At 48.7% G+C, this 72,089-nt stretch overlaps 2 non-coding genes across 2 annotated transcripts; one reads left to right on the plus strand and one right to left on the minus strand.

Annotated features, from left to right (window-relative positions):
- The first annotated feature begins 42,785 nt into the window (after positions 1-42,785).
- On the plus strand, positions 42,786-42,858 carry Trnat-ggu (transfer RNA threonine (anticodon GGU)). Its single transcript has one exon. It is a non-coding gene; the product is annotated as a tRNA-Thr (tRNA).
- Positions 42,859-65,279: 22,421 nt separating this feature from the next.
- Positions 65,280-65,351, minus strand: Trnak-uuu (transfer RNA lysine (anticodon UUU)). The gene has a single exon. It is a non-coding gene; the product is annotated as a tRNA-Lys (tRNA).
- Between the last annotated feature and the right edge of the window lie 6,738 nt (positions 65,352-72,089).

A 72,089-nucleotide genomic window follows, 5' to 3' on the forward strand; every position in this document is an offset into this window, starting at 1 on the left:
CTACCAATCGTGTCAGAATGTTTTATCCCTATATACGCTGGGCCGTTCTTTTGCTAAACTCTTGAACTACACTCTTGTAAGTCTTGTGATATTGGAACTGTGTATGGCTTGTTTTTTGGCCTTTTCCGAGAATTTAATAGCAAACCAATTTCCCGAACAGTGATGCGTAAACATATTATGGCAAGCGCAGCGGGTACTTCGGCCTTTGAGTTACCTTTTTTTCTGATAAGGCAGCATATTTGATGGTCACTGATGTATAATTTCTATGTGAGCGCCGCTGTAGATGCACAAGTATATTTGTTTGTGACACAGTTGCCCCTAAAGCTGTCTTTATTACCCATGTTTTTGAGTAAAGGTGAATATGTGAAAAAGCCATTTGCAGCCTAGTGCTATTGTTATGGTATTTATTCCTTGTACGTTGGTCATTTCCTGTGCAATTTAAAACAAACAGCTACCCCTATTTGAAATTTACGCATACTACCACCAAATAAACTTGCATAGTATGTTGAAAAGCAGTGTATGAGTCTTAATACTTTGTTTCGTATGTATTCTAATGCAAGTATCTTGTTTCGTTTACATGCAGCGAAAACACAGAAAAGGATTCGGCGGGGAGAGCCAGAGACTGTGTGCTGCTCTAGGTGCCTCAGACCAACTTTTATATAGAACTGCGCTCCGATAGGCAACTTTTGGGAACCGTCAGGAACGACACTGCTGCGGCGGTTAATGCTTTCCAATTGTTGGTATCACGGCGGATCATATATCAAGGCTGTTAAAATGGTGCTTGCGGTTCCCTGTGATACCAATCCATCCATCAGCCTGGCTATGACCTCGGTTTATACCGACAGGAAAGCAGAAATGTTGGAACAGTAGAGTCCTATGGACAGCTTCCCAACGTCTATAGGAACACCGTTTTATATAAACAGCTGGTCCTAAGGTACCTGGAATGACGCAACGGATAACTTCCTAATCATTTTACGTGGATCAGTGTTCCAGCAACTTGAGCTACTCTTTTATTTGAAACAGTGATCTGTATACTTTTATTTGGAACACCGATCCGCATAACGTAGTTGCAAAACTATGTGGTGCACCGTTCCTTTTAATTTTCAGGGTACGTGGAACACGGTTCCAAATATATAAGTGGGACTTTTTTGAAAACAAGTTCATTTTACTCAGTGGATCTTACGTCGATCCGAATTAAGAGTGTGGCTGGGCACAATTCTGTTGCATCGGACCTTATTCCTGCAAGGAGGGCTACCATAGCAAGTCAGTAGCTGGTAATAAACTACAAGTGAAGGTTCTGACAGATAATCGATGGTCAGAACGTCAACAAGCATCCGCCACTAGGTTTCATTTTCAATTCCAAACGGATTTCTTCGCATCTTTCGCTTGCCCTCAATCTGGTCTTGCTGTAGTCATTGACAAGATGTGTTTATATTCTGTGGGGATTAAGTTGGGCCTCTAATAATGTCAAACCACGAGATTTTTTAGAGAACCATCGAAAATAGCGTGTTTTGAGATGAAGGTTTGGCTTCACCACAAGGCGCAGGCACCCTGCGTGCTCACATTTTTTTTATATCGGGCGAATTATTTGCGGGACTCAATTTATTTCTAGGACAGGTTTTTCAAATGGCAACCTACAAATTGTGTATTTTAAATTTTTTTTCCTCTATTCGTGGTTCTTTGTTTTACGTCTGGAGAAAAATTTAGATTTGGATGCTTTTTTTGCAGTCAATATTGATAAAACGTATTAAACCTGCCCTTAAAGAGGACATTGGATTATCTCATTTTCTGACATTGCACTATGTGCCTAACCTGTAATACATTTCGCACAAAAAAATGTTTTCTTAGAGCACTAAAGGCCACTGAAGACTAAAGATCAATTTTCTGTGGCAACAAATAGGTTGAGGCTCTTGTGTCAGCTTCACTGTGTAACTCTGAATTTGGACACAGAAGCCTTTCCAGTGCATAATAAACTAAGAAACAAGCTCTTATAAACAAAGGACATCCAAAGTAAATAAATTGGGTTAGGGAAACTAATTATTGTGGCTTTTCCCGTCAAGGCTCTTTTGGTAGCTTTAGCGCATTGCTCTCACTTTGTGAAAAAAGCCCGTCTAGTGCATGAGAAACTTCAGAACAAGTTTTGTGCCAGAGCTAAGGACCTCAGAAGTAAAAAAATAGGTATAAATAACTAAATACGTTCACATGAATTCAATTAGACAAGTGGTTCAAATTTCTTTTTTTTCGGCCTCTAAAAATATGCGTGATGTCGATAACCATGACTATAAGTATTACAGTCTATGCCCGTTACAATAGACCCTCTAATTAGAAAAAAACGTCCGTTGTAGCGGAAGAACGCAGTATCCGACTGAGGAAGGGGGGGTTATGAGCGCTGAAGTAGGTACTTTGAAGGATATTGCATTTACATAGCACAGAGAATTTTTTTTTCGACACGCCTGCAGCACCTCTGCACAGTGTGAGCGTCAGGACGAAGAATCACTTAAACACAGTTTCCCAAGCTTAGCACCGGCACTTGGAAAAGGCCTAGCGCATGCGGTCAAGTGGGTAAAGACGCATGATAAGCTGAGCAGATAAAGCAAGTATATAACTAGGAGAAATTATTGACCAGCTATAAAAATCATTTTTTTTGTTAGCAAATAGCCTAATTCATTCACTGATCATGCGCGCGGCTACTCTTTGATAACATTTCGCCTATATATTTCGTTCTTTGCTTTCAAATAAACAGTTGATAGTCAGCGCTTGTTTTGTCTTCATCTTCCCTTTGTCCCATGCTTCGCGCTGTTTTGTTAAAGTTATGTACCAACTTGCCCAACTACAAACCCTGCTGCTATAAAAATCAGCCGGGGCATAAGAATTGCCTCGTCTCTTTTAAATCCCTTCAAGACGAGGCAGGTTTACCCGAAACCGTTCGTCAAGCACATCTGATCGCTGCCTGACGTTCCCCAAGGCAGCTTGTACATTTTTTTATGAATTTAGACTGGTAATTGAAACAGTTCATGCGAAATAATCTGATGAAGGGCAGCTGTGAAATCGATAGTCACACCAGTTTGACTGCGCACGGCTACCGGCAGATTGTACAGAATGGATGGGAACCAATCTCTTTTCACCGAACAGAACGGAAACAATAAATGCGTGGGAATAATAAAGACCGAACGTCAATAAACCCTAGGTCTTCATTGGATAAAAAAAAACTGTGATGAGGGCAGACTCGACTCTGGGTGCACAACTTTAAGTATTCGATAGCCCTGTTGTTAAATCTCAACGGAGTCGCGTTTATCGGCAGCGTCCTTGTTCTTGACAGTTGAGCGGACCATCTGCTTAGACAGGCCTTTACTTCTGGCAATGTCACCATGTTTTTCCCCATTTTCGACAGCGTTAATTACGCTTAATTTATCTGACAATGAAATCAGCTACCCTGCCGCTCATGCCGCTGGTCGCAGAAAAAAAACAAGGCCACTGCCACTAGTTTGGCTGTGCCAATGACCCGGCTGCCAACAATGTTGCCAGACATAACAGACAAAACTAAACAAAGAAAAAGCATACCGGGTGCCGGCCCCACGGAATTCCGCTATAACCATTCGCTTGAAAGAACTTTCGCTTAAAAGTTAGTCTGTTGTAGCCGATAGCGTGCTCAGCCAGGTTCGTTATGAGTGGAGTGGACTCCATTTAAAATGCATGTGGACCAAACAAACCAACAGAAATAGTCTGTTTTAACCGGAAGTACCTTGTTGCTATATTCGCTGTAGCGAGCGTAGACTGTATTTAGGACTTTATGCTCACACCTAAGTTAAAAACTGTTGAAGAAGAAAAAAATTAGAAGGAGTGCAGACATTGCATGCAGATAAAATATAGTCAGTCTCGTAGAATGACTCTAAAAAAGCTTGAATGTTACTCAGTGAAGCGTAGATTGAAGCTAAAGGCAAATTTCTATCAAGCCTAAAAGGAAAAGATAGGTGCACGAAGAAGCACGTTAAGCAGTTTGTGCCCAGGGATTTTGGGGTGATCTATAATTTGCCGTTCTCATGTGTAAAGGGCAATATTGTATTTGCCTCTTTGCAGTACGGCAGTTTGCATGTGCCCATTGATTGCGAATCATGTAAGTACAAGCCTTTCTTCGGCCAAGTTTAACTTCTGGAAACAAGCAAAAGCATTGGGTTGAGAGCTTTTGATTGTTTATGGTTTCAAGAAAAGGGCACACAGTATATCTGTGCTGCTGTGTAGCAATGAATTTGAATATTAGGAAGGTCGCTATGACTGCTTTTATATATTATGCGGCCCTTGTTCATAAAGGGTGTTTATTTGAGACGATGCGATCAATAAACTTAGTTGCAAGCGATTGCTTGTGCTATCACCTTCTGTGTCATGCGCTTTGCACTTGACTTTTTATGAGCTATGCATCAACTTGCCCAATGCTTTTCACTTAACAGGTTGAGTGGGACTTTGTGCCATTCCTGCTTTTTGCCGTATGAACCATGCCCTTTGTGCTGCCAGTGTCTCAACGCACTTACTGCTTTGTTACTCATGGTGCTTTTAAACTTTACATAGATGTGCTCATACCATCTAAGTGTGGAGTATCAGCCATTTTCCCTTCTAAATTCGTTGTCTCTGGACTCCCTGGTGCGTTAGTATCCTCTTAATGGCTCCAATTATTTTCGAAGCCTTTGCATTTTTGGGGATTCATGTCTAACTTGATACGTTATAAATTGTTTCCCTCGTACAAAACAGATCACTGCAACGTCAGAATTAGAGACGGGAGGAAAAGTAAACGCAAGAGGTGTGTTCTTTTCTTATCATTTAATTTCTTTTTATTTGATACTCATGCCAGGTCTGAGACAAGGTGGTCGCAAACCGGCCGTTACTGCACACTGGGGAGGACCCGAGTACACCTGGCAGCTTGTGCACAGTTTGTGAGGATTGCTGGATCGACTTCGTGGACGTCTTGTTAGGTATGAAGCCTGCCTTAGAAAAACAGCAAGCAGAAAAGCATCCTTTAAAACTATTGCAATATATTTTCACACTAGTTTAACCTTGCAAGAGCACGTATACAAAGCTGGTCTTCATGAAACGTGTTCAGATTTAGTTTCATTTCTGTTGTCTAGCAAACTTTTGTTGTTACAAGCTATAACAAACAATCAAATATGCTTTGTATATCTGTTATTTTTTAAAGCTATTTGTTCTTTATTTTGTACTTTAAAACAGCTGTGACAGCCAGGCTTTTCATTCATATGTGTTTCAGATTCATGCTTTATAAAATAGTGTTCAAATACTTCTGATTTGCTTTGCTGTACTTGTATGAAATGGTTCATGAAGCTGCATGCATGTGGGCTCAAATTGAAGCGATGTGAGCTAAGTTAATGTGACTGTTTTCAAGTGGAACCGAAGCTTACATTTCCTATTTTATACTTTCTACGTTGATGCTGCTGCTGCTGATGGTTTAATTGATCTTAAATCCCACATGCCACGTAGAAGTCTCTTAACGATTACAATGACTACCTTTGTTTGACAAAGTGACAGATGTACTTGACTGGCTGCCGTGAGATTTGTACTTACTCAAAACCATAGGTCGACAAAGCAGAAAGAACTCACTCAAACTCAATGACAATTTTTTGCATTCACGCTGTACTCAATCAAACTCAGACTCAAAAAGCGCGTCTGTTCACAAAATCACTCGTACTCACTCATCAAATAATCATTTGTACTCATACTCACTTGTACTCAAACTCATTTGTCCTCACGAGTATTCGTACTCAATCTGTACTCATGAGTACTGAATCTGTACTCATGAGTATTCACTCTGTACTCATGAGTACTCAAGCTGTACTCATGAGTACTCAATCTTCTGTACTCATGAGTACTACTCATTCTACACTCACGAGTACTACTCATTCTGCACTCATGAGTACTACTCATTCTGCACTCATGAGTACTCAATCTGTACTCATGAGTATTCAGTTTGTATTACTCACGAATAATCAACTTATCTGCACTGTTAGCTAGGTCGTATCTCGAATGGAAACATAAATAGAAAAAATAAAATGTCTAATTGATCAGAAAAACACAGGTTACATATATATCAGGACAGAGGAAGAAACGTCTGACGCGGTGCACTGTCGTGGGGCGACTTACTGCGCGAAGGCACGTAATGTGAGAGAGCGAAACGGAACGTAAGCACTCGCGTTGCGTCTGGCGTCTCCTCTTGTTTCAGGAATAAAACAACAAAGACTAGGCCGGGTCGGGCTCAGGGGAGCTCGGGACTTGTCGGTGCGGCCGTGGCCGTAAACTGCGGTTTTGTGTGTGTCTTCGGGTGGCAGCTTTTGTCGTCCGTTTTAGTTTCCCAGCGCGCTTATACTCTCGTAATCGTGCTCCAAATCTGAATTGTGCCTTCCTGCAGGCACAATGAAACGTTCGCGTAGATTGACGTCCGTTCGTATCCAGATCACTGTCCGCTTATTCACAGATGCTCGATGCTGGCATTTGTTTTTTATTGTTCCGGATACTAGAAACTTCGTTAAGAGGCTGTTCGTCTCGTTAAGTTTCGGTGAATTTCAAATCTGCTTGATTTTGTTGTGTGTGTGCCATGGGATTGCCTTCGTCAAACCTGAACTTGACAGTGTTTACGGCGTTGTGTTAGCCGCGCCGATTTCGTCGGCGATTGTGTTCGTGTAGCTCGTCGCATGCTTGATGCATGTGGGGGCGTAGATGTCCGGTTTGTCCAGTGGCGAGTTGCGTTGTGTAGGGATGGCATATTTCGGCGCGTTGAGGACATTGCTTGAATTGTCGTGTGCGTTGCGTATGGTGCGGGAGCCGTTTGGCTTTTCGTTTAGTGTGCGGTAGGGTGGCATGGCTGATCGGTCAAGGTCGTTGTGGCTCCGTGCTTGCAGTCGCAGTGGTTGTTTCGAAAGTGAAACCGTTGTGGTGGGGAAGCAGGCGTGGTCCATGCCGTCCGTTCGGTCCCACATTCCTTGGCGTCGCAAGCGTGACTTCATCGTTAGGGTATTCGATGCCTTCGTCTGGATCGGGTTCATTTGTTTCCGTTCTTGTCGTGTCCGTGTCGTCGCTCAAGCCCTCGTCTTTTGCCCGTTGTTTCGAGAATGCTATAATCGCTATCTCTCCCATGCAAGCAGGCTCCGTTCGTCCCGAGTCCGCTTGCTCGTGGTTGCGTCCTCTTGTACGAAATGGTGTTTGTCGTGTGAGTCTCGGTCGGAGCGTGGGTGCTGGGGATCTTGTTCATTCTAGCTCGGACATGCCGCATGCGCTGGCCGTGTCGGTGCTCGTTGACGGACCTACCTGCACGAGTGTTATGTCGTTTGTCCGCTGGACATCAGGCTGGAGCAGCGGGTGTGGAGAGCTCGTACGTTTCGGCAGGCTTGAACTGCGTGCGCTGGGTCTATTGTTGCTTGTGGCCAGGTGATTTCTGCGGTTGTAACATTCGCTGGCCAAGTCCGGATAGCAGCAGTGGAGCGGAGGATGTCGCGAATAGTAGTTTCCTCCGTGTGTGCTGGCTTGGCGGCGTTCCGTGCGCTGTGCATTTCTTTCGCTGTGGTCAGCTCCACTGGTTCAAGTTGGATGTCATTCGTCGCCTCTGGTGCGTTTCGTGCGCTGTGCGTCTCGTTTTATCTAGGAAACTCCCCTATAATTGGTGTGCGGTTGTTCGCCACGTATGGTGCATTTCGGCCGCCGTGCGTCTTGTTCGCTTCTCGTGACCATATCCACCAATCCGGATGTGATGTTGTTGGTTGCATGGACTGGCGCCGGGACAGCACGAGCGAAAAATGTACGTACTGGCTCGGTTACGTTCCGTGCTCTCAGCGTTCCGTTCGTGTACGTCTGCACCGGAATAGCGGGTGCCAGGACCGTGGTGCCTTCTGGCTCGTGCACGCTGCGTACGTTGCGCGTCTCGTTGCTCGTTGCTGGAATGACCTGCGCGTGGGCGATGTAGCTCATGGGCGATGTAGCAGAGCAAAGTGTGTTCGTTATCTCGCAAGAAATGCACTGACCTTCGATGCGTTTCCGTAATCGTGGCGATTACCTGGGAGAGGTCCGGTGAGCACGCAATCACAATTTTGCATGCGTTGTATCGTTCATGTGCGTGCTGTCGTGCATTCTGCCTATGTCCGGATCTCGTGCAGTCCAGGCACCGTGGGAAACGTGCGGCCGGCTCTCGCCAGTTGTCTCTGAAAACTTTCTCGTTCATCACGCACTCTTAAGGAGCCATGAAGAGAAAACACAAGTTTGGTTCATTCAAAAGATTGCCTCGTTAGAATCATACTGACACCACTTTTAACGTAAACTTCGCTCAAATAAGCTACATAATTAGGAAAAACGGGAATGCTCATGCGACCCACCAGCTCTTTTCCTGCAACAGAACCTATGTCGTCACATGAGCTAAGCTCTGCGATTGGCGGAGGCTGGCAGAAGCAGACGCAAATTAGGTATAACTTACAAACGAGACGAACGAGCGATTTGCGCTTAAATTTAGGGCACATTCTTTACAAAGCAATAAGAATGATGGGACAAACAGTGGAAGTTACGAAAGCACATGTAAACATAGAAGTACTGATGCGTTCTGCTGTTCGTACTGCGCACAGCATGCTTGGTGTTTTGCTGCACAGCACTACGGGGCTTGGAGTTGTCTGAGACGACACTGGACGATTGACGCAAGCAACGGTCTCTTACGTGACCCCATTTGTCGAGCGAGCACTGTTTCAGGGAACGAATATTTTCTCCCAGAACAAAAACAAGCCAGGTTTAAATTCGGGCAAAAACAAACCAAACGCTTGCCGCGGTATGGTGGCGCCATCTAGGTTACGGAACGTAAAGAAACGCGGGAACAAACCAACACCGCTGTACAGGGTGGAGACAACCTTTGAACGGTCCCGTGCCGCCGCAATTGGGCCAACGGGCTCAACGCGTTATTCTTTTCGTTTCGCACGAGACCTAGCAACGCGAAACAGACAATACGATTCAAACTTCTTCAGTAAACCGCGTTGCGGCGATAATTTTAGCCCGGTTTTGACACAATGACTTGCTTCGGCGGCGAGCGAGCAACCGAAAATGGCGGCGCCAGCGTATACGTGTCTCTACCCTGTACGGCGGATGCGTGAATGAAGGTAGTCTAGGCTGCAGAGCGGTCGGTTCCAGTGATGTCACTTGGGACCACGGAAACGCACGATTGAGCGGGAAAATCAAAATTTTAACCTAAATTGTTTAATTTCTCAGTGAATAAAGCACCGTTTGTATCCGGACAAGCGCTGGGGGCACTATAAAACACGAAATCTTTCGAATAAAACCAACTTGCATTTTCTCTTCATGGCTCCTTTAACAACTGACCTGATCATATTGTCCAGTTTCTTAAGATCGTTTTGTCGTACCTTTAGATAGGGCACTGCATATGTTATGCGGCTGTTGACGAAGGCCTGCACTAGGCGGAGCGTCTCGCATTCCTGGAGGCCCCCGTGTTTACCTGATACTCGACCGATCAAGCGGCTGATTTGTTCATACGTGGATTTAAATTTGTTAAGGGCAATGGGGTTATTGCATTTGTTATTACTCCCTTCTGAAACGTCCACTGAACGTTTAACACAGCTCGGGATGCACAATACGATCAGTACAGGAGTCTCAGAACACGAGAGGCTCAGTACACGAGTCAAATCATGCGAATGTCAATGACAACTACTGGCAGGCAGGTCCATGAAGATCTCCGCATCGCTCTACCCCCTACCACTGAAGACAGAGCGAACATCCCTCCCCCTTGGCGCCGCAAACTAATCGTTAAACCTCCGCCCCGTAATATGCATCCTGACCGAAACTCACGAAGAAGGCAAGCCCGAGCAACAGCCATAACAAAACCATATGGCACCCGTAAAGGCGTGTATTAGGTAGACGCAGCGGGGCCCACACCGGAGGGCATCTGTACGGTTGCGGTCCTGCATGAGGGAATACAGGTGGAGGGACTATCGGTGAAAATGAGTAAAATTGAGTTGGCTGAAGAGACGGCTATAGCTTTGGCCGCCACTCTGACGCAACGCACATAATGTCTGACTCGCAAAAAGCTTGCCGAAATTTTATCAGGGGTAGGATAGCACTCCTAGCTAGAAAAATATTCTCACAAATGCCAATCCAGAAATATCCGACACCATAAAACAACTTGTATGGGTACCTGGCCACCAGGGAGTAGAGGGGAACGAGGCAGCGCACACAGCCGCCCGAGCGTCTCTCCCCCGGAGTTCCTCTGACTTCCCAGGCTCTGACCGTACACTTGTACCTTACCCGCTAACCACATTCTATGAGGTCACAACATACCTGCGCCACGGTAGGCGGGCGTTCCTTGTGCGCGCCAAGGGCCTGGACAGAACTGAGGAGCGCCATCTTCGCCGGCTGCAGACGGGATCATTCTACAGCCCCGCAATGCTCAAACACATCAACCCGCCCTTCTCGGGTTTGTGTAACTTCTGCGGTCAGTGGGCAGACACGTATCATATGGTATGGGCCTGCCAGTATAATCCAGGGTTAAAAGTCAATGTGAAGCCAAAGAGGGAGGGCTAGCAGGCGGCCCTGTCCGGCTGCTCGGACCCAGATTCTCCGCGGGCTCTCGTCCAGCGGGCACGGGCGGCGGCCTCGACCAATGGGATCCCGGACTGAGGAATACCACCCACGCAAGGAAGGCCTAACCACCTCTCCCTCTCTTTAACTCTGTCTTGTACCTTAAGAAAGTTTTTCTCAAGAAAGTTGAAAAGTTGTACCTTAAGAAAGTTGAAAAAAAGAAGACGAAGAACGGGCTAGCCGGGCCACAGCTTTCGCCGCTCTGTGAGTTTTCATTTCTTTGCGCCATTGCAAAGCTTCCCGCCTCATTCTGCTGTGCAGTATGGCGTTAGAAACGACTAAGGACGACGGCGAACCGGAAAAACTTAGCCAAGAGAGCCATTCATGGTCCAAATAAGCGGTCCCTGCTGTTAAGCGGGGGGCCGCCACCACTGGTGCCTCATGCCGTAATGATGGAGGCTTCTACCATGGCTACAACGGAAGGACAGCATCGTACAGCGTCCTTGTCACCGGAGGACAACGTTTTACTCAATGAACATGATCCGCCAGCCATGAAAAAGCGCGCCATCGAGGCGTTACAACGCCACACAACCGGAGATGGACATGCAGCTGAAGAGGAAAGTCAGGCTGCGTTTACTGTAGTCAGATATAAGAAGTCTCGGCCCACCGGCATCCCAATTGTAATTCAACCAACGCAACCAGGTTGTTCCTTCTGGAGGCTCAATCCCAATTTGCTTGCATCGGCAGTCGTCTCGACTGCCCAGGAAAAAGTTCTTACGCATCGCTTCAACAAGGACGGTGGCCTTGTCGTCACCGTATCGACTGTCAACGCTGCCAACCGTCTTCTTGCCGTGACGGAGCTGGTTGGCATGACGGTCCAAGCACGTCTACCACGTTCCTATTCAGCGTCGTCTGGAAAGATTGATGACGTCCCTCTTGAGTACACGGACGAAGAACTCCTTTCCTACCTGAGAGATCAAGGTGTTACATCTGCCAAAAGGCAAGTCTCTTATGATCGGGGCGAAAATGGTGTAGTGGCAGAGCGTCACCGAAAAACAGTGCTTCTGGAGTTCCCAAACGGCTCTGCATTACCAAAGCGCATTTTCCTTGGCTTCTGCAGTTATCCCGTTGAGGAATACTTGGGAACAGCAACCCAGTGCTTCAAATGTCAAAGGCACGGTCATATTGCGAAGCACTGCAATGGGCTCGTCCGATGCAAAATATGCGCAGGCCCGCACTCGTACAAAGACTGCACTTCGCGCGCGCACCCTCGATGTGCGAACTGTGATGGACCACATCCAGCAACCTTCGGTGCCTGCCCGAAGAAAAAAGCCGCCACTCTTGCACGCGCAGTTGAGCAACTTCAAGAAAGGGCTCCCAAACAACGCGAGCCGCCCCCAAATCCAGAAGTGGTTTGTGCAACACCCAGCTGCCCTCAGGGTTCGCTTTCAACACACACAAACGCAACAACAAAAAAGTCCTATGCACGTACTGTTCGAGAAAGCCCCAAAAAGCCCCAGCCTGAAGAGAAACAACAACCAACACGAGCTGTCGTTACTCCTGTGCTACCCATTGCGACTCAGCGTGCAACCGAACCACCAGCGGAGACCCACGCTCCTATAACGCAAGTCGACTTGAGTAAAGTGATAATTCCCCTGTTATTTGCGGCACTCAAAGCTCTTATGTCCGCCATACCATCCGCAAGCGGTTTGCCTGAAGTTGCTCCTATCATGGCTTTGGAACCTCGCTAGCAGCATCTTGCTCCCTACCTGGTGTGCCATTCACCATCGGGAAACAATGACGGCATCACCATCGCCAACAGTGTCATGGAACAGTCACCTAAAACGATGCACCATTTTCCAGTAGAACGCTCGTGGTCTGAGAAGCTCGGTGATCTACGTCAGCTTCTTCACACTTACCGATTCCCATTCGTTGTCATTTCAGAGTCACGAGTAGATCAGATTTTCCGCTTGAGTGGTTACTATTTCATCCACTCACAACGAGTAAGCGGTACAAGCCGGCTTCTTATCGGGTTCCGTACTGACGTTCCGGCAGTTGAGATTCCAGTCTCACCGCACGAAACAAATGAGTACGTCTGCGCAACTACAATTATTGGTTCTCAGACTTTCACAATTATCGCAGCGTACTTACAACCCAACGCCAAGTTTGATGAGACCAGGCTGGACAACCTCATCACGTCGAGTGACAAGCCGCACATTATCTGTGGGGACTTTAACGCTCATAATGAAGTTTGGGGCAGTTCTCAGACAAGCCTACGTGGTGCAAAACTCGCGGACCTCCTAATTAGACATGGCATTGAACCCCTAAACGATGGCAGCATTACCTTCCTCAAATCCCTCAAAACAACCAGCTGTATCGATCCATCATTCGTCACTGCTGGCTTTTCCGCAAAGTTCACGTGGTGCACAGACTTAGAGACAAGAGGAAGTGACCACTACCCGATTTTGATATCAACTCGTGACTCGCACTCTCAGACTTACAAAGAACAAGTCGCGTGCACAGACTGGAGAGCTTTCGTGGAAGCCATACGAACCTGTATTACGGCAGCGACTCGAGATGACGAAATTATCCCAGCGATACGTCACTGTTTTCGGAATTCCACACGCCTAAGAACAAAACGCTGGAATCAACCCAATAATGACGCTGAGTACCAAAGATTATGTGCCGTTCGTCGCCGTGCGGAGTGAAAAGCCCTCCGTACAAAATCTCTAGAAGATTTACGAGCTTCTAGAAGGGCTCAGAGACATGTAATGCGTCACCTATACAAGCTTCAGCGACAACGGTGGAGGAACTTTTGCGCAACGTTAAATACTCACACACCGTTGACGCGCATCTGGCGTGTTGTCAAAGGGTTACGCACGCAACCTAAGCAGCTGCGCCCTTTTGTTGCCCTCTCACTGCACGAGCACTCCTCTTTGAAATTGGTCGCAGAGGAATATTGCAAGATCCTCTCCTCATCAACGCTGAATACACTTCCACCTGTTAGGCCTCCAGAATCAGCGGTTCCAGCACTGGACCTGCCTTTTACATTGCAAGAACTGACAGCTGCAATCTCCAATGTAAAAACCAAGTCGTGTCCCGGTCCGGATGGTGTTAGTTACGCAACCTTCACGCACTTGCCTCACAATGTCCTGCTCCGTCTCCTAGAGTTCTACAATTTCTCTTGGGTGAGCGGTACGCTGCCCTCTGATTGGAAGCTCGTCCAAATTACTCCTGTTCTAAAGCCTAGCCGGCCGCCCACGTGTTATTCCTCTTTTCGGCCGATAGCTCTGTTGAACTGTATTGGGAAACTCATGGAGAAGATGGTACATAAAAGAATGTCCTGGTTTCTCGAAAGCCGACGCCTTTACCCGCAAAAAATGAATGGATTCCGTAGGCACAGATCGTCTATTGACAACATAATTGCCCTTATCTCGTCAGTCGAGGAGCAATTGGATTCTAGCCGCATACCAATCGCAATTTTTTTAGACATAAAAGCTGCCTACGACTCTGTCACACACACAGCCATTCTAACTGCTCTTGCAGTACATGGCTTGGGAGGAAGACTCTACGCCTGGATCGAGGATTACCTTGCTGGACGTTAGCTTTTCATGCGCACTTCGGATGGTGACACATCACGTTTCCCCGTCGAAAAAGGTGTTCCACAAGGAGCCGTTTTAAGTTCACTGCTATTTAATTTGACTCTCATAGAGCTGAAACGGTGCCTACCGCGGGGAGTTAACATCACGATATACGCAGACGACATTTGTATCTGGCACGCAGCACGCTTCCGACAAACCACTCAGCAACGTCTCCAGAAGGCCCTCTTCTCCATTTCAACCTACCTTGCTGCTCGTGGACTTCACCTATCGCATGAGAAAAGCGTTGCGATGGCGTTTACAAGGAAGCGCATGGATCAGTACCCAATTCTGCTGAGTGGACGAGCCCTCCCGTACGCCCGGACCCACAAGTATCTTGGCGTAATCATCGACCGTAATCTCTCCTGGTCACCTGAGATAAAACGACTGTGTGCCCGCATCTCTGCGACGTCTCAGGTTCTGAGATACCTTGCCGGTTCCCGCTGGGGCAGCAACTGCGGGTCGATGCTACAGCTTCACAAAGCTTACGTCGATGGCCTCATACGCTATAGCCTTCCCTTACTACACCAAGCAGCGCCTACTAACAAAATGAAGCTAGAAGCGGCCTGACGGAACAGCCTGCGCATTTGTCTTGGACTACCCAGAGGTTCTTCGGGTGCCGGGACCATCGCTGAAGCTCGTTGCTTGCCTCTGGACGCACTCATGTTACAGGAGTTGCTCCGTGTCCACTACCGGCATCTACTTCAACCTACACCCCACTGTCTGAGCAGGATCACTGCGGCACAGAGTTCTGGGTTTGGAGATGCTATTAGAGCTTTGTGCCTTCCCAAAACGACGCAACCACCGCGAGCAATGCCATCTCAGTTTCCGCCCTGGACATTAGCGTCTACTCGTATAGGGTTAGGCATCCCAGGGATGACATCTAAGAAGATAACGCCTCAGGATGAACTGCTCCAACTGGCTTTGGACTACATGCACAGGTTGCATTCCACCAGGGTTCATCTTTTCACTGATGGGTCTTCGCTGCCGCAAAGATCCTCCTCTGGACTATTCGTCCCGTCGACTGGTAAACTCTTTTCCTACCGTTTAGACAGACCAACGTCCTCGACATCAGCTGAACTACACTCCCTCAAAGAGGCAATCCGCTACATCCTACGTCAAGAGCCCAACGAATGGTCCATATTCACTGAATATTAACCTGCCCTTCAGTGCCTCCTTAAGAGCGGCAAGCACTTCAAATATGAACTTGCCGTTCAAGATATTCTCTATCTACATCACCTTGCAGTAGGCGCTGGGCACAATATTGTTTTTCAGTGGGTGCCTGGTCACTTTGGGATAACGGGAAACCACAAAGCTGATGACGCTGCCTCTGCAGGCCACACCTGCCGAAATATACGAAGAACATTTTTTACCAAACACGACGCTTCCACCATGGCCACACGTTACGCCCTTTCAGAGAGAAACAGAATGTGGTCAGATCCTACCCACCACCACAAGTTTCTCTACTTCCTCGACCCTCAGCTGTCGTCAAGACTTCCTCACGAGCTCCCCCGTCATCTAGAAACATTATTTCATCGGCTCCGACTTAATGCAGCTTACACCAACAGCTACCGTTTCCGCGTTGGACTATCTACCGCCTCCAGGTGCAACAACTGTGCATCGGAAGACACAATTGAGCATCTTTTACTTTAGTGTCCTGCCTACAAGGACTCTAGATCAACTTTGCTACAGAACATTGCACGCATAGGTTATACGCAAGGACCAGTGACTTTAAAAACCATTTTAGGGCCCTGGCCGTCTTCTTCTCAGCAACGCCTAGCCCTAAAATTTCTGTTTTCGTACCTCAGCGACACTGGCTTAATTCAAAAACTTTAAATCTCTTCACTCTGAGACTTTCGGTCTTGCCCTTTTACTTAATTTCGTTGGTCCCTCTCTCAGCTTGCATCTCTTTTCTGCCCTCCTCTCTCTTGGGCCTTTCTTCCTTTTCCCCCTCCCCTAACAGAGTAGCATGAAGGCGATTTTGTACGCCGGCTAAACACTCTGTTTTCTAATAAAGAGCTTCTCTCTCTCTCTCTCCCCCTCCTCCTGCTCCTCCTCCTCCTCCTACTCTTCACACAGCCTCCTGCTCTCAAACAGCGCCGCATGTAGGGTCCTCTGCCGTTTGGTGTCGGAGGCAGCGTGAAGTAGCGTTGGCACATTCGTTCGTTTGGAGAGATGGCGACGTTCTCTGTTGTCCTCTAGAAGACGCAAGACGATGTAGTCCTTACGGCCGGAGCAGGGTAGCCTTCGTAATCGGAGTGTGCTCACGAACTGCTGTTTCTTCGCAGAGCATAGGACGTAGCGTTCCGTTGAAGACAGCAGTGTGTCGACCACCACTGACATGGAGTCAGGCGGTGCCTCACGTCTGCGTGCCGCACTCTCGTAGTCGTGGTGCGGTTCGTCCACGTTGTTCGTCTCTTCGTCCGTTCGTCCTCTCATGGCCTCAAATCCTGATCCTGTCGACTGCAACATCTTAGCTAGGTCGTAGCTCGAATGAAAGGCTAAACAGAAAAAAATAAAATGTTTAACTAATTATGCGAGGCTAAACAAAATATGCGAGGCTAAACAAGGTGTCGCACGCGTTCAACTGGATATTATGATGTCCGATTCACAACTAACAAACGTGCTTAGGTGTACTCGGATATTTTATTTCCATTGCAGGGGCAAATTCCACCGCCACGCCTGTACAGTGGGGCTATATGCTCACTTGTAAATGACACTACACGAGACCATATTACTAGCGAACCTGAGCAAAATGTTTCGAAATGGGAACCTAATAAAACCATATGGGCATACGTACATCAGCCAAGTTGTCGCTTGAATACGCACAGCGGAATGGTGCGGACAATTTCGGCGCGACAAACGTTACAAACCACGCAGTCGGTTTTACGCGAGTTACGTAAATTAACTGCGACTGTTGAAATTAGCGGTTCGGCTCACGAAACGACTACACAGCGTGACATGCGTCTACGGAAACTTCTGAAGACCGAAAAAGAGGGACTTCAGTACGCCTAGCACGTGCATTGTTAGCAGCCTCCACCACCTCTCCTCTAAAACCACTGGAAGGGAGCAAGCACAATGAAGCCGCCACGCGTTCACAGGCCGCGTCAACAAAAATAATTGCGGCAGTCAACAAGTGCCATAGGAGTAGAGCAACTGCGGCCGCGTTCTCCGCCGGGCCCTCACCCCCTCGTTTTTCCCTCTTCACCGTGACCCTTTTGCGAGAGACCGCCGAGAAACGCTGACAGCGCCAAACAGGGACGGAGAAACGGGGAGGTGCAGTTTTCCTTGTCTAATTTTGCCATCCTTGACTGTTAAGCTGCACAGCGGCACCGCTAATTGTTTGCGACTCGTACACGCGCGTCCGGAGTCGAGCTCGTGATAAAACTTATTTGCACTACTGTACTCACGAGTGCATATACTCAAGAGTGCAAGCAATCGCAAAAGCAGTATTCATGAGTATTGTACTCATGAGTACTTTGTACTCACGAGTACTGTGTACTCACGAGTACTGTGTACTCATGAGTACTATGTACTCACGAGTACTATGTACTCACGAGTACTGTGTACTCATGAGTACTCATACTCATTAGTACTCAAACTCATGAGTACTCATACTCATGAATACTGTACTCATGAGTACTCATAATCATAGGTAGTGTACTCATGAGTACTGTACTCACGAGTAGTGTACTTACCCCTGTACTCACTCGTCATCATACTCACCTTTTTTTCTGGGTGTGTACTCAATCACCATCGTACTCACTCGTGAGTTTGAGTACAAATGAGTGTACTCACGAGTGAGTACGCCGACCTATGCTCAAGACGGTGACCATGGTCGTGAAGCAAGAATCATTTGGCTCTCTTGGGAGGATTAGGGTACCTAGGGGGCCCGTGCTGACCACCTGCGCCAGAGTGGCACATATACTGCAATGATTCCACTGGCAGCAGTATTGACAATCTCTAGGAGGTTCACCCAACACTTTCCCGAATCTTTCGCCATAAGCATCACGGGACTCTTCATAAAAGGAGTGTCCTCGCAACTGTTGTTACAGTGTCACGACAATCATCTAGAAGGAGTCCAATGAATCTCTTTTTTCATTAGATTACGGCCGAGGAAGTCACTGCTGACTCTATAGAAGGTAGTCACCCAGACTATATTCTGATTCTAGTGGGATGGGATGCGCGTGCCCCCCTTTTAATAAGAGTCCGATGAGTCCTGCGAAGAGGGGTCGAAGAAGAGTCAATTCTGTGACGAGGAGATAACCCCCTAATAGGGTCATAGAAACTCCCTTTTTTCTTAGTGTGTGAAATGCGTACACCGCTGTTTTAATTCTGTTTCAATTACCATATGACACCGTTCATGGTGGGCTGGAGGGCAGTGTGATAAGCAAATGAAAAATTCGGGACGGTGGTCTGCTCTTGTAACAGCCTAGCAGACGACGGCAGCAGCGGCCTTTGCTTAGTGCGCATGTGGCTCCTTTTTCTGATTCTGCCGTATCGCTCGATTGCTATGCGGCCGAATGGTCGGCGCTCTTGTGATATTGGTAAAAAATAGGGCAAGTGGACATGAATGTTTTTGTACAGCTGAGCTGTTTAGGCCGCGTTTCGCCCATTTCTCGCATTAAGAAACCTCGAGTTCCGAAGAAAAAGAGTGGTTACCAACGTGGGACTTTTACGCCGTGAAACCGGCACCTGAACTGCTGGGCCACCCCACACGCGTGAGGGCTACGGGATTACCAGCGGCGGGGGACAATAACATGTGCAGCCAAATGAAAAAAAAATGCTTCCCGTGGTTGGAATTTAACCTGGGTACCTCGCGTTATGAAAGCGCGTCTATGCGATTGTGGTATAATCTAATTCCGGCCGTACAGTTTTTTCTTTGGGTTCGTAGTGTGGGCGTTGGCATTGTAATTGGCCGCAGGTTCTAGCGCAAGCTAACGCGGTCCACTTTGGGAGAGATGTGAAAGCCGGCAGACGAAACGATCGGGGCCTGCCAGTCATGGAGAACTTTCAGCGGTAAGATCAGAAATAAATGTGAGGTGCAGCAGCTGCGTCTCAATGAAAGGAGAGGGGCCGCCAGCTATGTTGCTTCTACAGCCTTGCCCCAATAGTGGAAGCTGCGCCATTTTTTTCAGGTGGGAATCATTGCGGCTTCTTTCTTTTTTTGGATAATATCCACTGACAATGGGACGTCGGGCGGACTAGTTAGATGTACCTATATAAAAAAACCAGGCAGCACAACTAAAAAAGAATTGTGTTGCATCGCTCACAGCAATGCGTAAAACAGGCACTTTTGAAACGAATATAACTTGATATTCAACCACTGCTCTGCACTCACCCACTCTGTCCGTTGTTATATTGTGGCAAAGGTAGGCAGGGTGTATTGGATAGAGCACTTACTAGAAAAGTATCGCTTCCTGACGGTGCGTCCAAGCCATGCAGAGTGTCTCCCATACTTTTAGCGTTAAGTGGTGCTGTCCCGGGCACGATAACACTGCCGTCGAGTACACTTTAAAGCGGCAGCTTTTTTTTTCAGTGGTCCAAAGATCATTACTCACATGGCTCGAAATATTCATCGTATTTGCCATTGTCGCCCTTGTCGACGCAGGATACGCCAAGAATCTAGATTGGAGTACTCTTCACCCAAACTGCATCCCGACTAAAGATAAGCCACCTGTGTCCTCGGTGCAAAGCCTTATCTGTGTATGGGACTTATTATTAGGTTTTATGGAAGAAGTTAGAGCTTATTGGCAGCGGTGTCAATATTTGGTCAAATTGAGCTAGTTTACAAGTATAAACGTTTCAAGTAGGAAAATCTGCCAACAAAATACTCTAGGGGCAACGAATGCGCGCACTTTAAGTGACCGAGGACTAGTAAATAAAACTGTAATTGAATTCCTTTTTAACAAAACTTACCTCGCCATCGATCCCAAATAACAATATTAAAAAAACAGGGCATCAACCGAGGTGCATAAACCGTATTCTATAGAATGTGTATAAGTCAGGAGGAGTACAGTTCCAGACGGCTCCATACATAAGAATTCTTTTGCTATCACCATTGACCTTCGGGGTATAAAAACTGTGGAGCAACGGTGGCATGGTTACTTGCCTGTTCTTCTTGACTGTGCCTCTCTCAAGACTCAAGACATGACGGCAGCAGAAGAGGCAGCCATCGACTTGGATCCCACTCGACCAGGGGATCGGAAGGTAGTCGATGATTCCCAACAAGCCTACCGGATTTACCAGTAGAGTTGGATGTCCCGACCTGCACTGCGTGTGCTAAAAAACCACTCCCCAATCAGTTCCATTCAGCTCATCTCGACACCCACTCACGCTTCCGTGGAGGGCAACAAATACGCCCACCAACAAGCTTCCGCTTTTACCCCCCGTTCTATGGAGCTGCACGAGGAAGTTACCAGCATGTCACGTTAAGGGAGATAACCCAGCGTTAACGCCTTCAGAGACAGACCCTACCTTCATCCTACCCTGACCTTTCCAGAGAACAACAAACTACCCTAGGGCTCATACATTCCGGCTCCTTCCCACACTCGACGCGTCTTCAGTTAATGCACCCGAATCGCAATAACGCTGAATGTAAATTTTGCTTAGCAGTAGAAACACTCTGCCACATAATCGGGGTGTGCGACTTTAGTCTTGAGCACCCTCCGCTCTTTCAGTCAACAACCCAACAAGATCAATGGGAGATGCTGTTGTCCAGCTCCTTTCTGCCTACCCAGCTTCATCTGGTGGACAGAGCACAGGTGGACTTCATATGGGCTAGAGTGAAGAAGGAACCCCTCCCTTCGGCCGCACTCTGGGCCGTTCAGAAATGCGAATGGAAGTACAGTTGATGCCAGATATATCGAAATCCAAGGGGATCGCAAATAAGTTCGATATATCGATAATTAGATATATAAAATATTTGCTTTCGAATAGGATTTCCAAGGGGATTCTGGACTGTTCAATATATTCAATAATTCGATATATCTGGGTTCGATATATCCGCGATCGACTCTCCTGCTATTCCTCCTCCTCCTTCTACTCCCCTGTCTCTGCCGCCAATCTCGTCGCCTCCGTCCGCGGCGGTAGAGACGGAGAAGTGGGATCGTCTAACACCGGGTTTGAGCTTCCTTTAATTTTATCAAAACAGAGTTTCGACTCATGCTCTACACCAATACACTCAAACAACCACCGTTCATGCATCATGAATTAATTAACCTTACCAAGAATATCTCTTTGAAGTAATAGAGGGTGGGGTTAAGTGCATTTCACTTCTCTCTGGTTTCACTATTTCTAGAGCGACATGAGTGAATTTAAGTGACGTCGCATTGGTGCCGTAATCGTTGTGGGTGCCGTATACACTTTTGCTTTCCAACCACATTCGCAGGGTGGGTTGGCGCAAATTTTTGCTAAGCCAAACAATAGCAGAATTGCATTAGGAATCTGCATGACCAGTGTTGCGAAATTACAAAGACCCACATTTTTAGTGTTGCTAATAGCTTGACCGCATGATTGCTGAATAGAATAAGAGAACTTATGTTTTAAGGAGGTGGCAGGCACTGGAGGCAATACTTGAGTACTAGTTGCAGTGAAATTTACAGACTGTTCGCAGGTAATCTTTGATTGCCAGCTGCTTGTGTACTATATCATCTATCACTTGTGCAGGTCTATAGGTGCCCTCAAGACACAGCTAACCAGCCAGCTGAATTCGTCATACAAAACATGGTGTAAGCACTTCATGGCAGAGGACTTCATGGATCCTGCCCTCACAGGACTCACAAAAGTGACCGTGCCAACTATTCTCCCACAATTATTCAATTGTATTATTGACTGCCTGCAATGCTTCTTGCTGCATTAATGATGCTCCTGATGGGTACCGCAACTGTATTCCATCTATTGAACCTTAATATTTGCACCCAAAAATCTAACGCAAGTCTCGGCACTCAATAAGGCGGGACATCTGAAAAGCCTATTGTTGACAAAAGGAACAAACTGTTTCAAATGCATAGCATTTTAGTAACTCACAATGTCACGCGGCGTTGGCGTGCGCTGTCGTAGTCCGCATGCGCGCCTTGTCGTAGTCCGCGTCCGCAGCCAGGAAGAAATAACAGTTTCCGGCGCCCGGTTTCGAACCCATGACGCCGCGGGCGGAACGCAAGGTGCCCGGCGCACAACCGACCGAGCCACGAAACCGACACAGATTTCGATGCACCGAACGCGCCTTATATCCTTCACTCATTTCTCGTTTGTTTCGAAAGCGCCACAAGTTGTCCCGCGCTTCCAAAAGATGGCGACACGGGTCCCGCGATCAAGAGATACGACTTGCCGGCGCACCCCCTCGGAAATGCTGTGCATTTGATCGTGCCCCTCGCGAGGGGGATGTCTTTTTTGTTGTCAACGCCACGGAAGCTGGGCTTACACAGGTGTCGCTCTCATAGCTGATAACTGCTCCCTCGACAACTTCACGTGCAAGGCGATTGCGGTTCTGCCGAATAACGTCGATGTCATCGACGCGCGCAGTGCATGAGCAATGGTGGCAATGAAAAGGAAAGTCGGAGGACGTTCTCGGAATCGAGGCGGCGTGTTCTTGAGCTCTGCCGTTTACGCACCAGTCGGATTGTCCTACCTAGACTTCCCTGCATGATAATGGGATGCTATGTACAACATGTTTTTGATATTCAGTGTACAATGTTCGATGCATCTCTGTGCATGTCTCACTCCTTCACTGGTTCTGTGCGCGTCGGCACATTTGATGCGCCTTGTTGAGAGTACTGCACACAACGAACACTATTTTATCTCTGACGTTCCTCATCTCATTAAAACCACTCACAACAGCGGCCAGTCTCAAAACTACACTCGCACATTATTGTTGCTGCAAGGTCTAATATTGCGAAAACAGTACATCCACGAAAACCCTTTTACATTATGAAGACTGGCAGGGTAAGAGGTCATGGTAAATGTCGTTTGTCACCAAGTGCCGCGTGTTGTTGGAGTGACCTAGATGAAGAGAACCATGTTGGGACCTATACGTTGTCGAATGCGCTCGTCACGTCCTCAGTAAGGATGCCTGTGTTAGCTGAGAAGAAGTTTTGCTGGACTTGTTGGGGAATAGTTTCTGGCGCCTGTCTCGTCTACTGTGTTTCTTTGTTCGTGTTTCTTGTTGCGCTCCAAATAATTACTCTCTTGCTCCGCCTTAAAGGTTCGTCGGTACTTAGTGTAACCCCTCAACAGGGAAAACTTTAGTCAGGTGTTTTCTCTGGCGAATTCTGTACTCGCATCATTGCAAATACATGCACCTGTTGTAAGTGCAGTGTTCGCCGACTGTGTAGTGGGGTGGTTCTTTTCCAGACTCTTTGTTTTCAGGTGAAGCACAGCCTGCAAATATACGCAGTGCTCCCATGATGTGCCTGGTAAATCGAATTGCACTGTAATTCTTCTTGTTGTAATCAGGCAGATAAAGTGTACAATGTCATGCTGAATACACATATGCGGTGTAACCCGCGAGCATATAGGCGGCACAGACATTTTTAACCTCGGTCATAGCACATGGTGGATTGCGAAACAAACGTGATGTGAAATGTTCTGTAGTAGCATTCCTCACTGCCTGGTGCCTGGTTGCGAGATGCAAAGCATAGTAATGTCAAGTTCAGTTGTGCATTTGTGCGCGGCACTTTTGAAATTTTGCTCGTCTGCGTGTTCGTAATGGCGAAAATGCGGCGCGTGGTCCCACAAATGTTACCGCGTTACCTTCAGGACTCTGTAATGTGCCACCATTGTCTCATACACAAGAACCATATACCCCTTCCCTGTTCCTTATATTAGACTGTTCGTATTTACAGAGGAAGACATTAATTTGTGTGTCTTATCTGAGCCTGGAACCTGTCGTTTGACTACGTACACGAACCTAATATATCCCCGCCTGGCCCTTCGCCTTTACTGGGAAGGCAACGTTTTCGGAAGGTAACCCGGCGCTTCGAAAAATGCACCTTTCCAAGGAACCAATAGGAAGTTGATTTTTGTCCTCTTAACGTTTTTGCGTGTGCATATCCACACAAGTCTGATTTCTCTTCAATTACTGCTACTGACTGGACGTTGTTCTGAGGCAATAGACCCCATTACAGTTGATAAAATAACCAAGGCCATCAAAGCCTTTTTGGTAAACGGGGCGCAAGTGTTTCCCTTCTTTCACATCCCAACTGGACAAATTGCCAGACCAAAAGAAATATGTGCGGTGATTGTGGTCGTAAACAGTTGCAAGTATCCCAGTGTCTAGATTTTGTTACGGTTGATATTTTTGCATGACTGCAACAGCGCATAGAGTCTGAGGGTGTCGTAGATACAAGTAAAACTGTGGATGGCTGAATCTTCTGGGTTTTCTGAATTTCCAATTATCCTGGAGAATAAATCCTTTGTGTGGTTGTGTTACCTTTACTTGTGCATTTTTTTCTTTCCTGGAAACGTATTTTCCTCTCACTACTGTGTATTCTCTCTGTTGTGGTGTATTAGCCACTGTTTAATATTATGTGTGTGTTGGAAAGAATGATGACAATTTGAACTTGTTGTTCTGTTTAGTTCCATGCAATAAATATTTCTGCATTTATGACATGTCTCTTTTGTGTGGCTTGACAAGATGTGAACACACGACAGAATTCTTAACCAAATGTGAATAGTACTATAAGCTGCAATTTCACATTTCAAAAAACAAAGTGTTTTTTTTTATTTTAAAAGCATGCGGGCACTAAGCCGGACAATGATATATTGAAATAAACACTAATTACTGCATGAAAGCGTCCGAATACCGTACCGATGCGTGTCGGCGTGAGCAGCGCTTTCCAGCCATTCAAACTACCAGCCAAAATCGGTTTCTGCGATACCGAAAGTGAACGTACGAAAGTGAACAAAAGTACGGTGAGTACTTTGGCTACCCGCTCGGCGCTCTACACTACAGTACAGTCATTCGTCCGCAGGGCTCTATGGGAGTGGCATGCCGTGCGTGCCGAGAGAACGAAAAAAAAAATTGGCACCGGTGATCTGTTGCGCATGCGTGAGGAGGCGCAGAAGCATGGACCATGCGGCAAGAAAGAACCGTCGAGAGAGAGGGAAGGGCCACGACGCAGCATCCTGCCGCTAGTATCGCAGCTATTTTCGAAACCGCAAGTAGCCAAAGTCGCCGACAAGTGCTAATACCGCAAGAAGTCACGAATGGCACCGCAGCCCCTGACAAAGACTATAAAGAAACAGAGGATTGATTTTTTTTATTAATTTGGCGTATTTAATGCGATAATTCGTGTTTTTTATTTTGAATTGTATACTCATTTGCGGCCTACCAACGGCAGCCTCCGTGGTAATAGCGCAGTGCAAGATCACTCCAAACACCTTGCGCAGGAGTAACGTGTGCCTCGGTAGCGCAATGGGATTGACTTCGGCTTCGTAACTCAAGGGACCCAGGTTCCATCTTGACGTTGATCTTAACAAAATGTCTAGCAACACCAAACTCAGTGTATGTAAATCAGCGGGTACCGGTTTATGTTGTTACACCTCAAAGTTTATGTTTGGCCTAACGTGGGTCCGTCGCATAACAAGTGTTTGTAACGTGCCAAGCACCGTCAAATTAATTGTATATCAGGCTGCGGCTGCGTTGCAAGTGATGTCCAAGTCATTGTACGAAAAGTGTAGGTGTGTGCCATTTAGCATCCTTAGAACTCAGCATTGCGCTCGACTTCCCGTCAGGTCGTCCCATTCCCTTCTTAAGTACCAAGCAACGTAAAATTCATCGTAGGTGAAGCTCGGTGTACGTGCTACGCAACGTCAAGTTCTATTACCAGATGCGGACACCAGTTAGTGCAGTGCAGCAACATCTCAGTTTTCCATCAGACTGAACTTCTGGCTACCATCTCCTCTCGTCCCTACGCTTCCTTCGCAGAGCAAGTAGAAACAGGGGCCAATCTACCCTCTGTGGGTATTCGACCACGTTAGCGTTGAGTTGACCAGTACACATCTGCGGATACGTGCCGCCGCCCTTTTCAGAATAATTTTTGACAGCCCTAACTTTAAGCGTGACGACATTACACTGCCAAAGAACGTAAAAAACATTGCCAGTAGTAGTAGTAGTAGAAGTAGTAGTAGGAAACTTTTAGGGACGGTGAAGTAGGAGTGGTTCTCCAATTCGGGAATCCAAGTGATGACCAGGCGAGTGACGCTGTGAGTGCCTGTGAGCGTCGTTAGACTCGCAGCATAATCATAGGCTCAATGTTCCGACGTCGACTACCCGCATCTATCTGCTCCGCCTTCGGCGCAAGCAGAAACGAAATGCAATGGGGGCAGGTGTTGGGTGATACGCCTGCACAGTCATGTGTTCAGCTTCTTGGAGATAGCGATAAATTTGGGACTAGCCCATAGAAACTTAAAATCTCGAGATATTGGCAACATGTCCTTACGAGTACAATACCAGTGTTGTAGAGGTTCAAACCAGGGTACTGCGGGTAAGGAGACTCCCTGCATTCATAAATCTGCAACGTTCAAGACCAATTCCCTTGAATGCGGATGTGTTCGAGCGTTTTCATAGTGATAAGTTCCAGACTCCCAGTTTTTTATGGCTAGCACAAAATGGAAAATCCCTGGGTGTGAACTGTATAAGGGTAAAGCCTAAAAAATACCTATTATTCTACTTTAAGCTACTAGTACCGTCTGACTTCGAAAGACCTGAATTGCGAGACGATAGGCCTACGCTTTGGCGCTGCAGTACATAGCCGACTGTTGCTGCCGTTATTTTAGCAAAATGATGTATGCCCGCAAGTGGCTGTTACCTGCGGTGGCGTATCCGGCAATGCTTTATGAACACAAATGTGTGCTGCAGCGGAGTGCATTGCTATAGATGCAGATGGAGCTGAGGCGCACCACGCAATAAATAAATAAATAAATAAATAAATAAATAAATAAATAAATAAATAAATAAATAAATAAATGAATGAATGAATGAATGAATGAATGAATGAATGAAACTTTATTGGCACAAGGATGGCGACTCGGCCTATGTGGGGGCGGGTGGGGAGGGTGGTGTCAGTTCGGGAAAACTACATTCTCAGATGAACGCCAGTAGCCAGAGCGAAGTCCCACAAGGAGGCAAACACCTTCTTGGCTGTGGCTGCGGGTGGGTAGAGCCAGTCCGTCAAACACGTAATGCTGCTGTGTTTGCAAGACGTGCGCTCTGCGTGCAGACCGGGACACGTCCAAAGGAGATGTTCAATGGTCGGTGTGGCTCCTAAAGAGCACGTGACGCACGTGGGTGGTGTCATGGCCGGCGGAGGTGAATTGCTTGCCGTAGCGCCGGGGAGAACGGGTGGCCGACCTTTTTTTGGTATGTAAGAACGCCACTTGAAAAGGATGTCCTCAGTAAGCGCCGCCCTAGCACGAGCCTTGTGGATCAGAACCTGAAGGCCACGTGGCAGTCCTGTAGGTAGCGGGTAGTCATTGGCAGGGAAAAAAAAAAATAAAAAATAAATAAATAAATAAATAAATAAATAAATAAATAAATTCATCGACTTAGAAGTTGAACAGTTTCTTTATTTAGGGCAACATGTACAGGAATGAGGATTAACGAGCTAGTACGGTTGTCGAGGGGAACAGTCACAATGGCAAAGAAAGCAGCCTGACAAAGTGACGTCCCCCCCGACCCCCGGTTTCGGCAAGGCTCAGCGGAAAATGGCATGTCCTATAAGGCCATGCAAAATTACCAATGAATGTACGGAATTATACAAACCGAAAATCAGCTTTCAGTTTTCAGAAACAAACAATAATTGCCATACAAGAATTAACACACAGAAAATATCACACCATTTTTCCGTGGGGAACCCTGATGAGGATGCGAAGCATCATGGGGGTTCCGTGTGGTTCCATTGTGTTGCCGTTATGTTGAGTGATCTGGTGTTTAGTAGCGCCAGAGGGAATTCCGCGTCCTGGGCCACACCGGTGGCAAAGGCATGCAAGTACTGTTGTGTTACGGTGAGTAGGACGTGGTTCTCGAGGCGCCGCGAAACTCGTCCATCAAGTTCTTGTCGATGTTGTCGTCTCTATGGTAGTATCGGTAGTCTCCGTCAGCGTTGGTAAGTTAAACGTTGTTGACGTTGGTGCACCAGCTGAGAGCGACGTACAGGCCCTCCTCTTCGCAGCTTTGGCTTTTTCTCTTTCTATTCTTCAGCGGTTCCCCTACGGGAAGATGACGACGGTCGTTGAACGCGAAGCTATCTCGTGATGAATTCTTTGGTTGGCCAGTCCCTAGGGGCATCCTGCCACAATCATCGTCAGCGGTGCCTGGTCAGGCATGCGCAGTGGGGGTGCAGACGGCGCACAACAACGATAACGACAAGGGAGGGAGGGACACAGCCCCGAGCATGAGCTGAGAGCAACGTACATGCTCTCCTCTTCGCAGCTTTGTCTTCTCCTTCTTCTTCTTCAGCGGTTCCCTTACGGGAAGATGACGACGGTGGTTGAACGCGAAGCTATCTCGTGATGGATTCTTTGGTTGGCCAATCTCTAGGGGCATCCTTCCACAATCATCATCAGCGGTGCCTGGCCAGGCATGCGCGGTGGGGGTGCGGACGGCGGAAAACAACGACAACGAGAAGGGATGGAGGGATACAGCCCCGAGCGTAATATAATCCGCATCTAAAAATCAGCACCCGGTTTTCAAATAGCAGCAATATTTCCGATACAAGTTTTTCACTGTAGTTCAAAAAAGGACATGTGAAATTTCACCTTGAATGCTTGTTCGCATTTAGCATCTTGTATCATGGTTATAGAATTGCGGTGTGATTCTTAAGAAGCGGGGTATCTATGGTAACTCAATTTCTGGTGATCATTGTGGTTTTGGGTAAGTCATCTTCCTAAACTGGAAATCATGTTCTCTTGACGTGCATTTTTTTTGTAGAACACATTAGGGCCCATCCTAATCTGGTGGTAGATAGAAGACATCTTTAATAATGTTCATAACTGTCCATACCTGATTTTTCTTAAATATTTGAAAACTGTGACTGATATAAGGTGATTTTTCAAGTACGTTGGGGTGGCAAAACGTTTAATGAGCCAAAGAAAAGGGGTAGAAGGGCGTGGTTAGCCTCCTAACTACAAGAGGCCTCTTGTACAGGCTGCATCCAGTGCGCGCCGCACCAGGGCGACCTGGTGCTCATGTGCCGAGCTGCCCATCTCGGACTCCTACTGCTCAGGGGAAGCGGAGGGGTGACGATGTGGGTGTTGGGGCAGCAGAATACGAGATGGTAGGTTTTGAGAGAGAAGTGACAATGTGCGCAGTCGGGTGGAAAGAGAGAAGGGGAAATGCGGGATAGGATTATGTGGTTAAAGTGAGTTTCTGTCTGTAGTGGGCGGAGGATGTAGGGCTGTTGGGCGGTGAGGGAAGGGGGAAGGGCGGGATTCACCGCCGGGAGTTAGAGTGGTGGGAGAGGATGGAGTTGTACATGGGGTCGAGAGGTGTCAGGGCTGTTGGGTCGGCGGGTAGGGGAATTGTTTGGTCGATGCTTGGCGAGGCAAGTTACCGCGTAATGAGTGCGCGGGCGGCTTTGGAGGCGGCATAGGTTTTCTATGTTTGTTTTACCTCTTGATTACTACGAGGCCGCAGTAAAGGCGAGAATGCACTAGAACTTACTCAAGTTGCTTCTTTAACGAAGGAGGTAGTAAATATTTCATCTTACAAATAATACCAATGTGCCGGGATTTATCTTTTCGTTGTTTGTCCACACAGAAAGACCTAATTAAATTTTTTGAACACAATAGAAGGGATTTCTGTCAATTACCCTTTTCAATAAATTCGCCTGCTTACAATAGACGGTTTGCAGAGAAAATACTCGGAGGGGAAACCACGAGAATTTTGTCCTACTCTGAATTGTGTAGACGGTCTCAAGCCTGCAAAATTGTTAAATTTGCACAAATGAATGGTAACACTTTGTAAACGTCAATGCAGGATGTTTTCACACGATATTCGGTGCTGGTGCAGCCGAAGCGTCTGTTCGTTTTTTCGCGCGATTATGTTCCCTCTTTTTGGTCCCAAAAGTTCCATTTTTGTTAGAAAATTCATCCTTGGGTCAATATCACTGTGGGTATGCGCCCTTTCATGATGCGGTCAGCCAACCAAGCGTCGAACCTCACTGCAACGTAGAACGTCGCTCGAGAATGCAGCGTCAGGGGCCAGCTGGCAGTCCTGGCACTGCACCGCGGTCCAAGCTTCCAGAGTCGTCGTTCCGGAGCACTGCGGCGGTCTTCATTGAGTCTGCCGAGCACGGTTTGCACCGGCTTCCGCTGAAGAAAAGGTTTGGAGCAGCGCTGGCTCAGTCTACGTCTTCACGGGGCGGAAAGGGCGAGGCTGCGGTCCTGGTCAGGAAAAACGCGGAAAGCCCAGAATACAACTACTCTTCGGTCAAAGTGGGTGAGTCGAGCAGTGATTACAAGAGCCATCACGTGAGGGATAGCAGCAAACGCGATAGGGCTACAGACAACGAAAATTCGACGTTTTCTGACGGCAACCGCGCAGGCACTTCCATTCCTCTGCCGCCACCAAAGCGCACGAAAACCTCAGCAGCCACTGGTGCTTTCGCGGTTCCTGAAGAAGCTCTGAATGCTGTCGAAAAACCAATTCTTGGCCTTGCGAGCATCGGGCTCCTTGAGCCGCCGGGTTCGGGTGGTAATGACTGTGTTGATGAGGGGTCTAAGGATTGTGAATACGGAGACAGTGACCTAGATCCTCCCCCGGATGATGGACCACTTGTAATTGACCTGGAAGACGAAGATGAAAACACAGTCGGAAATTCATGCACCTACTCACGTAAAGGTTCTTACAAGAAGACGTCTCGCGGCAAGCAAAAAAAAGCTCCATGTCCGACTCCTGGGTGCAATGGTCTAGGACACGCGACCGGCATATTTTTGCACCATCGGAGCTTATCAGGTTGCCCGAAAGCAGTCAAGACTGCGAAGAAAGATACCCCAGCCAACCAACCGACGGGAAAATGCCCTTATCCTGGGTGCAACGGAGAAGGACATGTGTGCATCGGCAGTACCTTTCACCGCAGCCTTTCTGGGTGCCCTTTGGCGGCAATGAACGCTGCTAAGAAAGACGAAAGCAATGCTTAATGGTCTCAGGCTCGGCCACCCCAACCACCTGATTGGACAGAAAGTGTGTTGTGTACAAAAGCTGCAACAAATGCAGGACATGAGAGACTTCACAACTACTGCTATACAGTGTACGAGCCTGGCCAGCCACGTGGAACTTTGTCAAAGTTACTCGTCAAACCATCCCAGTTCATGAATCAGGAGCAAAGGTGGATATACCGTCCGCATCAAAACCCTACCATCCCAAACTTCAATTGGCTGCTACCTTTTTGTGATTCAGCATACCAAAAATGACAAGAAACCGCTGGCTTAAATAAAACTTGTTCTCTAAACTTTCGTTTGTATACATTCTAAAACGATAGGCAGGATTACTCCACCGGCCTATTCTAGCCTGAACATGCATATAGTTTGGTCTGAACGGTGTTTATTTTTTTTTCTTTGTATACGGCGCCTTTGTATTCCACCCACAAATCACAAAGAGGCCTGCAACATGAATATATAGAAAATTCTCATACAACGTTCGAACGGGCGTGAAGTGCAAAAAAAGGACGGGAAACGCGAACATTGCATGTTCTTTTTTTTGTGATTGACTTCCAACTCGCCCAAGATTCAGTTTAACTGAAACTCTTGTAGATACAATTCAAGGTACAGTCGCATGAAATGTTCTTTTTGATTGCCTGTTGCTACGTGTTTGGTTTCTGTGGCTCGCCGCGGGAACATTTTCTTTGTCAGCGGCAGGTTTTGGTCTTGAAATCTACCAGGATGTTGGTCACCGCAAAAGAGGGGTCCACGTTGAAATGAGAGCAGACGACGTATCGTCTTCGTTCAGGGTTTTGTTGGATCCCGGTTGATCGCTTCGTCACTGGCCCAGCGCCACAACTGCCCTTCCGTAGTCCGTAACACCAACTTCACAGCCAACGTGACTCCCTGAAACGACCTTCCTCGCGACTTAATTCAGTTTTGGCACTTTATCGCGCGTGAAGATGGAGAAGGGTTTCAAGAGGGCGACAGGGTTTTTAGCGACACGGCGTACTGGACAGCATACGCCAACGTTTGAGCCCCTAAAAGCTTTTCTTTGTAAAATCACAGCACAAACGTTCGTTATAACATTAGCCTCCTGCCGAGCAAAACAGGACTGGCACGTCTCAGGCTCGAGTACGGGATATATCTTCAAGGTAAACACGCCAACGGGAAAGGTTGTCGCTGCGGCAGCGCGAATAAAATGGTTATGTGCGTTACATGATAAACATGGTTCCATCTCTCAGTTGATTTCCGGACTACCCAGTCTTAAAGGGCATTTTCCAATGCCTAGACCATACTCTCACGCGTTGATTCCCCCCTCCCTCCGGATGTTTTCTGAAATCTGATGGTTGGTCAGACGTACGTTCCTCCAAAGTGGTCAGTCAGCCAGACTACTCAAGGCGAAAATGTTTACGAAGTAGTCCAATCAAAAGCGTGCAGTCAGACAACGAGCGCACTGTTATTCAATTATGGGATTCTTCCTTGGCCCGGCATGATCTCGGTTTGCAGGGCTGCCCAACGAAGAGTAAACATCACTTCAGGAGCCACATTCCTGAAGTGCAGATGGTTGCAGCCCACGAATAGTAACAACTACAACGGCAAATGCGGATTATAGGGGGACATTTCTTTTTCTGTGCTGTAGCCTGCTATTTCGCGCTTGGTGCTTTCACTGGCACGCTTTATCTTGTCATTGCCACTTCTGCCAACTAACAAACAACCCCGGTATCTATGTGTTCATGTTGTGACATTCCAGAGTGAGTAGTCTGCACTGCACAAAACTGTACATCGACAACTATGGCAGGGGATCAATTTCAATTTCAATTTGTTTATTTTTCACCAAATCAATACACCATGTGAAGAATGGTGAAAAATTGGCGGCCGAAAAAAAAACTGCAATAAAGCAGCTTGACAGAGCTCCGGCCACCGTAAACTAGCAGCAAAGAAGTGCAAACACAAGACATATACCAATACTGTTGGATGATACATTTCCTACTGGGTAACATTTCACACAGGAAAAGAAAAGAGATAGCTGAGGAAACACGGTAAAATGCAATTAGAAACAGTATTTGTTCACTATAGAAAAAAATCGCGCCAGTCCACCCCGTGAATGTGGTTGGAAAGCAAAGCTGTAAACGATTACCCATGCGACGTCACTTAAATTCCCTCACATCGCTCTACAAATCGTAAAACCAGAGAGAAGTGAAATGCGCTTAACCAAGCCATTTATCATTTTAAGAGATATTCTTGGTAAGGTTGAATCAATTCATGAAGCATGAACGGTGTTTAGCTGAGTTGTATTGGTGTAGCACAAGAGTGGAAACTTTTTTTATAAAATTAAAGTAAGCTCCGAACCGGTGTTAGATGATCTGACTTCTCCCTCTGCGCCGCGGCCGGAGGCGACGAGATTTCCGGCAAAAAAGGAGGAGGAGGAGGAAGAAATACTTCTGTTCAGATTTCTGAACGGCCCAGAGTGCAGCCCTGGGGAGTGATTCCTTCTTCTGTGGGGCCCATATGCAGTCCGCGCGGCCTGTGTTCTGTCCACCCGCGGAAGCTGGGTAGGTAGAGAGGGCCTGGACAGCAGCATCTCCCATTGCTCTTGTTGGGTAGTTGACGGAAAGAGAGGAGGGTGCTCAGGGCTAAAGTCGCAAACCCCGATTACGGGGCGGAGTGTTCCTACTTCTGAACAAAATTTACATTCAGCGTCGTAGCGATTCGGATACACTAAGTGAAGACGCGTAGGCTGTGGGAAGGAGCCCGGATTGTATGCGCCGTAGGGTAGTTTGTTGTTCTCTGGAAAGGTGAGGGTATGGCGAAGGTACGGTCTGTCTCAGAAGGCGACAATGCTGGGTTATCTCTCTGAACGTGACAACCAGGTGACTGTCCTCGTGCAGCTCCATAGCACGGGAGGTAAAAGCGCGGGCTTGTTGGGTGGACGTATTTGTTGCCCTCCATTAAAACGTGAAGAGGTGTCCAGATGAGCTGAATGGAACTGTTTGGGGAGTGGTTTTTTAGCATGCGCACTGTAGGTCAGGACACCCAACCCGACTGGTAATTCTAGTAGGCTGGCTAGGAATCGGTGACTACCCTCCTAACCCTGGTTCAGTGAGAATCAAGGTGATGGCTGCCTCTTCTGCTGCCGTCAATTCTTAGGTCCTAAGCCAGGTACAAGCAAGGAGGTTGGTTCTGGAGGTAGCCACGATGATGGCGTATTGTTGCCCTCGATGTTTGGAGGCGCCTGTGTAGATAACTGCATGATCCCCACCGAGGGTGGTGTTTAGCGCTTGCGCCCGTGCTTTTTGGTGACCCTCGTCATGTGAGGGTTTTATATTTCTAAGCAAAGGGAGAATCTTTAGTTTTAGTCGCCAAGAGTCTGGGAGTACGTCAAGCAGAGTGACGTTCTGGGCTGCGCAGCCCATCTGGTGAAACATGTGGTTACCCACAGATGTTCTGAGTCAGACCTTCTTGTTAGAAAGATGTCCTTCTATCAGCTCTTCCACCGTGTTGTGGAGCCCCGTGCTAAGTAGCCTCTGTGTGGACGCACTCATGAGAAGACCAATGGCCTGCTCGACTGCCTTTCTATTCATTATATAAAGCATCTCTATGTCTTCCTTGTCGAGAAGAAGACAGGGGCTTGACGTAAGATACTCTCGAGAGGACAAAAGCTTCAGTTAATCGAAAGGTACCGGATTCCTTTAGGCCTCGCTTCTTGGTGGCAACTTGCCTGATGATGTGTATGATTTGAATAATGCTGTTTTTGAGGCTCTGCAAGGAGACGTCACTCTTGGTGTTAGCCTCGAGATGTAGGCCCAGGATCTTGATGCTGAGGTTGGAGTAATGGCCTGGCCATCAAGGAGTATTTGAATGTATTCCTTGATTTGGCGTGAGGGCGGACAAGGAGCTGTGATTTTTACGTGAATACTGGAGGCCACAGGCTTTAGCACCTTGGCGTGTATACTAGAAGTGAGATTCCATGCATTGGTGTGAGCGTCTTTTAATTTTTGTAACTCTTAGCACATGAGCAAGGTGCGCACAGGGCCGCTATTGACGGGCGTGAGTGGTCGCGTGACGCTTTCACGTGGCATTCAGCGATAACGCAGGGGCTAAACCTGTAGATGTGCTTGGTGAGTACACCACCTATCTTCCCCGTCTTCGCGTGGGCCCGTAGCTAAATCGGTAAGACAAGAGGCTCACGCTTTGTTAGTCGATTTGTTCCAGGTTCGACTCCTGGCGGTGCCAGTAAATTCTTTTATTTGTTCACTGGAGTTTCGTGGTGACACCAACGGTCGCGAAAGAACCCTTGGGGGGTAGAGGTAAAAAGCTTTGCTTTAAAAACTGCGCGCAAAAGACACGAAGATAAGGAAGGGACAGTACGGGCGCAGAATCACAACTGACTTTATTTAAAAAACAAAAACGAACACATGCGCAAAAATAAACCAGTTCTTGCTCTTTTCTTATCAGTGCACCATCTGTTAAACGTAACAGATGCCTCCATCACACAATTTCCATGTTTTTTACGAAAAAAAAGCCTTCTACCAACTCGCGGGCAACTCATTCCCGGCTTCTGCTCGGCACTCTTGTTATATATATATATCAACTCATCACAGCAAACACTTAATAGGTGAACTCGTAACCCAGGGCAACTGGACACTTGCCCATCTCGTCACAATTGGCGTTTATCGTCAGACTTCTTGAAATGAAAATAATACATGAATTCATACTATTCTCTGCTTATGTGTAAACACTTTTCAACGATTTTTTACCAAAAGTTTACCTGATGGCCTTGCAGGAACATGCGAGAGCAGACAGGGCGTTTTGTTGGTTTTTGTGGGCTTCGTTGAGGTAATCGCATGAGGAAACTAGGTAAATTAGGTTTAGTTTGCTTTTTTTCACTATAATTTCTAGGTAATCGGGTGACGGAGCTACATTGAGTAGACCTTTACTATTTGGTTCTGTATTTTCGGTATTTAATATTTTGATCTTTTTGTTTTTTCTCTTCTCCCCAACGATGATTGTCAGGTTTTGCCAACAGTAGCTGAACTGGGTAACTTTCGTTTCCTTATTCTTACTGGGTGGTAATCAGACAAGTGCACTGGTCAATCCCACGGGATGGATATGCGACAGGTGAAGATGAACACCTCACTGAAATTAACCTTCTTTTGGATCCTGGTCCTGCGGGGATCACACTCAACGAGACCGCCGACTCTCTACCAGGGATCGCAGTTTCTGGGCCTGTTGTAGACGTCGTTGAACCAACACCTCTGGTAGAACCCTATGATGCTGAACCTCCAAGAGCAGCACGAATAAGTTTTATTGTCATTAGAATATTTATTCATCTAAAATTCTCATGGAAACCCGAATGGCGCCCTTCGCGCAACTTAGAGGTGATTATTACAGCCCTACGTTGTCGAGTACCCCAGTTAAATAGGTACATACTTCCACAGGTCTTGTCTGGCACCCAAAGGTCTGTGCAGCTATTGTAATGAAGTCTCTAGAACACTACCTATTGACGAGTCGACGGTTTTCATGTCTCAGACGTCAGTTCCTGGAGGTGGCACTTTCCAGTTTGTGGGTATCCCTAATAGTGCCGGCTCTGCTATCATTCGGTGATTCCGAAATGGGTTTCGGCCGCCGGTATGTATGCCGTGCCCTACGGCGCTACATTGAAAATACCGATAGATTCACTTTATAATTGCTATTGGTCACTCTCGCTTTGATTTTTGCAGATTTTTTTTCTGTTGTTTATGGAACCAAAACTCTTTCCAACCGGTATAAATTATATGTTTTCAGCTTCTCTTCATTAGACAAGAATTCCTATTATTTTAGCCGTAATCTGTTGATTGGCCGATGCCCTGATTGGCTATGTGCCATATCTAAAGGTGCAACAACAACAACAACATGACCTAGATTGGAACATAGCGTACAGCGCAGGACTAGGTGTGCGCAGTGTCATGACCCCTCTTGGTGTGTTCCAGTGGACTCGTCATAGTAACCACATTGTTCGCGTGCCGCCCGAGAAAGACACGTTCGCTCCATTGGATCCTATCGACAGCAGCGGTGCCCAGCGTCAGCCTGTCACGGGTCAGGACCTTCAACCGGCCCCCGTGCACCCTTGCACCCGCGCAGCAGCGGAGATACCCCCTTTGACAGAGGCAGCCGCCGCGGGGATATCAACCATAGTTATGTTGTTATAAATAAGTCCGGAGGGATGTTGTATTGCACGCCTTGGGTCACGTGACATGTCGTCACCGCACTCTCGGCCTCGGCTCCCCTCTCAGTGGTGGTAAATACAGCTCGCCTACTAGCGAGCCCCCTCATTTGTTTCACCCGGTTGTCACGATGGAATAAACCTATTCCGTTCCTTCAACGTTCGTGTGCCGCACCCGTCTGTCGCCCTGTCATGAAAGCAACATAATGGCGACGAGGACAACGAGCCTGCGACGGGACTACGCCCCCTTCAACGAATGACAGTGACACGGCCGCTGCAACAGGGATGGACGACGCTGCAACAGTGGAAATGACGATGCCTTCGGGAACTGGAACCGTCGCTATGGGCTGCGGGTTCGGGCAAGTAGAGCATTTTGCCGACTCTACCAACGACTGGCTTTCGTATGAAGAGCGTTTGGTAGCGTACAGGGGGGATTAAAAGAAATACGAACAACGGAGCGCACACCCTCCGACGCATGCTGCACCGTCTGGCTGCAAATTCAGTAAACTGCGCGCATGCGCACTTCTTCGAGAGCGGGTGAGATTTTGGCCTACATTTATGGGAAATGCTTGATCAAGAAGCGACCCCGGTCGTTTATTTTGAGGCGCCTTTTCACGCTACGTCGCCACTGAGCGGGATGATCATTGAACGGCATCGTGCTAGGTGCAATCAGCCTGCTGCGCGCTTGGCTCCCGAATTTAGTAGATAACAGGATGCTCAGTGGCGACAGAGCATAGAAATGCTCGTCAAAATAAATTACCGGCGTCGCTTCTTTATCAAGCATTTAGCCTAACAGTAGGCCACACTCTCAAACTCTCTTAAAGAACTACGCATGCGCGCAGTTTACTGACAGTGCAGGCAGACGGTGCGGCATGCGTCGAAGGCTGTGTACTGCGTTATTCGCATTTCATTTAATTCCCCCTGTAGTTACGCGTTAAAGGGGCACGAAGATTTGCGAGTTGACGCTTTCGTAAGCCTAATCGGCCCGAAGACATACGCACTACTGAAATCTTTGACCGCCCCTGATAAGCCGTGAACAAAATCGTCTGACGCCCTTCTTGAACTAGTTCCGAATGAACTTTTTCCCAAGCCATTTGTAATTGCTGAACGAAATTTCACCGCAGAACGCAGAAAGAAGGCGAAGTGATATCAGCTTATGTGGCGGAGAAAAGGCGAAAGCCCAAACGTGCGAGTTCGGAATCTTTCTCGACGAAGCTTTGCGTGACGGCTTTGTATGCGGCCTTCAGCGCGTCGATATTCAGAGGCATCTTTTCACGGAAGATAAGCATTTGACCTTCCAGAAAGCCGTCGAGCGCGCTTTGTCTTTAGAGGCGGCATTAAAGAATGCAACGGAAACACACGCACAGCCCGAGGAAGAGGCGGAACTGCACTAAGTGCAAAGCTCGCGACCGAAAGTGTTGCAAACAGGAAATTGTTATCGGTGTGGGTCACCGAAACACGCAGCACGGCAATGCCCACATAGTAAAGCAACATGCTTTAAGTGCCATCAAAAAGGGCATATTCAACGAGCCTGCAAGGCAAAGTTTGGAAAAAGTAAGCAAGGGTTCCAGGTTAGGGCTTTAAAAGCGAACATGAAGCTGTCTATGAACGACGTGACAACTTCTGCACAGACAACACTTATAATGGTAACACTGACTGCGCAAGGTGTTCCTTTGCAGATGGAACTGGATACAGGAGCTGCACTGTCCATTATTCCAGGAAATCTTTTCAATCGCCTTTTCCCTGGCATGCGCCTCAAGGGCACTACTCTTCGGCTGCGCACATATACAGGAGAGCTCATCACGCCGGCCGGAGTGGTAAACGTCACAGTGGAATACAGCCACAAGCGACATGTTCTTCCTCTCTACGTTGTAAAGCGGAGAGGCCCACCACTTTTCCGACGAGAGGGGCTACAGCACATCCAGCTCGACTGGTCAAGCCTCAAGGAGCTGCATGCCATCAAGACGGCGTCGCAAGGCTCACAAAAGCAGCCCGCAGAACTCGAGGCACTTCTCCAGAAGTACAGGCAACGGTTCAGTGACGAGCTGGGAACAAATCAAGGTTAGAAGGCACAATTTCATTTAAAGGATAATCAGGAGCCTAGATTTATGAAGGCGAGACCAGTACCTTTTGCGCTCTAACCTTCAGTTGAAGAAGAAATTGGGAAGCTGACTGGACTGGGTATACCTTCGCCTGTCACCAGTAGCAAGCACGCGAAGCCTGTTGTACCAGTTATAGAGAGTGGTGGGTCCATCACGCTATGCGGTCACTATAAAATGACCGTAAATCCAATCTTGGACACTGAACACTATCCTCTTGCCATTGCCGACGAATTGTTCGCAGTCCTGGCAGGAGGCAAGACGTTTTTGAAGTTTGACTTGAACCGAGCGTACCAACAGTAAGATTTGGATGAGTCTTCAAAAGGGTATCTCACACTGAATAACTATCAAGGATTGTATGCAGTAAATCGCCTCCCTTTTGGAATTGCTTCGGGTCTGGCAATTTTTCAAAGAACTATGGATAACATACCTAAAGGCTTTAATGGAGTGACGTGCTACATTGGCGACATCATGGCAACGGCAAAAATGGACGAAGAACACATGCGCAACTTGCAATCCGTGCTGCAGCGCTTGTCTGAAAAAAGGGCTGAAAGTGAAACCGGCCAAGCGCGAGTTCTTCAATGATGAGCTGCAGTATTTGGGCCACATTGTAAGCGCCGAGGGAGTGCAACCAGCAGATGATAAAAACAAGGCTATAGTGAAGGCGCCATGACCAACTGATAACCATCAGTTGCGGTCACTTTTGGGTCTCGTGAATTATTATGGAAAGTTCGTGCCCAACCTTTCCAGTGTTGTCTCACCCCTCAATAGCCTTTTGCGAAACGACATTCTCTGGTCATGCAGCGACCAGTGCAAGTCAGCCTACCGGTAAGTGAAGGGCTTCTTGTCGGCGCCTCCAGTGCTGACGAAATATGACACAAACGCTCCACTGCAACTATCGTGCGACGCCTCGGCGTATGGGATCGGTGCGCTGTTGTCACGTGTGGATGCCAAAGGTCAGTGTCGTCCTATTGCCTACGCATCACGTATGCTCTCTCAGGCAGAATCTGGCTACAGCCAGATAGTGAAGGAATCGCTTGCCTTAGTTTTTGGAGTGAAGTATCACTACTACCTGTATGAACGCGCCTTCTTCCTCGTTACGGACCACAAACCTTTGCACACAATCTTGGGCCCGAAGACAGGCACTCCAACGATTGCTGCAGCGAGGTTTCTGTCTGCTTACACGTATACGCTGAAGCTCAAGTCATCGGCGGAGAATGCAAATTGCGACTGTTTGTCACACCTCCCACTTCCTGATCACAGCGAAGAGCCTTTAGAAGAGATGTTTTACGTTTTGCGTTTCAGTACATTGCCTGTGAACAGTCGGGACATGGCACGTGAGACTTTCCGTGACCCTGTGTTTAAGAATGTGTTGCATTATGTGCTGAGTGGTTGGCCGGATCGCGCTCCAAGCGACGAACTGAAACCATTTTCCCACAGACGGTGTGAGTTGTCTTTGCAGCAGTAATGCCTCGTGCTTACCCGTGTGATCATCCCTAAGCGCTAACAGTCCTTCATGCTCGAAGAACTTCATCAAGGACACCTAGGTATAGTCAGAAACAAGGAGGTGGCGAGAAGTACGTATGGATGCCCACCATTGAAAGTTAGTGGAACGGAAAGTTAGTGCATGCCAATCTTGTCAGTCCCAACGTAACTTGCCCTGCGCCTCTCCACTGCACCCATGGGCCTGGCCTACCCGACCTTGGGAGCGTGTTCATGTAGACTTTGCAGGACCTTTCATAGGTACTATGGTACTAGTTGTGATTGACGCGCATTCAAAGAGGCCAGAAGTGTTTGTAATGAAACAAACGTCAGATGAAAAAAATGTGCGCCAATCCACCCTGCGCATGTGGTTGGAAAGAAAAGCTGTGTACGGCACCCACAACGGTTACGGCCCCAATCCGACGTCACTTAAATTCACTCTTGTCCCTCTACCAATAGTGAAACCAGAGAGAACTGAAATGCACTGAACCACACCCTCTATTACTTGAAAGAGATTCTTGATAAGGTTAAATTAATGCATGATGCATGAACGGTGGTTGGTTGAGTTGTATTGGTGTAGCGCATGAGTCGAAACTCTATTTTGATAAAATTAAAGGAAGCTCAAACCCGGTGTTAGAAGATCTCACTTCTCCGTCTTTGCCACCGCGGACAGATGCAACGAGATTGGTGGCAGAGACGGGGGAGTAGGTGGAGGAGGAGGAGTAGTAGGAGAGTCGAACCCGGATGTATCGAACCCAGATATATTGAATTATTGCATATATTGAACAGTCCAAAATCCCCTTGGAAATTCTATGCGAAAGCAAAAATTTATATATCTAATTATTAATATTTCGAACTTATTTGCGATCGCCTTGGAGTTCAATATATCCGGCATCAACTGTACTTGCATTCATATTTCTCAACGGACCACAGTGTGGACCAAGGGAGTAATTGCTTGTTCACTGTTGCCCATATGCAGTCCGCTTGTGCTCTGTCCACCAGCTGAAGCTGGGTAGGCAGAGAGGGGCTGGACAACAGCATCTACATTGATCTTGTTTGGGCAGTTGACTGAAAGAGCGGAGGGTGCTCAAGACTAAAGTCGCACACCCCGATTACGTGGCGGAGTGTTTCTACTGCTGAGCAAAATTTCCATTTAGCGTCATGGCGAGACGCGTAGGGTGTGGGAATTAGCCGGATTGTATGAGCCCTAGGGCAGTTTGTTATTCTCTGGAAAGGTCAGGGTAGGAGGAAGGTAGGTTCTGTCTCTGAAGGCGAAGTTCACTCCATATTTTTCTTCACTTTCTTATTTTCCAAATTCTTTATCTTGAGCTACTACATCCTCCCCTTTACTTTCCGAGGTCTTCTTGACTGCCAATTCTTATTTCTGTCTTATTTTCAACGAGCCCCTCATTTCCTATTCTGATTCGCTACATGCACAGCGAGGGCCTCGGTTCGGGCAGTCTTGGTGCCATAGGGAGCTTAAGGGGGTTAAACGCTGGTTGACCACTCTCGACATGTCGTAGACGCTCGAGTCACGGCCCGGGGGTCAAAAAGAAGGTCCCCTTCACCCCGAGTAGTCCGAGTAGCGCCGGCTATATCCCCCAAGCGCAGGAAACAAAAACACCTGAATAAATACCCCAGAAAGTAGAGGCTAAAGTAGCCCCGCCGGTAGCGTAGTGGTTATTGCACCAGACCGGTATTCTGGAGGTCGTGGGTTCGAATCCCACCTGGCGGGCATTTTTTCTCCACTTTCTTATTTTCCAAATTCTTTATCTTGAGCTACTACATCCTCCCCTTTGCTTTCCGAGGTCTTCTTGACTGCCAATTCTTATTTCTGTCTTATATATATATATATATATATATATATATATATATATATATATATATATATATATATATATATATATTATTGTGGGAACTGCGCGCTGGAACGAGACGAGGGACTGGGCAGTGCGTCCCTGGGCCTCGAGGAGATCGGACGTCTGAGGACGGGTTCGGTTCTGATATGACTAAAGGTGCGGTTTCCTGGGACTCGATGTCTTTCTTCCCCGCACGGGGCACCTTGAGCAATCTTGGTGACGGTACTGGCGATACCGCGGACCCCGAGCCCCCAAACATAAGCTGGATTCAACCGTGGCGATGTGTTTATAGGTGGAGGGTTAAAAACCACGAACGGTGGCCGTCGGAGACCAGGTCCAGCTCCGGCGGATGGGCTCCCTGTCTGTTTACCAGGCAGGGAGCTCCGGGACCTCTTTGGCTACCAGGGTAAGGTCAAAGAAGAAAGTACCCCCGTCTCCCTGCTTTTATACTATGCTATATGGCATTTTCAAACCCCCCCCCCCCCCAGACGTGATCGGCCCCCGAAAAGGGGCCGCACCGAAGTATCTTTTCCTTCTTTGTCTTCTATCTCACTCCCAAAGCCAGATAACTACCCTCGTTTTTTGACCATTGAATCTGTGGACAAATCGAAGCCGGTTTGCTCACAATCTGTATTTCGTGTTTCTAAATACCTTGAAGGTATCATCGGCAAAACATATGACGCCAAAAAGCTCAGAACTGGTGAAGTGCTAGTTGAAGTTAAAACTCAACAGCAATCCACAATCCTCCTGAAACAAACGCGCATGGCAGATCGGGAGATCAGGGTCACACCCCACCGCAGCCTCAACAGTTGCCAAGGTGTGATCTCTTAGGCAGATCTGCTAACCGAGACAGAGACTGATCTGCTCAAAGGCCTAAAAGACCAAGGCCTGACAGCAGTAAGGCGCATAGTCATTAGGAGAGACAATAAAGAAATAGCCACCAAACATCTGATCCTGAATTTTGACCGCTGCACACCGCCCGAGCATGTCAACGCAGGTTTCATCCGTTCTTCTGTCCGGCCGTACATCTCGAACCCGCGGCGCTGTTTCAAGTGCCAGAGGTTCGGGCAAGGTACCAACTCCTGTCGAGGCAGAACAACATGTGCCAAATGCGCCCAGCACGATCATCTCTCCGAAAACTGCACTGCAACCAACTTCACCGGCCCGAATTGCCAGGGTCCACATGCAGCATACTCTCGCGCTTGTGAAAAGTTTCATCTTGAAAAAAAAATCATTAACCTTAAGATAACCGAAAACATCACCTTCCCAGAGGCGCGAAAGAGGTTCGCCTCCTTCCCTCTGGGCAGGTACGCCGACGCAGCTCGCCGAGGGGCGGAGGGGCGTTGGGTTTCGGCGGGGACCCAGTACCGCGAGTCGGACTTGGTCCCGCGCCCGCCCCCCCCCCCCCCCTGGGTTTCCTATGGCAGCCCAACCCGTCTCCGCACCGCTCGCCCACCCAGCAGCGTCTGTGGTGGCAACAACGTCTGTTGGGGATGCCGCTGCATCCACTGCATCCTCTCCACTGGCCCAAAGCACACGCAAGGGCACGGAGATGGAGACGGAGGCAGTCGCAGCGACCCCCTCCCCCGCCTCACTGCCTGTGCCACCTGTGGTGCTCCCCACGCCTTCGGCACTGGCAGCGCAGGCAAAGAACACCCGAAAGGGTACCACGTCAAGGGGGCCCAGTCCGCTGGGCACCCCCTTGCCATCAGATGACGACATGGACGTCGAGCCCTTCCGGCTTTCATCGCAGCGGAAGGAACGGGCTGCGACGTCCAGGTCAGTAGAGAAGGCCAGATAACCCCTTCCAAGAGTGCAAGCCCCGTAAGACCCTACACAAATAATCACACTCCAGTAGCTCTAACACATCATAATGGGAAGAGAAAACATAGTTCAATGGAACTGCAGAGGCCTTCTGAATAATCTTGACGACGTGCATGAGATTCTGCATGCCAATCAGCCAAGTTTAATGTGTGTCCATGAAACACATCTGAATTCCAAACACACAAATTTCTTAAATAGTTACCTGGTATACAGGAAAGACAGGCATGGCTGCACACACTCTTCTGGCGGTGTGGCCATAATTGCCCGCAAATCCTTAGCATGCCACCCTGTCACCTTGAACACTGTCCTTGAGGCTGTAGCAATTCGAACAATTATATTTAATAGGTTGATAACGGTATGCTCCATATACATTCCTCCTGATGTCTCACTTTCGAGCTCTGACATCGAGGCGCTGGTTGACCAGCTGCCCGAACCGTACATCCTTACAGGCGACCTTAATGCTCACATCTCTCTTTGGGGCTCTTCACGCACGGATGCCTCAGGTCGCCTGATAGAGAAGTTTTTAACATCCTCTGGAGCATGCCTTTTCAACAAGAAACAGCCTACATACCATAACACAGGTCACAACACATACTCACATCTTGACTTGGCTATTGGTTCTGCAATTCTCTTTCCATGTCTTGAATGGGGCGTGGGCACAGACCCATATGGTAGTGACCATTTCCCCACTTCATTAACGCATATAGGTACAGCCCCGAGCAGTCCATCTTCCTATAAAAGGTTTACTGAAGGAAGAGGTAACTGGAAACATTTACAGAGACATCCAAACTACACCACACATCCATAGGACACCTACACGTTGAAGAAGCTACCCAACTGCTCACGGCGCACATCCTCGACGCCGCCGAAAGGTCCATTCCCCACGCCTCTGGTGCCCCGCGCAACCAGCGGAGGCCGTGGTGGAATGAGGACTGTAGGCGGGGGCGAGAGGCCCAGAACAAGGCGTGGGGTATCCTTCGTCGGTACCCCACGTCGAGTAACCTCCTCTTGTTCAAACGGGCCAAGGCGTTCGGAAAACGTGTGCGCCGTGAGGCAAAACGCGATAGTTGGCGTACATTCATAACATCAATTAACTCCTACACAGACACATGGAAAGTATGGACGAAAATACGTAAACTCAAAGGACAACAAACACACAGCCTGCCAATGGTCAGCACAACAGGGGACACACTCGAAGACCAGGCTGACACACTCGCACAACACTTCCAACACGTTTCCAGTTCAGCACACTACACAAGCACCTTCATGAAACACAAACAAATGGCAGAAAAGAAGCCTATACTAGATAATAATAGGTCAACATCTTCTTATAACTCAGAGTTTTCACTGCATAAGCTGAGGGCTGCTTTGAGCACGTGTAAACCATCAGCTCCAGGCCCAGACAACATCACATATACAATGATACAATACCTACAAGCAGACACTCTTTTAACACTCTTACACCTATATAACAAGATATGGCTTTCGGGGCACATTCCAAACTCTTGGAAGGAGGCTATAGTTGTAGCTTTCCTGAAGGAGGGAAAGGACCCGTCGTCCCCCTCAAGCTACCGTCATATTGCACTGACGAGCTGCCTGTGCAAGCTTCTCGAGAAGATGATCAATCGCAGGCTCATGTACTTCCTCGAGTACAATGGTCTTCTCGAGAGCTGCCAGGCAGGCTTCAGGGCGGGGCGATCCGCGAACGATCAACTCGTATCTCTTGAATCGTATATAAAGGATGCCTTCGTTCATAAACAGTATTGTGTAACTGTGTTTTTCGACCTCGAGAAGGCCTACGACACCGCTTGGCGGTACGGGATCGTCAGTGACCTAAAGTCATTCGGTGTATCGGGTAACATGTTAAACACGCTTGTCAGTTACCTGTCAGAAAGAACGTTTCGAGTGAGAGTCGGTGGTGCACTCTCAAGGGTTCACGTGCAAGAAAATGGCGTGCCACAAGGTGGTGTGTTAAGCTGCACTCTCTTCATAGTAAAAATGAACTCTCTTGGTAAGGCACTGCCACCCACAATCTCTTATTCCATGTATGTAGATGACGTCCAGATATCCTATAAATCATGTAATATGTCAATCTGCGAACGTCAGGTCCAGCTTGGTGTCAAGAAACTTGCCGGCTGGGCAGGCAAGAATGGTTTTAAATTGAATCCTGCAAAAAGTTCCTGCGTTGTGTTCTCCAGGAAGCATGGGGTCCATCCGGGCCCAGACATTCATCTTAATGGCGTGTCGCTTCCTGTGAACAAGGAGCACAAGTTCTTATGTGTGGTGTTTGATCACAAACTCACATTCCCCACATCAAGGAACTTAAAAATAAATGTCTCAAAACAATGAATATACTTAAGGTTCTCTCCCACCAATCCTATGGTTCCGACAAAGAACTCTTGCTTCGCTTGTATACTGCTTTGGTTGGGTCTCGTTTGGACTATGGCAGTGTGGTGCATGGGTCGGTGACTAAGACAGCCTTGCGAGTTCTTGATCCAGTGCTACACTTGGGCCTTCGTCTTTCGTATGGTGCTTTTCGCACTAGCCCTGCTGAGAGTCTTTATGTCGAGTGTAATAAGTGGAGCCTTGAGAACCAACGAACATACATGGACTTGCTTTATGCTTTTAAAATTTCATCGCTGAATAATCATCCTTTTTATCCTGTCTTTAACGATACATCAACATCTCTTCTCTTTCTAAATCGCCCATCTGTTCCTCTGCCCTTTTCGCTTAGAGTCAGAGAGCGAGCCTCGGATCTGAGCGCTTCGTTTTTAGATGTGTACAGATCATCATTTTCAGACATTTTACCTCCTTGGAAAGTTCGTCCTGTGTCCTCCGACCTTTCTTTTATGAAACTTGACAAAAATCGTGTACCGCGAGCTGCAATACTGCAGCACGTTCTGTCTCTGCAGTTTAAATACCCACTTGCAGAATTTTACAGTGACGCGTCTAAAACCTCCACTATGGTCTCCTGCGCTGCTCATGGTCCGAATTTCAGTGCAGCCAGAACCATGAGCGTCCACACAACAATTTTTTCAGCAGAAGCATATGGCATTTTACTCATTGTACCACACATACTTGAAAATCAAATTCCGAAGTCTATCATCTACACAGATTTTCTGAGTGTTGTTCGCGCACTGTCATCGCACAAGCCCCCCAAAAACCACATAGTTAATCCTGTATTTACCACTATCATGTCTGTGTATGCGCAGAAGCATCAGCTGGTCCTCTGCTGGATCCCAGGACACGCTGGGATCGCTGGGAACGAGTTGGCAGATGAGAGGGCTGCTGCTGCTGCACTCAGGAACACTCTAGACATTACAACGATACCCTACACAGACCTCAAGCCACACATAAGACAACACCTGCGCTGAACATGGCAAACACAGTGGGATGAACAGACAGAGAACAAACTACATGTAATAAAGCCACACTAGGGACGGTACACCGTTGACTCACACAACAGACACACGGAAGTCGCCTTGGGTAGGCTGCGGATAGGGCACACCCATGCGACGCACTCGTATCTGCTGACGGGATCTTCTAGACCCCAGTGCAGCAGGTGCGGAGAGGCCCAATCCGTAGTGCACATACTAATCACATGCAAGGCACTTCACACAACACGACACAAACACTTCAGAGATGTCTACAGACAACATGTTCCCCTACATCCATCGTTTTTTCTAGGTGACGAAGCCATTGTTTCCATGAAACGTGTGTTTGAGTATTTGTCAGAAGTCAAGTTTTTAAACCTCATTTCCTATCACGCATCATGAAATCTGGCCCTCTACACCAGCCATGCTCATTGTCGTTCTGATCTTACTTTTGTTTATGCTTACTTTACTTAGTGTTTAAGGTTTCACCCCTCATATATGACTATTGTTTTGGCGCTCTTTGCCCCAGTTGGCCTTGCGCCATAAACATCCAACCATCATCATCGATGTCTTTCTTGGGAGCCGCGGCCGGGCGCTAGGTCCCAGGTACCACATTTGGCGCCCTAAACGTGGGGCCGGCCGTTGGTTCTCGGGAAAGACATTGTGGTCTTCTTCCTCTTTGTTCTAGAGCATTCGCTGTTCGCGTCGCTGGTGTCTGGGGTATTCTCCGGTAATTCTCTGGGGATTTGTGTGTCGCTTTTCTCGTTAACAGTGGCGTTTCCCTTGTGATAACGCGGCGGCTGTAATCGCTGTGTGCCTTTTTTCGCTTCGTGATGCGCAGCATTTCATCATGGAGCGTACGCCTCGACGGGGCGCAGCCAGGCCTTCTGCTCGACAGAGCCTCTCGGTCGATCCTCACGGTGCCGGCTTTGGATCGGATGCCTCGGCGGTCGTCGCTACCCTGGGCCCGATCGCACACTTCAGCGGGAATCTCGTTAATCGCTCAGAGAATTTGCAGGTGGGGCCCGCTGGTTCTGGGCATGCGCCCCCCACGAGCCTCGAGGCACCGTAGCGCATGCTGGCGTTCCACCCGAGCCTCGCAGTGTCTTGGTTCACGGGGTATGACGACTTCAAATCAGTGGCGGACTTCCTGAGCGATCTCAATGTTTACAAGATGGTGTCGGGTGCTTCGGACGAGTTCGTGTTGACCCGTGTCCTGCCGGTTGCCCTGGAGGCATCGGCTGGTCGTTGGTTGCGCCTGCAGACCCCGTTCGCGTCCTGGGCGGACTTCGAGGCACGCTTCCGCGAGGAGTTCTTGCCTCCCGACTACGACTACCGCCTCCGCCGTGAGCTGGAGACAAGTACGCAGCACCCGCGCAAGGGCTTGCTCGAATACATTCGAGCTATCCAGGAGCTCTTCAAACGAACTATCCTGGGCTCGTCTGACGCGGATATGGTAAAGCACGTCTTGCGGCTTTGCAACCCGCGCTTCCGACCTTTCCTGCACGGTCGTGATTACTCGATTTTGGAGGAGATAGGGCGACATCGAGGACGCTCTGATATCAGAGCTGAGTTATGTACCCTCTCCGCCAGTAGGGGAGGCACTTGACCCAGATTGCGCATGGAGAGACACCTATGCGACTTCGCCACAGCGAAGTCTACAGCCGCGTACGGCAGCGGCTGGCTTGAATTCACCCCGCGCACCAGGTCCTTCTGCCCTTGGCGACAGGCAGTTGGAGCACGGACGACCACTAGATGGTGCAGCCTACAGCGGGAACTCCCCGCAGTGGTTAGAGCCAGGGTTCCTGCATTGGGAAAACAGGCCCTCTTTACTGGCAGGCTCACCGCTCCCCGACCCGAGTCTCTCCCTTGGGGGTCGGCAATGAAATCCTCTGAACTCCGGAGGTCCTTCTCGTCCGGTCGTCGACACGGGAGGGTCGCGGGGCTACGTGCCCAATGGAAATCAAGCTGGCGGCTTTTACCGATGTGGACAGCCTGGACACTTCCGTCGTGGGTGTCCTGAGGTGATGGCTGGTCGCCAAAATATCAACAGCCATCAGGGAAACGAGTACGGCCCGCGATGCTAATGGCCACCAAAGTATCGCTATGGGCTCCAGATATGACGAATGGCGAACACTTGTGTTTTTTACCCTCTGCTTGTCGTGTTGAAACGCCGGCACAGCCCATAGCACCGCATGTTTCTGTTTACGTGGTTGGAGCGGACATTGACGCCTTGATTGACACTGGCGGCAGTTTGTCGCTAATTGGCGATACAGTGCTTGAACTTTGCCGAGCACGAGGTGTCAAGTTGCGCAAATGCAGCACCCGTTTGCAAGTGGCCAATGGTGCTGTTGTTCAGACACGGGGTGCTGTGCGCTGGCGCATTTCTTACGCAAGCAGAAGGTGTCGGCAGCGCTTTACGTACTGCCCGGGTTTGGTGGTGCCCATGATTTTGGGCAGGGATTTTGTTATTCGCGAGGGCCTCCTGCTTGACTTGGCGGGTGGTGGTTATAGATTGGGCAATGACGCAGAATATACCTTTTGTGGCGTCAACGCATATCTGCACCGTGCCAAGGTCACCCGCAGTCGCAACGAAATCGGTGTTGCCTGAGCGAATCAGGCAGTTGCTTGCGGAGTGTTCTTGCAGTGACTATGAGAGGGAGCAGCTCGCCTACGTGCTGGAGCCGTTTGCCGAAATGTTTACGGATGCCCCTGGGAGGACAACCGTCCTTCAACATCGCATTGACACGGGAGACGCCCCTCCTTGGAGCTGCAATCCATGGCCGCTCAGCATCCAGAAGGAGGCGAAACTGGACGTCGCCATCGAAGAGATGCTGAACACGGGGGTTGTGCGGCCGTCGCAGAGCGCCCAGGCGTCTACAGTCGTGTTTGCGCCAAAAAAAGACTCCAGTGTACGTCTCTGCGTGGACTACCGTCGTCTCAACGACATAACTTTGAGAGACGCTTATCCTTTTCCAGCCGTAGAATCCATCATTTTCTCGCCTGCTGGTGCACGCGTGTTTACCACTCCAGATTGCTCACGCGGCTTTTTGCAACTTGAAATGCACCCTGATGATATTCCTAAAACCGCCTTCAGATGCTACAGGGGTCTTTTCGAGTTTGTGCGCATGCCGTTTGGGCTGAAGAAGTCCCCGAGCTCGTTTCAAAAGTTAATGGACATCGTTCTTGACGATGCACGTTATAAGTACGCGATGGCCTATATGGACGACGTAGTCGTCTTTTCGCGTACCTTTGAGGAGCATCTCGTGCATCTCAGAGATGTGCTTTACCGCATGAAACGCGCCGGTCTCACTATCAATCCTAAAAAGGTCCAACTCGCGACAAGCAAAGTTGACTTGCTCGGCTTTGTCGTGGACAAGGGAGAGCTTCGTCCTAACGATGCCAAACTGAAGGCAATTGCAGAGTATCCGTGCCCGCGTGAAGTTAAGAGCTTGCAGCGCTTCTTGGGCATGATAGCCTTTTACCGTAGCTTCATCCCTCATTGTGCGGAGCTGTCACGTCTGCTAAAACAGTTACTACGGAAAGGCGTAAAATGGAAATGGGAGGAGGCTGGACAGCAAGCTTTTGAAGCACTCTCTCGCGCAATCGCGGAAACAGCGGCGTTAAGGATACCGGACCTTAAACAATTTGTGTTGCAGACCGATGGTAGCGAATATGGACTGGGCGCAGTGCTGATGCAGCCGTTTGAAGGTGTTCTCCGTCCGGTCGCATTTGCTAGCCATACGCTCACTCTGGCTGAGCGCAATTACACGGTCACAGAACGTGAGTGTCTAGCAATGGTGTTTGCGCTAAAGAAATTTGACATGTATCTTGACGGTGCCTCTTTCACCATTCAGACAGACCACATGGCATTAACGTGGCTGCAGCGTTTGCAGAACCCTGCTGGTCATCTTGCGCGCTGGGTGCTTGCGCTTCAGCGCTACGATTTTACTATCCAGCACAGGAAGGGTTCGCATAACCAAGTCGCTGACGCGTTATCACGCGCGCCCCTGCCGTCATCTTCGGATGCCGAAGCGCCGGCGCTTGTGGCTGCAGTGGATGCTGACGCACGGTTGGGTACGCTGGTGACCAGGGCAGATCTTCTCACGGCGCAACGTGCATACGGACTTCGCCGTAAGAATATTGAGCACCTCGGGGCACAGGGCGCTGCTCCCACCAGCAACAGCGGTGAGTTTGATTCATATGTGCTGGCGGAGGACGGTCTCCTGCTGAGGTATATTCCGCAGGAAGACGAAGCTAATTCACCATTCCGAGCTGTTGTACCTCGTAAGCTTCGGAGGGCTTTCGTTCGTTAGTTTCATGATTCCGCACTGCCTGGACACAGCTCCGGCAGCAAAACTTATGAAAAGTGATGTCGGGCTGTCACGTGGCCGGTGATGAGGCAGGATGTGCTGAGGTATGCCAGGAGCTGTCACGTGTCTCAGACAGCGAAACCCCGAGTTGGTTGCCCGCCCGGATTGATGCAGTCTGTGGAGAGTAAGAGCCCCTGGCAAATCGTTGCTTGCGATTTCATGGGCCCTTACCCCGATAGCCCGCGTGGTAATTGTTATTTGTTTGTGGTGACTGACCATTTCACGAAGTGGGTAGAGCTGTTCCCACTACGTACCGTCAATACATCGAATGTATGGAGGTGCCTAATAGAAGTGTTTTCGCGCTTTGGGTTCCCCGCACAGCTCATAACGGATAATGCTACGTATTTTACGAGCAAATTATTTGAGGACAACTGCCGAGCTGTAGGCGTGAAACAAAAACGCACCACTACATATCACGCTCAGGCAAACATAACTGAGCGTGTGAATCTCAACCTCAAGGTGATGCTAATTGCTCATACGGAGCAACACAAAGATTGGGATGCCAAGCTGCCTGAGATTGCATTTGCCACTCGCACCACCGTGAATCGTTCAACCGGGTTTACGCCGGCTTATTTGAATTACGGTCGGGAGATGCCATTTCCTCTCGACAGGACACTTCCAGAAACGGGCGCGGGTTCTGGTCTGTCGCCTCATGCTGTGGTCGTCCGCCATTCTGCATGACGCGATACAGGCTGACCGGGAGGCGCTTGATGTTACTCCTCTCCAGCAGGCGGAGCAGTACAACCGGGGTCGTCGAGATCTTCAGCTTGCGGTTGGCGACATGCTTCTCCGGCACACTCAACCGCTGAGCGACGCTTCACGCAAGTTTTCCGCGTCGCTAGCTCCTAAATGGGAGGGCCCTTTTACCGTAAGCGAAAAGCTGTCTTCCATCACGTATCTTTTACCCAACAACAGGACAGGTGAACATGCAGGCCTGGTTAATATAGCCGACCTTAAACGGTACAACGCGGACTGATAATGTTTCTCTTTTCAGAGGACGCCTTCGCCTAGCGTTGCGTATGAGCGCTAGCGAAATAACAGAATTAGTTTTTTCTTTTACTATCCACATTTTCAATTTCTCCTCTGATTATTCTTGACCTATCTTTTCTGTGAAGCCTTGATCAGTCCTTCATGGTTCTTGTGGGGTTCACCTATTCCGTAGTACCAGCTTGGCTTCCTCTTTTTTGTTCCTTTTCAATATTTTTGTTTGTATGTACTTCTGCACGCTCTCGTAGATGTCCCCGCCACCACGCAATCTTCCTGGGCCCTCTCGGGGATGTGGCCATTCTGCGTACGCACAGGCCCGTTTCCATCCCTGGCTTCCCCGGGTGCCACGTAACCGCCCTCCAACGCTTCGCACCGAGGCCTTTTTCGACGGTCGTGGAGGCAGATCGCTCGGTTGGCTGGGTGTCCCGCCTCCTCTGAGAACTCTAGCCCCGTCCTGAACGTGGGGATCCAGCGGCCGATGTCCCACAGCTTTTCCGGGGCCGTTTACTCTCGGATCGACATCCCCAGGAACCTCCATCCATCTACACGGCAGAGGAGCTCCGTCGCCTTTGCCCTTACTGCCGGGTGCCGCAAATCCATGTGCCCACGCACCTGGCAGGTGCTCTGCATCGTGACTGCATGACTGCCGCCATTGCTGAGGCGTCTGCTTCCGCACGACCCCGAACTGAAGACTCCGTCGCTGCAGCTTTTGCCCTGCTATTTCATCACCACCCGGACCTCCTCCGCGACCCTCTCCCGGCCGACCACGTCATCGACATGCCCGACGAGTCTGGCTTCGTTTTCGGAGGGGGGTAATGAACATAGTAATGAGCAACTAGAGCAGGTAACGGTATGTGCGCAACCATTGCTAATCTACGCGTAGGCGTGTGCTGGGGACCTGCAGCGGTCACCATCAGTTCCGTTCTGTGCATCTAGCAAGGTTAGCTCTGGCTTTAGCCTTTTTTAAGTGACTGCGCTTATCCGCCTCTCGCTTGGAAAACTGATTGAATTAAACACCATTGGAAGTGGTGGAGAAGCGGTTTAAACGTCCACCAGCAGAAGTCCTGGAGCTTCGAAGCCGCAGGCTTTCAATGCCCACAACCACCGTTTAGGCTGTTGATCAACAAGCACCATCTATGCTACACATCATCTGCGTTAGTTCCGTCCGTGAGCGCAATCCCCCCCTTCATCAATTGCGAGGGTGATCATGATACTGAGGAGTGGCTGTCGACATACAAGTGGGTGAGTGCTCACAACAAGTGGGATGACACCACCAAGTTGAGCAACGTCGTGTTCTATCTCACGCAATTGTCTCACGCATGATTTTTGAACAACGCACGCGACTTCAAAATATGGGGCGATTGTAAGACCCGGTTCTCTAAAGCATTTGGCAGCCCTGCTGTACGCAGAGTACGAAGAGAACAACGCCTCCGCGGAAGAGCTCAGACGCAGGGGGGATTTCATCAGGTACATCGAAGACGTAGATCTGTGCTGGCGCGTCGACGTGGCGATGTCTGAAGTAGATAAAGCAAAACATAATTTAAAAGGCGTCGATGATGACGCGTTCACTATGTTGCTTACCAAGGACCCAAAGCCCGTGACAGAGGTAGTGAGCCTCTGCCAAAGCTTTGATGAGCTGCGTAGGCAACGAGTCCTGTTCCAGCAATCCGTGGGGACAAACGAAGAACTCTCCGGTTTGACTTTCACTTCCGAGCACTCTTCACCTGAGACGAGGATAAAAGACTTCATCGGCGAGGAAGTTGCACGCGAACTATTGATTGTACCGTTTGTTCAACAGCCACGCCAGCGTCAGGAGGGACCACCTTCATGCGTTCCTCCGTCTCTTCAGCGAACGATTCGGGAACAAGTCACCGAGGCCCTGCCGACTAAACAACAAGTAGTTGCAGCTCCTGCTACCCTTTCTGTTCCCCAGGTAGCTGCTCTTGCTTTTCCCATGGCTTCACCGGCTGCATTAACCGGTCGCGTGACGTATGCTGAATGTGTCACACAGCCCGCCCGACCGTTTACCCATGCGTTCAAACCAGCCATACCAGCGACTGTGCCGTCCAGCTATCAGCAAGTCTCCCAGTTTCAACGTCCAGTGCAAGTGGTCGCCACCAATCGAATCCGTGGCGCACGCCGGACAATCGCCCTATATGCACTCTTGCGGATACGCCGGACATGTCGCATGTTACTGCCGCTGTGTGGTGCCGCATCCTGAGGTTCTCAACATTCCAGGATACAAACCTAGGCAAGTTCAGCATTCAGCATCGCGTATCCTCGAGGACTTCCCAAACGTCATTTGTGCCTGACCAGCCGACGTTTACCAGTCGCTGATCGCCTTCTCCCCGCCGTCGCTCCCTGTCGCCTATGCGCCGTCAGCCTGCTCCTCCGGAAGTGGGTAACTAATGCCCACAGTTTCAGAGGCACGAACGGCGTATTCAGCGAAAATTCGAAGTCCTCGTGCCTATCCAGCAAACGTGATAGATGTAGTTGTTGAAGGAGTTCCTTGCCCTCACTCTACTCGACACTGTTCGCCATATCCGTTATAAGTGCTTAACTCTGTCGCTTGCTGAAAAATGTGATGACACCACTTTCTGGACTCTCGCTTCGGACTGCATGGACGCCTTAACAAGATTACCCGTAAAGATGTTTATCCCTTGCCTCGGATCGAGGGCGCTCTCGATTGTCTACAAGGTGCCGAAATCTTTTCCTCCATAGATTTGCACTCCGGCTACTGGCAGGTGGCGGAGGCTGAATGTGACCGGCCCAAAACGCCGTTGGTGACCCCCGACGGGCTATATGAATTCAACGTCGTGCCCTTTGGGCTATGCAATGCGGCAGCCACATTTGAAAGAAAGATGGACAGCATCTTACGCGGGCTCAAATAGCACAACTTGCTCGTTTGCGCCAGGTACTGACCTGTCTCACTGCAGCTAGAATACAGCTCAATCTCAAGAAGTGCCGTTTTGGTGCACGTAAACTAACCATCCTGGGCCACGTTGTTTCGAAAGACGGTGTGTCATCCGATCCCGAAACACTGTCTGCCGTTGCCAACTTTCCCAAGCCTAATTCAATGAAGACCCTCCGCAGCTTCATAGGGATATGCTCTTATTTCTGGCGCTTCGTTCGCAATTTTGCTTCCATCGTCGCCCCTTTCACGAGGCTGCTCAATGGGGCAACGGTCTATCCCCGTGGTCTTCTGAGTGTGACGACGCCTTCACATCCCTGCGACGTCTACTAACCTCACCACATATACTCCGCCACTACGATCCCAGCGCTCCTACTGCAGTGCACAAGGACGCCAGTGGTGTTGGTATCGGTGCCATGCTCATTCAGCGCAAGCTCAACTGCGACAAAAATGTCGTTGCGTATGCGAGCAGAACTCTCACCAAGGCTGAGTGCAACAATACGGTTACTGAAAAAGGATCCCTCGCGATAATTTCAGCCCTTGCAAAGTTTCGCCCCTAACTTTACGGCCGGCCCTTTGACTTTGTCATGGACTATGACGCCCTATGTTGGCTGTCGTTCCCAAAAGATCCCAGGAGACAACTGGCGCGTTGGGACCTCCGCTTACAAGATTAAAGCATTCGTGTTATCTATCGGTCCGGACGCAAGCACACTGATGGCGACGCACTTTCGCGCTCCCCTGTTCCTGTTGATGCTACATGCGTTGACGCAACCAATCCCATATTTTGATCACTGACCCTCACAGACATGGCCTTCCAACAAAGGAGGGATCCATGGATTGCTGCAATCGTTGACTCCTTGTCGCCACCTTCAAAACTAATTCCGTCATGATCCATTTGTCGCCAAGCTGCCCACTTCTCTATTCCAGACAACCTCGTCTACCGCTGCAACTACATGTCAGACGGTCGGAAGTGTTGGCTAGTGGTGACACGTAGCTTACGAAAAGAGGTGTGTTTCGTACGCCATGCGGATTCGCAGAGCGCCCATGCAGGAGACCTGGAAACCTATAGTAGGCTGCGCCACAGGTATTAGTGGAAGGGAATGTACACCTTCGTGCGCAAGTACATTCGCGCATTCCCGGAGTGTCAACAATGCAAGACACCTGCTGCGAAGCGAGCTGGCACGCTGCAGCCCTTGCCGTGCCCCGCGGGTCGATTTGAGCGAGTCGGTATCGACCTATACGGCCCTTTACGACACACTCCTCCAGCCAATCGCTAGATCATCGTGGCTGTAGATCACCTCACGTGCTACGCTGAAAAAGACGCGTTTCCCGCTGCCACTGCGCGTGATGTAGGGGGATTCATCCTTGGTTCCCTTGTTCTATGCCATGGTGCACCCCGGGAACTGCTTAGCGACCGTGGCCGTGTATCCTCTATGAGGCTGTTCAATCGCTTCTGACGGAATGCAATATTGTGCATCGCACCACGACCGCATATCATCCCCAAACGAACGGGCTCCCTGAAAGGTTCAACCGTACATTGGGGGACATGCTTGCGATGTACATCGCTTCCGACCATTCAAACTGGGACGTGGTACTCTCCTTTGTGACGTACGCATACAACACGGGCGAACCGAGCACAACACGCTTTCACCTTTCTTTTTACTTTACGGCCGCGATCCTTCTTGTACCATGGACACTATCCTACCATACAGCCCTGACGCTTCCGAACGGCACCATATTGCCGAACTGATGCATCATGCCGAGGAATGCCGACAGCTTTCCCGTTCGTTCACGGCAAATGACCAGGGTCGCCAGAAGCAGCATCATGACCAGAGCCACTCATCGCCCACTTTTTATGCCGGTGATCTAGTTTGTATATTTATACCTTCTACAACGCCAGATCTTTCGTTCACGGCAAATGACCAGGGTCGCCAGAACCAGCTTCATGACCACAACCACTCATCGCCCACTTTTTATGTCAGTGATCTAGTTTGGCTATCGATACCTTTTACAACGCCAGATCTTTCTACCAAGCTACTTTGCAAATACCACGGCCCTTACCGTGCAATCAGTTCTCCATCACGTGTAAACTACGTGGTTGAACCGTTAACTCCGTCAGCCGACCTCCAGCCGTCGTGGTCGCGAACTGTTCATGTTGGCCGCTTAAAGCTATAATACGAACTTCTCGTCCTAGACTCGCCGTAAGGCACCAGGATGGCGTCTTCTTCGGTGGCGGGTGATTGTAATAAACAATTGAAGCAGAGAATGGCATGTGCGGAAGCATCACCAATTTACGCCTGAGTATGTGCTGCAGACCTGCAACAGTGCCTCTCGCTTGGACAACTGATTAAATTACACACCATATATATATATATATATATATATATATATATATATATATATATATATGGCGGCCGCTGGGAAAGAAGACGTTCTACGTCTCCCGCGGTAGTCGAGGGGCGGCACTAGTTGACCGGCCTCAGAGCTCTTGTAAATATAAACCCCCGCTTTAAAGTCGAGAGAGAAGCCGCCGTGGGATAGCGTAATGGCGAACGCACCGCACCGGTTATGCGGAGATGTGGGTTCGAGTCCCGCTCCCGGAAAAACGGCGGATTTTTTCTCGACTTATATTTTCGCTTATTTATCAATGAATCAAAGAAACGTGACAAGCACACGTCATTCGGCCCTATTAAATATTTCGAAAAAAAGCCGAATAGCACTGGCAATGACGGCTGCAACATTGATATATATATATATATATATATATATATATATATATATATATATATATATATATATATATATATATATATATATATATATATAGTAGCAAGTATGTATGTACCGCACATGGAATAGTAGTTGTTACGAGAATCAGCCATAATTGGCAAATCCGCATACGGGGTTATGCGGCGGATGCCGACTAGGAGGAGGACGCTCTCATTCAAGCACAGCCCCGCAAAAAGCTGGTCATTTCGGCTCGCCCCTCGTGCGTTGACGCCTGGTTCACGAATAAACGAGCCCATCCTTCTACAGGGACGTCGAGTATCTCCTTTACAATTTTTGGTAGAGGGTGCGGTGCTGCTCCTGTCCCCATTTGTCTAAACTGGAGCTGCGCAGTCGGACACTTCCTTCGGCGATGTCTCACGGTCCACGCCTCCTGTGGCACCCATCATCTGACCTGGCACGGTCCGTCAACGGGATCCCCCTTATTTAACGGCACTGAGGACCAGGACGCGGAGGACTGGCTCACCACCTTCGAACGGGTGAGCGCCTATAACAATAGGGACGATAAACTGAAGCAGAACAACGTCAGTCTCTCCTTGGCCGGTGTTGCAGTGACGTGGTATGAGAACCAGGGGTCTGATCTCCGCACATGGTCAGCATTCAAGACCGAATTCACCAAAGTGTTCGGGCGCCCAGTAGTTCGGACACTACGCGCTGAACAGCGTTTTCGCGAACGCGCTCTTGCGCGCGAACGAAACCTTTACCTCTTACATCGAGGACATCCATGACTTATGTAAAAGGGCAAACAGCACTATGACCGAAGAGGGAAAGATCAAGCATATCCGTAAAGGCATAGACGATGGTGCCTTGCAAATGTTGCTCGCGAAAAACCCTCGCACTGTTGCTGAAGTCATCAATGCTTGTCAAGAGTTCGATGAACTCCACAGAGAGAGGGCTCTCACTCGTAAACCCGCGGAACAAGACCATTCGCTTTGCAGCTTAGCCTTTGATGATAGGGGTGTCCTCTTCGCCCGGATTCAGGAGTTTGTTCGAGAAGAAGTGGCTCGTCTGTTTTCCCTTGTTAGCGACGTAGCGAAGCCTCCTCAGCCCGATTTAGCCCCAACCCTCAAGAGCGTGATGCAACAAGTCGCTCATGTGCGATATGCACTCGCGAGCCCAATCTAGCGGTAGCTCCAGTGGCTTACGACGACATCACGGCGCAAACGCTGATGGCCGCTCCTTTTACTTTCTCCGACGCAGTACAACATATGCCTCTAACCAATTTCGAGACCGTGGTACAGCCTTTCACTGAAACCAAACCGGGACCCTAGTTGGCGACTGCTGCAAGCTCTGGGAGTTATGCCACTGCCGCGGTTCAACGCATCCGGTCCACGCGTGTTGTGCCGCATCCGGCGTGTCCATTCGCAAATCCTTGGCGCACGCCCGATAATCGCCTTTTTGCTATTTGTGTGGGATTGCGGGACATGTGGCACGCTACTGCTACCATGGCATGACGGGCATGACCACCCGTGGCATGACCACCTATGACGCACGTCCTAGCCCCGTTTTCGATGACACGTATCTCGTACGATGACCGTGACTTCGCAAGCCGTGCCTCGCCGTTTCCACGACGCCACTCACTCGTTCCGATGCGCTGTCGCCCGACGCCTAGTTAGACGGGAAACTAGACGCCGCAGTTCCGGAGGGGAAAACTGCGTCACCGTCTAAATGCCAAAATCCTCCTTCTTCTCCGCCGAATTTAATCAAATTGCATGTTGATGGTGTTTCTACGCTAACGCTTATCGATACTGGAGCTGCGGTTTCTATTATGGACGATAAATTTTGCCGATCGTTACGACAGGTGACGACACCTATATGTGGTGTTACTCTGCGCAGCGCTAATGCGCAACCTGTAGAACCGCTGGCCGCATGCACTGCTCGAGTTACAATTCAAGGGGTCGTCTACATCATCGAGGTCATCGTCCTGCCGTCATGCTTTCACAACCTGATTATAGGATGGAACTTCTTGTCACGCCATCACGCGATCATTGACTACGCGCGCGCTGAAATAGAACTGTTTCCGGTAGTTCAAAACGAGTGGGAGAAAGCCGCCGCAAAGTTGCTTGTTGCTGACGACAGGGACATCCCACCGGATTGATCTGTGCTTGTACCATTGTCGTGCAGCAGTGTTTCGGAAGCCACAGTCATATTCGCTCCTTTTGGTCTCTTTTCGCTTCGCAAATACTTTCCACCGCCATTTGCTGTCCTCGACATCAAATCCGGTCCCAGTTCTGTGCCTGTCTCAACCCCTAATCCGTGCCCCACCAAACTCTTTCGCAGTGAATTCTTGGCCTTATAGAAGATGTTGACACTTCCGTTCTTATCGAGGTACCTGAAGACGTTTCTCCCGTTCATATCACCGCGCTTAGCTCCGGTTGCTTACGTGATATCTCACCTGATGCGACTATGTTGCTCAACACCATTGACGACGCCCTTCCTTCGACCCAACGTGACCAACTATTGACTGTTCTACGACGCTTAAGTATATCCTTCGACTGTCATGACACTCCTTTGGACGCACGTCAACTGTTTCGCATCAGATCGACACTGACACTCATGCACCATTGCGATAGCGACCGTATCGTGTGTCCCACCGAGCGTCGTGTTACTGAGGAACACGTGCAGGACATGCTAAACGCGATGTCATTCGACCATCGATGAGACTTTGGGCTTCTTCTGTTGTACTTGTCAAGAGAAAAGATGGATCGAATCGGTTCTGCGTGGACTGTAGATGCCTAAAACATAACTCGCAATGACGTTTACCCGCTGCCCCGAATTGAAGATTCTCTTTACAGCTTGCAAGGGGCGAGTACTTCTCATCATTGGATTTGAGGTTGGGCTACTGGCAAGTGCTCATGGCCAACGCCGATCGCTTTAAAAACAGCATTTGTAACACCTGATGGCCTCTACGAGTTCAATGTCAAGCCATTCGGACACTGTAATGCGACCGCTACATTCGAACGAATGATGGACAACGTATTGAATGGCCTGAAATCGAAAACATGCCTTTGCTACTTAGATTACATCGCCGTGTTTTCAACATATTTTACAACCCACCTAAAACACCCGGAGCAATTATGGATATGCCTTTCTTCGGCCGGTTTCCAGCTGAACCTTAAAAAGTGCCGCTTCGCTTCTCGGAAACTCACCATTTTGGGCGATGTTGTTTCGAAAGACGGCGTCCTCCCGGATCCAGGGAAACTCCTTGCCGTGGCGGAGTTCCCAAAGCCGACTACGATGAAGGACCTGCAAAGGTTTATGGGCCTCTGCTCCTATTTCCGCCGCTTTGTACGGGACTTTTTCTACATCATCGATCCCCTCACGCAACTTCTCGGTGGAATTGGGGAAATTTCTGAATTGTCGTGTGAGTGTGAAAACGATTTTCTGAGGCTACACCATGCCCTTACGTCACCACACATATTCAGACATGTCGATCCATGCGCACCAACCGAAATCCACACCGATGCCAGCGGTGTGGGATTTGGTACAGTCCTCACCCAACGACAGGACGGGTATGAGGAATACGTTGTCAGTTATGCGTGTCGTACGTTGACGAAGGCGGAAGCAAACTACTATGTAAAAGAGAAGGAAGGTTTCGCTATTGATTGGTCCATCAGCAAGTTTCGCGCCTACCTGTAGGGACGCCCGTTCGACGTTGTGACGGATCATCATGCTCTTTGTTGGTTGTCTTCACTAAAGGATCCCTCCGGTCGCCTCACCCGCTGGGCCCTCCGCCTTCATGAGTATGATATCCTGGTTCTGTACAGGTGAGGACGCAAGCATAACAATGCTGACGCCCTTTCTCGCTCTCCGCTTTCATTGGACGTCGCCAGCTTGTCGACGGCAGATAACACCCTGGAGCCTCTCACCATAGCGGACATGGCTGCTGAGCAGCGTAAGGACCCGTGGATCACCTCTATTCTCGAATATGTATCATGCCCGCCTGCAAACGCTGCTCCAAGAATACTGCGCCGACAAGCTGCTCACTGCACCATTCGTGACAAACTCCTATGCCGCCGCAACTACCACAATGACGGTCGAAAATGGCTGCTAGTGATTCCTCGCCACCTACGCAAGAAAATTTGTTCTTGCTTTCACGATGACGCGCAGTGTGCTCACGCTGAACTCCTGAAAACGTACGAGTGCCTCAGTCTTCGCTACTACTTGCGCGGAATGTATACCTTTGTGAAAAATATTGTTAAATCCTGCCCAGAATGTCAACGCGGCAAGACTCCTCCGCAGCACACCGGTGTTCTACTGAAGCCATTGCCCTCTTCAGCGGGTTCCTTCGAACGAGTGGGCACTGATCTCTACGGCACACTTTCCAGCATAGCTTCCGGTAATTGCTGGATCATCGCCGCCGTTGATCATCTAACCCGTTACGCCGAAACAGCTGCGCTACCGGCGCCCATGGCTCGAGAAGTAGCATCATTCCTTCTTCAGCGGTTCATGTTTCGTCACAGTGCTCTTCGCGAGCTACTGAGCGATCGAGGTCGCGTGTTTTTACCCGACGTAGGGGAGACCCTTCTAGTTGAATACAGCGTTGTCCACCACAAAAACGTATCATAGAACCCACAGACCAATGGTCTGACGGAGCGGTTTAACCGCACACTGAAGGATATGATCGCAATGTACATTTCGTCAGACCATTCCAATTGGGACCTTGTTTATCTTTTTGTGACGTATGCTTACAACACCGCTAAGCAGACAATCACAGGATTTTCGCCGTTGTTTTTCCTCTATGGTCGTGAGCCTTCAGGCATGGCTTACACTACACTTCCGTACCGACCTGAAGCCTCCGAATTTATGCCAGTTTCAGACGTCGCTTCACGCGCCGAGGAATGTCGCTGGCTTGCTCGTCGATTTACATCGGAAGACCTGCATCGCCAGAAAGCCCGCCACAAGGCATGCCATTATGTTTTGGTCTCAGCTCCAACTTTCCCGAACAGATCCCTTGTCTTGCTCTACATACCGTGCCCGACTCCCGGATTGTCACAGAAATTTATTTCCCAATATTACGGCCCCTACCGGGTTGTGGAGCCGAGCATCGCCGGCGAATTATGTTGCTGAGACTGTAAAGCCCACTTCAGGCCGCCGCCGTCGGGGGCGTGAGACAGTTCATGTCACGCGGATAAAGCCCTACTATGACCCGTTCGTCTCGTGTACCCTTTAGGTCACCAGGATGGCTTCTCCTTTTCGGCGGGGATATTGTAGCAAGTATGTATGTAGCTCACATGAAAGAGTAGTTGTGACGAGCATCAACCATACCGGGCAAATCCCTGTATGTGCGTATGCGCCGCATGCCCCGCAAAAAGCTGGTCGTTTCGGCTCGCCCCTCCTGCGTTGACGCCTCGTTCACAAATAAACGAGCCCATCCTTCTACAGGTACGTCGAGTATCTCCTTTCTCATATATATATATATATATATATAAATATATAGAAAGAAATGCCGGCAGTCTACAACGCCAAAGGAGGCATAGGGGAATGGTGAGACTATTTTTTTGCGGTTAGTGACGTTACATTATTTTTTATTAATTACGTGAGAAAGAAAGAAAGAAAAACACGCGCCCAGAGTGGGGACCGAACCCACGCCTTTCGATTAGATCTCGAATGCCTTACCAATTCGGCTATCTGGGCGACTGTGTTCTCCTTCACTTTCTGGGGTATTTATATTTACTACAACTGTATCTGACGCTTGAGGGTGGTAGCCAGCGCCACTCAGACTACACGGGGAGAAGGGCACCTTCTTTTTAACCCCCGGGGCATGACGCGAACGTCTACAACCTGTCATGAGCGGGTAAGTGGCGGGAAACCCTCTTATGCCACCTTGGCATCAAGGCTGCCAGAACTGAGGCCCTCGCTACGCTTTCGCGCGATAATAGGGTTTGGAAATGAGGGGCTAGTTAGGAAAAAGAGAAAGAAATGCCGGCAGTCTACAACGCCAAAGGGCGCATAGGGGAATGGTGAGACTATTTTTTTGCCGTTAGTGACGTTACATTATTTTTTATTAATTACGTGAGAAAGAAAGAAAGAAAAACACGCGCCCAGAGTGGGGACCGAACCCACGCCTTTCGATTAAATCTCGAATGCCTCACCAATTCGGCTATCTGGGCGTGTAGTCTGAGTGGCGCTGGCTACCTACCACCCTCAAGCGTCAGATACAGTTGTAGTAAATATAAATATCCCAGAAAGTGGAGGAGAACACAGTCGCCCAGATAGCCGAATTGGTAAGTCATTCAAGATCTAATCGAAAGGCGTGGGTTTGGTCCCCACTCTGGGCGCGTGTTTTTCTTTCTTTCTTTCAAACGTAATTAATAAAAAATAATGTAACGTCACTAACAGCAAAAAAATAGTCCCACCATTCCCCTATGCCTCCTTTGGCGTTGTAGACTGTCGGCATTTCTCTCTCTATTTCCTAACGAGCCCCTCATTTCCAAACCCTATATTTAAATATATATATATATATATATATATATATATATATATATATATATATATATATATATATATATATATATATATATATATATAGGGTTTGGAAATGAGGGGCTCGTTAGGAAATACAGAAATAAATGCCGGCAGTCTACAACGCAAAAGAAGGCATAGGGGAAGGTTAGACTATTTTTCTACCGTTATTGACGTTACATTATTATTAATTTTTATTAATTACGTGAGAAAGAAAGAAAGAAAAACACGCGCCCAGAGTGGGGACCGAACCCACGCCTTTCGATTAGATCTCGAATGCCTTACCAATTCGGCTATCTGGGCGACTGTGTTCCGCTTCACTTTCTGGGGTATTTATATTTACTACAACTGTATCTGACGCTTGAGGGTGGTAGCCAGCGCCACTCAGACTGCACGGGGAGAAGGGGACCTTCTTTTTTAACCCCCGGGGCGTGACGCGAACGTCTACAGCCTGTCATGAGCGGTCAACTGGCGGGAAACCCTCTTATGCTACCTTGGCATCAAGGCTGCCAGAACTGAGGCCCTCGCTAAGCTTTCGCGCGATAATAGGGTTTGGAAATGAGGGGCTCGTTAGGAGCCCCTCATTTCCAAACTCGTGATTTTCCAAGCTCGTGTTTTTCTTTCTTTCTCACGTAATTAATAAAAATTAATAATAATGTAACGTCACTAACGCTAGAAAAATAGTCTAACCTTCCCCTATGCCTTCTTTGGCGTTGTAGATTGCCAGCATTTCTTTCTGTATTTCCTAACGAGCCCCTCATTTCCAAACCCTATTATCACGCGAAAGCTTAGCGAGGGCCTCAGTTCTGGCAGCCTTGATGCCAAGGTAGCATAAGAGGGTTTCACGCCAGTTGACCGCTCATGACAGGCTGTAGACGTTCGCGTCACGCCCCGGGGGTTAAAAAAGAAGGTCCCCTTCTCCCCGTGTAGTCTGAGTGGCGCTGGCTACCACCCTCAAGCGTCAGATACAGTTGTAGTTAATATAAACACCCCAGAAAGTGAAGCGGAACACAGTCGCCCAGATAGCCGAATTGGTAAGGCATTCCAGATCTAATCGAAAGGCGTGGGTTCGGTCCCCACTCTGGGCGCGTGATTTTCTTTCTTTCTTTCTCACGTAATTAATAAAAATTAATAATAATGTAACGTCACTAACGGCAGAAAAATAGTCTAACCTTCCCCTATGCCTTCTTTGGCGTTGTAGACTGCCGGCATTTCTTCCTGTATTTCCTAACGAGCCCCTCATTTCCAAACCCTATTATCGCGCGAAAGCTTAGCGAGGGCCTCAGTTCTGGCAGCCTTGATGCCAAGGTAGCATAAGAGGGTTTCCCGCCAGTTGACCGCTCATGACAGGCTGTAGACGTTCGCGTCACGCCCCGGGGGTTAAAAAAGAAGGTCCCCTTCTCCCCGTGTAGCTTGAGTGGCGCTGGCTACCACCCTCAAGCGTCAGATACAGTTGTAGTAAATATAAATACCCCAGAAAGTGAAGCGGAACACAGTCGCCCAGATAGCCGAATTGGTAAGGCATTCGAGATCTAATCGAAAGGCGTGGGTTCGGTCCCCACTCTGGGCGCGTGTTTTTCTTTCTTTCTTTCTCACGTAATTAATAAAAATTAATAATAATGTAACGTCACTAACGGTAGAAAAATAGTCTAACCTTCCCCTATGCCTTCTTTGGCGTTGTAGACTGCCGGCATTTCTTTCTGTATATATATATATATATATATATATATATATATATATATATATATATATAAGAGAGGGAGAAGGATTTTATTTGAAGAGAAGGCCGGGATGCTTGCCGGAATTTCGACACCGACATGCTACTCGGCGGGGAAGGAGGAGGAGGAAAGAAAAGGCTCTATAGATTACAGGGCAGAAGAAAGAAGAAGAAACAGAAGAAATAAAAGACGACAGAGAAAAATGACGTTTGGTGTGTGAGCAGTGGGATTAAAAACTGTCGTCTAATCTCTAAATCACTGCATTCACGCCAATCTCCTTCACACAGCCGAACAACGCCTCCAGTACTTTGCGTTTAGCTGGTGGAGATGGCCAGGGACCAAGAAGTATTTTCAAGGTCATCGGTCCTGGGCTGAGGCGCTATAGTTCGTGCACAAGAATACACCTCGCGAGTATGTATGCGTAGAATTCCACCAGCAGATGCTCCACGGTTTCCGGCGATCCGCAGTTGTCGCACTAAGGGTTTGTGGTGACACCAAGTCGAAAAAGGTATGTCGTCGTAAGCGCTGCTTTGAGACGAAGTCAGTGCTATAACGTCTCTAATCGGCGCGGAAGTTCCGCTGGCAGCCTCCTCCTGCGCTAAGGGTCTATGTAGCGTAGGAAGGCATGGTGGTGATCTGGAAGGGACCAGAGCAGTTCCGTTACACTAAAACAAGTGCCTTCGCCATAGTTGTGACATCACGCTTAGTGAAAAAATATTCCTCCCATTGCCCATTTCCAGGCCCTAGGCCGCATTTCCGGCAGCTTCATCCGCCTTCTGATTTCCTAGAACACAACAGTGACCGGGAAGCCACTGAAATATTATACGGTGTCCAGCGTCATTGCCGAGGTGGGCATGTATGTGATGTCACGAGAGGCATGTTCATGAATGGTGAAGTAGTCGCTGCGTTACAGGCTTTGGAGAGCAACCTTTGAGTCTGTGAAAACAGCCCATTGCTTCGGCTGCTGGCATAAAATGTAGCGTATAGCTGCCTTGATGGCGTGAAGCTCGGCGGTCCTAGATGATGTCGCACGCTCGGGGCGATAGGAAACCGTATGGCCAGTAGAGGGAATAAATATTCCGGAGGAACTGCGTTCAGGTGTGCAGGAGCCATCTGTGAAGATGTGGTTTGCTTAAGAATACCGCCGGCCGATATGGTGAAGGGTTGATAGTAGGAGTCCACTTTGAGGCATACTGTTTTTGGATTCAATTCCGGGGATCTGATATGTAGGGGCGAAAGGGTCTAGGGTGGAAAATGAGATGGCATTGCTTTTGGTGCCTTGGAGGGAACAGAACGATTTTAACGTCCTGAGTGTTTGCCGACGCTTGAATTACCATTTTCAACCATGCGTATTAGTATATGGCTTTTGGCGTGCATCCGATGACGCAGATGTATTCGCACAGTCTTCTGGAGACGAATAACGTCCAGAGGCAGACAGCCAGCTTAAGGGATCGTACCTAAGCACGATGACCCTTTCTGGAGGCCGAGGCAGATGCGGAGGCAGTTGTTTCTCGCCGCATCTATCTGCTTTCTGCTTCTGGGCGGGAGCTTCTGGAGGACAGGGACTCTGTACGCAGTAGACCATCGACATAGGCTTTACAGAGCAGTACTATAGAGCGACAGCGACTGCCCCAGCCACTGCCAGCGAGGTACCCCAGGATTTTTCAGATCGTGGTTATTTTTGTACGGCGTTTCTCCACTTCAGGAGCCCAGGAATGATTCGGGTTTATTAGGATTCCGAGGAATCATTGGGTTCCCACATATTTTAGGGTGAGGTCTCCGAGAACTAGTAGATATGGTTGCTTGTGCTTGCGAGTAAAAGCAATGGCGACACTTTTCTTGGACGATAGTTGGAGTCCTTTCGCTGAAAGGTATGCAGAAATTTTCGTGAGAGATTTCTGTAGCCTTTGCTGCGTGGTACGACGCGACTGCGATGCAGTCCAGATGCAGATATCGCCTGCATAAAGTGGGGCGTGGACTCCAGGTGGCAGTACTCGCTTTAGGTGGATAAGAGTACGGTTAAAGAGCAGAGGGCTCAAGACGGCTCCTTGTGGTGCTCCTTTTTGTATAGTATAGTAGCAAGTTGGGCCATCCCATCCGGCGTGGACATCAAAAGTTGTCGCCCTGGTAGGTAACTTCAAATCCAAGCGGAAACGTTTCCACCAAACCCAAGAGCAGCAAGGGATGTCAGCCTGGCATCATGAAAAACTGAATCAAATCCGAGTTAATGTAAAAAATATGGCAATAGGATCATACCCTTTATGTAATTCTTCCTACAGAGATGAAATTAGAGCAATAACGTTGTCACCGGCTGCTCTATTTTCGCGAAAGCCGTTCATCTGAGACGGATGGAGGTTTTTGCTTTCAAGGTACCAAGCCATTCTTCTGAATATCATTTTCTCCCTCATTTTGACGACAAAGCTTAGCAAGGCAATTGGTCGGAAAGAGATATAAATAGTTGGTGGCTTAACAGGTCTTAGGATTGCCACTAGCTTATCTAGTTTCCATTGGGAAGGTACTGTGCCACAGAGCCAGATTGAAATGTAATATTCTAGGCGACGCAGTCGAGAGTGATGGAACAGGTGAGAAGTGGCCACGTAGGTCATTTCGTCTTTACCGGGTGAAGAACATTTGTTGGCATTAGAAATAACTGTGTTGAGTTCATGTAGGGAAAAAGGAAGGTTGATGGCGGGGCAAACCGCAAGCGGGACTTCGGAGTGGGCACTTGTGAGGCGGGTCGGCGGTACTGATCTTGTAGACAGTACCTTACAATACTATACTCTTCAGGCGCCTCTTTCAGTGAAATGACTTCGTGCAGCGAAACGCTCGGAATGGGTACATCTGCTGAACATCGCTGCCAATTCCCTTAACGACGCGCCAGATTCGCGATAGAGGCTTGCGAACATCCAGTTTTGAGCAGTCCCGCCTTGGCTGTCTGATCAAATTCTCCAAGTGGCGTCTTACCTGCGTTTGAATTCTGCGAGCCTCTCGAACGTCTTCTGGTTTCTTTCTGCGTCGTGCGTTACGTTCCGCGAACGCCTACGAAGGGCTCGCAATCTTTCATAGTCTTCGTCTGTCTTCACATTGAGACGCTCGACCGTGGGTCGGGAGCACTCCTGAAGGCAGTTGGCCATGGTTAGAATTATGTCTTCGTCTTGAGTTGCCGCTGTAATTCTGATATATACCCGGGCTGCGTAGGCTTCCCAGTCCGTGAGTTTGATCCTCTTTCCACCTCGACGCACAGCCGCATTGGGAGAGGATATGAGCACGGGATACTGATCACTCCCTTTCATTTCTAAATCTGTCCTCCAGACAAACTTTCGTACGAAAAGGCTTGATATAAATGAAATATCAATGCATCTGCTCATTGCTACGTTTTTCAGGAACGTAACCCTGCCGTTATTCAGTGGCTCTATACTATATTTAATCATCAGCTTGCCGAGTCTTGCTCCATGGGAATTTGACTCCGCTCCCACAAATTTCGTGGTGTGCATTAAAATCACCGCAGATTAAGTGTGGGGTAGGAGTTGGTGATGATATTTTCTAGCCTCGAAGCATCAAAGGCAGTTCCTGGCTCTAAGTAGGCAGCAATTAGTGTGAATGGTTGAGTGCCAATTGTAGTCCTCGCACAGACGTACTCTTCGGTTTCATGAGCTGGGACGGCCACTTCTGCAGCAGGTACATCATTGCGGAAACCTATGAACAGCCGGCTAACACCACGTAAACGCTGCGAATGAAAAAATATAGTAATTATTTAAACGAAATGGATCTCCAACGCAAGATTCAGATATCACGATAAATTGAAATTGGTATAAACGTAAAAGCTTCCGAAAGTCGGCAAGTTTCGAACGCAAGCCACGGGCGTTCCACTGAAAAAGTTTGCAGTCCTTTAGATCGGTGTTTATAGACACTTTCGAAAATGTGGACGGCGGCTGACTCGCCATTGGTTGGATATGTCATCTCGCTGTTGCGTCTTGAAGTTAGAGGCTATTAGGGGCTCTAAAGCCACAACAGCTTCGACTTCAGGGAAGCGCCGAGAAGAAGCGTTAGCCCGTAGCAGTGCCTTGATAGCTGCGAAGAGCATTGGAATAAGCAGATTCACAATATCAGTCGGGCCGGTCGGGCTTGCTGATTCCTCATGGTTCATGGTCTTTTCGAGAGCGGCGCATCGAGTAACAGAAGTGATCCTGAGAACTAGCACCAAAAGGGATTTTTGAATTTTTGGTCGGTGACTATTCTTGGACTATTCCCGCATAGGACTTCTCTGGAGATGCACTTTGATGTGGTGCGTCATGCGTCAATTTCATGTCACTGGTAAAGACTAGATCAGGGTTCAGCGGAGGTTCACGTCGACTTGGAACTTTGCCATGAGTATGCTCGACATTGCGAGCAAGAGTAGCGGCCTTTTTCTCTGGGCCAGCTCCGTACGACGCACGATGTGGCCCGCCACAGTTCGCGCAACGAGGTTGGGCCCCGTGACATGCAGTCTTTATACGAGTGGACCCAGAACGTATCTTACAGCGTACTGGCCCTCTGCAATTTTTGACGGTATGTCCATGCCTCTGACATTTGGAACACTGGGTGGCTAAACCCATGTACTTTGTTACAGGGACGCTGCAGAAGCCAAGCAACACTCAGGCAGGTAGTGGCATGCCAGACCTGAACTCT

The sequence above is a fragment of the Haemaphysalis longicornis genome, unplaced genomic scaffold (genome assembly GCF_048455015.1).
Source record: "Haemaphysalis longicornis isolate Haplotype H1 unplaced genomic scaffold, Haemaphysalis longicornis Haplotype H1 scaffold_25, whole genome shotgun sequence".
Lineage (NCBI taxonomy): Eukaryota > Metazoa > Arthropoda > Arachnida > Ixodida > Ixodidae > Haemaphysalis > Haemaphysalis longicornis.